Source organism: Bombina bombina, chromosome 1, assembly GCF_027579735.1.
Source record: "Bombina bombina isolate aBomBom1 chromosome 1, aBomBom1.pri, whole genome shotgun sequence".
In the NCBI taxonomy this organism is placed as follows: Eukaryota; Metazoa; Chordata; class Amphibia; order Anura; family Bombinatoridae; genus Bombina; species Bombina bombina.
The window spans coordinates 1,359,231,393-1,359,303,481 of NC_069499.1; the positions used below are offsets into that span (position 1 = coordinate 1,359,231,393).

A 72,089-nucleotide genomic window follows, 5' to 3' on the forward strand; every position below is an offset into this window, starting at 1 on the left:
GGGTACATGTTAGAGTGTTAGGTGCAGACGTAGGAAGTGTTTCCCCATAGGAAACAATGGGGCTGCGTTAGGAGCTGAACGCTGCTTTTTTGCAGGTGTTAGGTTTTTTTTCAGCTCAAACAGCCCCATTGTTTCCTATGGGGATATCGTGCACGAGCACGTTTTTGAGGCTGGCCGCGTCCGTAAGCAACTCTGGTATCGAGAGTTGCATTTGCGGTAAAAATGCTCTACGCTCCTTTTTTGGAGCCTAACGCAGCATTTGTTTGAACTCTCGATACCAGAGTTAAATTTATGGTGCGGCCAGAAAAAAGCCAGCGGAGCGTTAACAGCCCTTCTACCGCCGAACTCCAAATCAAGGCCATATTTTTTACAACTGAGCAGTCGTTTTATCCCCTTTGTTGCCAGTAACACAGATATGCAGTAGTGATTTGACCCCCTTGATTGCCAGGAGCACACACCCAGCAATGATTTGACATCCCCATGGTTGCCTGTAACACATATAGTAGAAAATGCACAGTGTAACTTCTTTTTTAGCAATATTTGTAACGCAAAGAGGTTTAGAAGGCCCTTTACATTTAGCTGACAGGGGACTTTAAAAATAGTGTCCGGTATTTTTGTATAGATGTTACTGGACAGCCTGCTAAAATACTGGAGCATCCGGTTATATACTGGACACCTGACATCCCTACCAAAAGACATTGAAAGTATAGCGCTTGCTAAAGCAATGTTGCCACACTAATCTTTCTCTGATAAATCTGTTTTACCATAGACTTGTAATATACATTTTGCGCATTAATTTTAGCGAGGTTAAGCAATATTGATATTGCACCTGGCACTATCAGCGCTCCACTTTTAATCTTGACCATTATGTTTTATATTAAATTAAATTCTCTGAGAATGTCATCTGATTGTAAATATAAGATCTTTTGCTTGTATTCTACACAGTGTGATAACCAGTCTTTAAAGTGCCATAAAACGTTTTGAGATCTGTGAATATCCTTAAAGGGCTAATTAAGTAAAAATAATTTGCATAAAAAAATGTTTAAAAATTGCTGGCAAGTATTTTAAAATAATTTTTGAAAAATATGCAAAATTACTTACATAGCCATGCTGTCTGGAGTAGTCTGATCCACCCCCCTTATCTGTGTTTAGCATCAGAAACACAGGCATCATATTTTAACTGAGTTCACAGCAGCTTATTTGCTTCTAGCCATGCTCCAGCAGGTAATGAGTGTGTACTTCTGCATTTTACCAAAGCAAAGGTAGATATAGATGCAGCCATAGAAGGAATTGTGTGGGGGGAGTTAGAGCTGTACAATTCGGTCACTTAAAAGAAAGGGTTAATGGTGAGGCACTGCAGTATACATTTGCAGGTAAAGTAATTAAAGTACATATTATTATATTTTGTCTCTATCCCAACTTGTTTTATGTCCCTTTAAAAAGGCTTTGTCCTTGTTTTGCATCATTTTAAATAAGACTCTGCAAACAATTGTCCTGTATTCATTTGTGTGTCAATTGACAAACATCACATTATATAAAATTATTTCTCACCACCACCTTTACTCCTCCTTATAGGTTGCCTTTTTGTGGTACACTTGCAAGGATTCTTGGTTTCTCCCAGCGGTACTGCATGGCATGTGCCAGTATTTGCCTTCCAAGCAACAGCCAGAATTTCTTTAACTGCCTCACACCTGGTTGTAAAGGTAATCAAGCACCCCTCATCATTACTATGCAAATGCCCACACCATCCTCACACAGTCAAGAGGGTGACTAGAAATGTCCCCCATTCGATTACTGTCTATTCACTTCTCTGTCCTTACCGTAAACACATTTTCCATCAACACTAACTGTGTACTGGGTTTCAAAGGGCTGAATGCACCGCTGCTTCTTGCGCTATATACAGCTTTGCAAGTACACGTTACTCTAAATGAGTACTTGTTGGTCCTGGATTGGTTGTGAGGCAAAAAGAGCATGTCTTTAGTCATGTGACATGTTGGGAGAGACATTTAGCTACTAGATAGCACAAGGGTTGCCATTTGTCCAGGAATGACCCAGACAGGTCGGATTTCCATTTATGTGTCTGAGTTTGAAGCTGAGTCAGGCTCAAACATGCAACATACGTTGTGCATTTGCAATATATTGTACATGCCTACAGTTATTTCTCTCTTGTGTGTGTGTGCGTCTTTGTATGGGAGCGTGTCTGTAAATGTCTGTGTGTGAAAGAGTGAGTGTATTTGTGTGTGGGTGTGAGAGAGAATTTGTGAGAGAATGTTTGTGAGAGTGTGTGTATTAGACATGTGCAATTCGTTTCGGATGAATTTATTTTTCAGACAAATTTTGGATGATTCGAATGCATCCGACTTTCCGAATCAGCACCATAGCTAAAATCCCAAAAAAATTCCAAAAATGAATAAATCAGTTTCAGAATTTTCGGATCCATTCTTTATTCATATTCGGAATTTTTCATTGTTCTGATCTAAACCGCAGTTCCCTGACATCGCCTAAACTAACTAAATCACTAAATAAAGCTATTAACCCCTAAACTACCATTCCCCGACATCGCTGACACTAAATCACTAAATAAAGCTATTACCCCTAAACCGCTGTTCCCCGACACTAACTAAACCTATTAACCCCTAAACCGCAGTTCCCTGACATCACCGACACTAACTCAACCTATTAACCCCTAAACCACAGTTCCCCGACATTGCTGACTCTAACTAAACCTATTACCCCTAAATCGCCATTCCTAAACATCTTCAACACTAAATAAACCTATTAACCACTAAACCGCCGTTCCCAAACATCGCCAACACTAACTAAATCTATTAACCCCTAAACCACCTTTCCCAAACATCACCAACACTAACTAAACCTATTAACCCCTAAACTGCTGGCCCTCACATCGCAACCACCTAAATTAAACTATTAACCCCTAAACCTAACACACCCTAACTTTAACATAATTAAAATAGACCTTAATTAAAGTTACAATTATTAACTAACTACCTATTTAAAAATAAATACAAACTTACCTGTGAAATAAAAATAAAACCTAAGCTAGCTACAATATAACTATTTACTAACTACCTAGTTAAAATAAATACAAACTTACCTGTGAAATAAAAATAAAACCTAAGCTTAAAATAATAAAACCTAACATTACTAAAAATAAAAAAACCTAAGATTATTAAAATTAAAACTACAATAACAAAAATAATAAACACTAAAATTACAAAAATTAAAAAAACCACCATTACAAAAAATAACAAATGAAATTATCCAAAATAATAAAAATTATTTCTATTCTAATACCCCGTTTAAAATTTAAAAAAAGTACCCCAAAATAAAAAACCCTAATCTATAATTGTCACGAACACCTCATGATTGAGAGGCTAAGGGGTTAATTTCTCTTGTTAAGTGTATCCAGTCCACGGATCATCCATTACTTATGGGATATTAACTCCTCCCCAACAGGAAGTGCAAGAGGATTCACCCAGCAGAGCTGCTATATAGCTCCTCCCCTAACTGCCATTACCAGTCATTCTCTTGCACCCAACGAATAGATAGGATGTGTGAGAGGACTGTGGTGATTATACTTAGTTTCATACCTTCAATCAAAAGTTTGTTATTTTATAATAGCACCGGAGTGTGTTATTCCTTCTCTGGTAGAATTTGAAGAAGAATCTACCTGAGTTTTTCTATGATTTTAGCCGGAGTAGTTAAGATCATATTGCTGTTTCTCGGCCATCTGAGGAGAGGTAAACTTCAGATCAGGGGACAGCGGGCAGATTAATCTGCAAAGAGGTATGTAGCAGCTTATTATTTTCTGACAATGGAATTGATGAGAAAATTCTGCCATACCGATATAATGTAAACTCAGCCTTAAATGCAGTAGCAGCAACTGGTATCAGGCTGTCATGTATGTATATTTTACACTTCAGTATTCTGGGGAATGGCACTTCACTGGAATTATACTGTATGCATAAAACTTTAGCCTAATTTGCAGGGACTAGCAACAGGCTTTTTAATAACACTCAATTTATTAATGTTAAACGTTTTTTGCTGGCATGTAAAATCGTTTAATTTTCTGAGGTACTGGGTGAAAAAATGTTTTGGGCACTATTTTTTTCCACTTGGCAGTCGTTTTATTTAATTTATGACAGTTTACTGATCTCTCTCACTGTTATGTGTGAGGGGGAGGGACCTTTTTTGGTGCTTTTGCTACGCATCAAAAAATTCAGTCAGAAGTTTATTGTCTTCCCTGCATGATCCGGTTCATCTCTACAGAACTCAGGGGTCTTCAAAACTTGTTTTGAGGGAGGTAATCACTCACAGCAGAGCTGTGAGATTGTAGTTGACTGTGATAAAAAAAAAAACGTTTATTTCTGTATTTTTTTTTTTTTTTTTCTGCTATCAGGGTTAGTTATCCTTTGCTAATGGGAGCAATCCTTTGCTAAAATTGTGTTTTTTACAAAGATTTGATGCTATAACTTTTTCTGTGCTTCTTATAGGCACAGTACGTTTTCATATTATAGTAAATTACTTGAAAAGTATTTCCAAGTTGCTAGTTTATTTGCTAGTGTGTTAAACATGTCTGATTCAGAGGAAGATATCTGTGCTATATGTGCTAAAGCCAAAGTGGAGCCCAATAGAAATTTATGTACTAACTGTATTGATGCTACTTTAAATAAAAGTCAATCTGTACAAATTGAACATATTTCACCAAACAACGAGGGGAGAGTTATGCCGACTAACTCGCCTCACGTGTCAGTACCTGCATCTCCCGCTCGGGAGGTGCGTGATATTGTAGCGCCGAGTACATCTGGGCGGCCATTACAAATCACATTACAGGATATGGCTACTGTTATGACTGAAGTTTTGGCTAAATTACCAGAACTAAGAGGTAAGCGTGATCACTCTGGGGTGAGAACAGAGTGCGCTGATAATATTAGGGCCATGTCAGACACTGCGTCACAATTTGCAGAACATGAGGACGGAGAGCTTCATTCTGCGGGTGACGGTTCTGATCCAAACAAACTGGATTCAGATATTTCAAATTTTAAATTTTAGCTGGAAAACCTCCGTGTATTACTAGGGGAGGTGTTAGCGGCTCTGAATGATTGTAACACAGTTGCAATACCAGAGAAAATGTGTAGGTTGGATAAATATTTTGCGGTACCGGCGAGTACTGACGTTTTTCCTATACCTAAGAGACTTACTGAAATTGTTACTAAGGAGTGGGATAGACCCGGTGTGCCGTTCTCACCCCCTCCGATATTTAGAAAGATGTTTCCAATAGACGCCACCACACGGGACTTATGGCAAACGGTCCCTAAGGTGGAGGGAGCAGTTTCTACTTTAGCTAAGCGTACCACTATCCCGGTGGAGGATAGCTGTGCCTTTTCAGATCCAATGGATAAAAAGTTAGAGGGTTACCTTAAGAAAATGTTTGTTCAACAAGGTTTTATATTGCAACCTCTTGCATGCATTGCGCCTGTCACGGCTGCAGCAGCATTTTGGTTTGAGTCTCTGGAAGAGACACTTGAATCAGCTCCATTAGATGAGATTACACACAAGCTTAAAGCCCTTAAGTTAGCTAACTCATTTATTTCAGATGCCGTAGTACATTTAACTAAACTTACGGCTAAGAATTCCGGATTCGCCATTCAGGCACGCAGAGCACTGTGGCTAAAATCCTGGTCAGCTGACGTTACTTCTAAATCTAAATTGCTTAATATACCTTTCAAAGGGCAGACCTTATTCGGGCCCGGGTTGAAAGAAATTATCGCTGACATTACAGGAGGTAAAGGCCATGCCCTGCCTCAAGACAGAGCCAAACCTAAGGCTAGACAGTCTAATTTTCGTTCCTTTCGTAATTTCAAAGCAGGAGCAGCATCAACTTCCTCTGCACCAAAACAGGAAGGAGCTGTTGCTCGCTACAGACAAGGCTGGAGACCTAACCAGTCCTGGAACAAGGGCAAGCAGGCCAGGAAACCTGCTGCTGCCCCTAAGACAGCATGAATCGAGGGCCCCCGATCCGGGAACGGATCTAGTGGGGGGCAGACTTTCTCTCTTCGCCCAGGCTTGGGCAAGAGATGTCCAGGATCCCTGGGCGTTAGAGATCATATCTCAGGGATACCTTCTAGACTTCAAATTCTCTCCCCCAAGAGGGAGATTTCATCTGTCAAGGTTGTCAACAAACCAAATAAAGAAAGAGGCGTTTCTACGCTGCGTACAAGATCTTTTATTAATGGGAGTGATCCATCCGGTTCCGCGGTCGGAACAAGGACAAGGGTTTTACTCAAATCTGTTTGTGGTTCCCAAAACTTTCAGGCCAATCTTGGATTTAAAGATCCTTAACAAATTCCTAAGAGTTCCATCGTTCAAAATGGAAACTATTCGGACAATTTTACCCATGTTCCAAAAGGGTCAGTACATGACCACAGTGGATATAAAGGATGCTTACCTTCACATACCGATTCACAAAGATCATTACCGTTATCTAAGGTTTGCCTTTCTAGACAGGCATTACCAGTTTGTAGCTCTTCCATTCGGATTGGCTACGGCTCCGAGAATCTTCACAAAGGTTCTGTGTGCTCTTCTGGCGGTACTAAGACCGCGAGGAATTGCGGTAGCTCCGTTCCTAGACGACATTCTGATACAAGCTTCAAGCTTTCAAACTGCCAAGTCTCATACAGAGTTAGTACTGGCATTTCTAAGGTCGCATGGATGGAAGGTGAACGAAAAGAAGAGTTCTCTCTTTCCACTCACAAGAGTTCCCTTCTTGGGGACTCTTATAGATTCTGTAGAAATGAAGATTTACCTGACAGAAGACAGGTTAACAAAGCTTCAAAATGCATGCCGTGTCCTTCATTCCATTCAACACCCGTCAGTAGCTCAATGCATGGAGGTGATCGGCTTAATGGTAGCAGCAATGGACATAGTACCCTTTGCACGTCTACATCTCAGACCGCTGCAATTGTGCATGCTAAGTCAGTGGAATGGGGATTACTCAGACTTGTCCCCTACTCTGAATCTGGATCAAGAGACCAGAAATTCTCTTCTATGGTGGCTTTCTCGGCCACATCTGTCCAGGGGGATGCCATTCAGCAGGCCGGACTGGACAATTGTAACAACAGACGCCAGCCTACTAGGTTGGGGCGCTGTCTGGAATTCTCTGAAGGCTCAGGGACAATGGAATCAGGAGGAGAGTCTCCTACCAATAAACATTCTGGAATTGAGAGCAGTTCTCAATGCCCTTCTGGCTTGGCCCCAGTTAACAACTCGGGGGTTCATCAGGTTTCAGTCGGACAACATCACGACTGTAGCTTACATCAACCATCAGGGAGGGACAAGAAGCTCCCTAGCAATGATGGAAGTATCAAAGATAATTCGCTGGGCAGAGTCTCACTCTTGCCACCTGTCAGCAATCCACATCCCGGGAGTGGAGAACTGGGAGGCGGATTTCTTAAGTCGTCAGACTTTTCATCCGGGGGAGTGGGAACTTCATCCGGAGGTCTTTGCCCAAATACTTCGACGTTGGGGCAAACCAGAGATAGATCTCATGGCGTCTCGACAGAACGCCAAGCTTCCTCGTTATGGGTCCAGATCCAGGGATCCGGGAGCGGTTCTGATAGATGCTTTGACAGCACCTTGGACCTTCAGGATGGCTTATGTGTTTCCACCCTTCCCGATGCTTCCTCGATTGATTGCCAGAATCAAACAGGAGAGAGCATCAGTGATTCTAATAACGCCTGCATGGCCACGCAGGACTTGGTATGCAGATCTAGTGGACATGTCATCCTGTCCACCTTGGTCGCTACCTCTGAAACAGGACCTTCTGATCCAGGGTCCCTTCAAACATCAAAATCTAATTTCTCTGAAGCTGACTGCTTGGAAATTGAACGCTTGATTTTATCAAAACGTGGTTTTTCTGAGTCAGTTATTGATACCTTAATACAGGCTAGGAAGCCTGTTACCAGAAAGATTTACCATAAGATATGGCGCAAATACTTATATTGGTGCGAATCCAAGAGTTACTCATGGAGTAAGGTTAGGATTCCGAGGATATTGTCTTTTCTACAAGAAGGTTTAGAAAAGGGTTTATCCGCTAGTTCCTTAAAGGGACAGATTTCAGCTCTGTCCATTCTTTTACACAAACGTCTGTCAGAAGTTCCGGACGTTCAAGCTTTTTGTCAGGCTTTAGCTAGGATCAAGCCTGTGTTTAAAACTGTTGCTCCACCATGGAGTTTGAACTTAGTTCTTAATGTTTTACAGGGGGTTCCGTTTGAACCCCTTCATTCCATTGATATCAAGTTGTTATCTTGGAAAGTTCTGTTTTTAATGGCGATTTCCTCGGCTCGAAGAGTCTCTGAGTTATCTGCCTTACATTGTGATTCTCCATATCTGATTTTTCATTCAGACAAGGTAGTTCTGCGTACTAAACCTGGGTTCCTACCTAAGGTGGTCACTAACAGGAATATCAATCAAGAGATTGTGGTTACATCTTTGTGTCCTAATCCTTCTTCGAAAAAGGAACGTCTGCTACACAATCTAGATGTAGTCCATGCCCTGAAATTTTATCTACAGGCAACTAAGGATTTTCGACAAACGTCTTCCCTGTTTGTCGTTTATTCTGGTCAGAGGAGAGGTCAAAAAGCTTCGGCTACCTCTCTCTCCTTTTGGCTTCGTAGCATAATACGGTTAGCCTATGAGACTGCTGGACAGCAGCCTCCTGAAAGAATTACAGCACATTCTACTAGAGCTGTGGCTTCCACTTGGGCCTTTAAGAATGAGGCTTCTGTTGAACAGATTTGCAAGGCTGCCACTTGGTCTTCTCTTCATACTTTTTCCAAATTTTACAAATTTGACACTTTTGCTTCTTCGGAGGCTGTTTTTGGGAGAAAGGTTCTTCAGGCAGTGGTTCCTTCCGTATAAAGAGCCTGCCTGTCCCTCCCGTCATCCGTGTACTTTAGCTTTGGTATTGGTATCCCATAAGTAATGGATGATCCGTGGACTGGATACACTTAACAAGAGAAAACATAATTTATGCTTACCTGATAAATTTATTTCTCTTGTAGTGTATCCAGTCCACGGCCCGCCCTGTCACTTTAAGGCAGGTAATTTTTCCATTAAACTACAGTCACCACTGTACCCTATGGTTTTCCTTTCTCTGCATGTTTTCGGTCGAATGACTGGTAATGGCAGTTAGGGGAGGAGCTATATAGCAGCTCTGCTGGGTGAATCCTCTTGCACTTCCTGTTGGGGAGGAGTTAATATCCCATAAGTAATGGATGATCCGTGGACTGGATACACTACAAGAGAAATAAATTTATCAGGTAAGCATAAATTATGTTTTTCTGTAGTTTTCTGCTAAAAACATTTAGGTTTCAAGGAGAAATGTGTCCTGTGTTTATGTTTGTGTGCCAGGACCCTTATAAATACTCTGTAGTATACACAGAAGAGACCTTTATGGCTCAAACTGTCAGAAAAGGGCATGATAGAACACAGAACCTCAATCCAGGAACTACATTGGGGTCAGTGATAGGACAGCCAGCTCTGTACATAGGTGTTTTTATCAGAAATAATGTTTCAGGAACATAAAGAATGCAAAATACATGGTGTTAGATATCAAAATATTCCTCACAATATCCCTAAGAGATTGCCTTTTTGTATATATGCAATAGATTTACTGTGTAGATTTTAATGTGTTCTATAATTTCAGGCAAAGACTTAGAGTTTATTGACTGTTGTAAAAGATAGGGGGCTTCCTAGCCCCTGCAAAGAGGGAGGGTCAAGCAGTCTGATATCATGGAAAGAGGTATAAAGTTTTGTGTTTTAACATGTAATGTTGTTCTTCTGACATGGGATGCTGTATACCATCTGTATCCAATCTCCCTGGCACAGATACCAAGACTAGTAATGTATTATGGTTCTGCTTTTTCTCTTTTTTATTTTAAAAACTGTTTGCTTGTGTATTTCAATTTGTTAATATCTTTTTATTTTTAATGCATTGTGTTCATTTTTTGCATAATAAACCTTCATTTATTAGGCTTTGGACTTTGTCTAATATTTGAACCACGTTACTGAAAGATACTGGTAGTATTAAGACTGGTAGTATTAGCACTGTGATTTTATGTTATTTTTGTTTGCTAAATTGTAATCTGGGATTTAATTTGTAATTTTCTGTAGTTTTTCTTAAGATTTCCCATATCATATAATCTTAAGTAGTGGCAGCTAGATATAGTTTTAGTTTAGTGTGGGTGGCATTAAAGGGGAGTTTTGGGCATTTCTTTTACGTCTAGTACAGACTAGAGAGTGTTGTTAACCCTTGCACCCACTGAACTAAGTCACAGGCTTGTTGGAGTGGCTAAACTGTGACAAAGTAATGACAGTAGAAGGTGTCTGATAACCCTTTCTGTGCCAAACAAGTGACTAGCACAGGGTTGGTTAACCCTAGGCTGACCATATTGCCGCTTTAAGAAGGAACACATATGAAAAATACATATGTGAGGGTTCTTATACAAAACCATTTCTTTAAACAGCCCTGAAAACAGCCCTGACATATGTATTTTTCATATGTGTCCCTTTTTAAAGCGGCAATATGGTCAGCCTAGTTAACCCTGGTCGTCACAAATTGGTGGGCAGCGGTGTAGATCATTTTTTTATTAGAGTTTAGTGCTTATGGATTTGCTAGTGTGAAAATCCCAGTACTAAAAGAAATTGTGACTCTCACAATTTCCAAAGGCTAAAACTCAGTGCATTATATAGTCACACATTGCAAACAGTCCCCTTCCCTATTCTCTGTTTTTCTTTTCTATTTTATTTTTACTATGGAGGCATACCAGCAGCAGACAAATGAAATGCAGGCACTGTTATGTCAGGAGTGAGATATCCCATCCTGTGGAAAGAACAAAGAGGGACTAATACAACTTCTTACAGAATATGATAACAGCCAGGCCACACCAGCTGAAGCCTCAGGAGAGATGTCTGCAACTGTGGGCAGTGACTCATCAGGATCTGGGGATCTATTGGACTATTATTTGCAAACTGTACTGAAACATATGGGCTCAGCGGATGCAAGTTTGCGCATGGAGCTGATTGCAATATTTTATGAGAGACAGGTTGCTGTAGCTGAGAGACATGCTTCTGCAGCTGAGAGATAGGCTGCTAGAGAAGCTGAGAGAGAGTCTCTGGCAGCTGAAAGACAGGCTGATGAATGATAGGCTGAGAGAGAGTATCAGCTACAGCTTGCACAGTTGGAGTGAGGGATGGTCTCACCTTTTGTTAGTAAACCTAGAGACCCTTCTGTTCCCAGAGTGTGTGCAGAGAATTTTCTCACTCTGGAGAAAGATGGCGATGTGGATGTGTTCCTGCATAGCTTTGAAAAAGTTTGCAGACAGTTCCAGTTGCCAAGGGAGCAGTGGGCCAAGTACCTTACCCCTGGCCTGAAAGGTCCTGCACTGGAGGCTTTTGCTGAACTACCCTCAGAGTTTGATCAGGACTATGATGCCATTAAAGCTGCACTGCAAAGGAGGTATAATATTACTCCTAAAGTATACAGAAATAAATTCCGTTCTCTGCAGAAGGGTACATCCAAGAGCTATGCTGCAGTTGTTGGAAGCCTGACAACAGCTTTTAAACAGTGGACCAAGGGGATAAAGATTGCCACTATAGAAGAGCTTGAAGATTTAATGGTGAAGAAGCAATTTGTGCAGCTGTGCCCAGCAGAAGTCCAAGAATGGGTTTTGGATCGTAAACCCAAAACATCACTAGAAGCGGGTGAGCTGGCAGATATTTACACAGCCAACAGGTCCAACCAGGGAATGGGAGAAAATCCTTTGTTAAGGGGGCATCAACCTGGAAAGGAGCTGCTCCACGTCCCCCCTGTACAAAGCCTGTTGTGCATTTGTTTAATGTGTCTGTTCCCTCTGGGAAAGAAGGGGCGAGTGCTGCACCTGGGCAGGAGGATACCCGCAGGTGTTTTGCTTGCAACAAAGTGGGCCACATCAGCTCCACTTGCTCAGAGAAGATTACATTGATGTCATCAGCTGGAGGGGGTAATACCTCAGAAGTACCAGCACCTGTTTTGTTCATTACACGACCAGAGGAAAGCAACCAGAACTTGCAACCTGTGATTGTCGTAGCTAAGGTAACACTGGGGCTTCGGGACACAGGTGCAGCAGTGACTCTTGTGTGTCCAGGGCTGGTGAGCTCTAAGGACATTATTCCTGGCAGGACTGTAGCAGTTAAAGGGATTGGGGGAATGCAACTTGCAGTGCCTATGACACGTGTATATCTTGATTGGGGAGCGGGAGAGGTTTAAGAAATGTGGGGGTATCTGAAAATATTCCTAATTATGTTTTACTGGGGACTGATCTGGGTAGATTGTTATCTATGTATGTGCCTGACAATGCTACATATGACCTTGTGACATTAGCTGTAGACACTAATGTGCAAAGGGCTGGGTGTAAAAAAGCTCAGGGACATGCTGACCAGGAGGGAGGACAGAGTGCAAATGTGCAAAGTGTTGTGCCTGAACTGGGGGTGTCTGTGCTGAGATGTGAAACTGTAAGAGGAGAGACTGACTGCAGAGAAAGACAGATAGATGGTGTGTGTCTGCCTGTGCTTGAACCAGCAGTATCTAAAGAATTAAAGTTAACTGTACAATGTGAGACTGACTGGGGAGAAAGGCAGATAGACTGTGTGGGTCTGTCTGTGCCTGAACAGAGTTTAACTGTACAGGGAGAAACTGTCTGTGAGAGAATGCAGATGAGTGGTGGGTGTCTGTCTGTGATTGAATCAGTGGATTCTATAGAAGGAAGTGAGGACATGGGGGGAGAGAATGACTGGGTGACTGGGATGCTGGATGGTGTGTGCCAATCTGTGCCAGAACCAATTAAGTCCCCTGTGGAAAGACAGGATATATGGGACAGATATATGGGACAAATGGCAGAAGGAAGATATGTGCTTGTCTGCACCAGTGTCAGAAGGATCCCAAATTCTGTGTGAGGATGTAAAGTGGCAGACTGACTGTGAGAAATAGAGTAGAAGGGGAGAATGTAGCCCACTCTAAGACAGAAGCAGCAGTGCCCCAGAATCCAGAGTGTGTGGGGGAGGAGGGTACAGGATACTCTTTGAAGGACTCCCAGAGTGAGTGTGAAAGATTGTGGGTGACAGAGACCCCAGTAACCTCAGCTGTGACCTATAAACAGACTGCACAAACTAGGGACAGAGACTGACACAGACTGCATATGCAGGGGGGAGGAGTACAGAGTAGTGTATTTACACAGCCCACAGTGCTATTCAGCAGATACACTGACAGGTTTGCAGAGTCAGAGTCCCCAGCAGGCTCAGCTGATAGGAACCACAGTGAAGAAGAGGGGGGCAGTTAGGCAACCCCCTTCCAACCATAACAAAGTGCAGGAGTAGAGGCATTCTACTCAGGTGGAGGGAAAAGATCCCTGGGTAGTTAATCAAAAGCTGCCAAAACACAATACAGTCAGAGGGGGTGAAAAGAAACTAGGCTTCACAGACACCTCTGTAACAAGGTATGATGTACCTTTCAGGGACAAGATGCAAATCTTATTGTGGGAGGTACCTGCAAAACCCAGAGATGTCAATGCCATATTCCTACAAAAACAGTTGCAGGATTCTACTGTCAGAGAGGGAGTATATGAGATGGGGCAAAATGTTCTTGTACTAACACCCATGAGGCAGAACAAGCTACAGGCTGCACGGGAGGGCCCCTGTAATATATTAAATCAGCTTGGTAGAGCAAATAGTGTGTCATTTTTAAATGGAGGGCATCATGATGGCAAAACTGCTATGTGCAATTTGTCTGGTAATGGCGTTATCACAGCAAGGGGAAGCTCCCTTTGATACGCAGCTGGAGTGGCTTGTGGCCACCTCCCTTTGCGTCTCTAATTTGGGGGAGGTGTCACGAATACCCCATAATTGAGAGGCTAAGGGGTTAATATTATGTAGTTTTGTGCTTAAAACATTTAGTTTTAAAGAAGAAATGTGTCCTGTGTTTATGTTTGTGTTCCCTTTGATGTGCCAGGACCCTCATAAATACTTTGTAGTATACACAGAAGAGACCTTTATGGCTCAGACTGTCAGCAGAGGGCATGACAGAAAACAGAGCCTCAATCCAGGAACTACACTGGGGTCAGTGATAGGACAGCCAGCTCTGTACATGGGTGCCTTTATCAGAAATAATGTTTCAGGAACATAAAGAATGCAAAATACATGGTGTTAGGTATCAAAATACTCCTCACAATATCCCTAAGAGATTGCCTTTTTGTATATATGCAATAGATTTACTGTGTAGATTTTAATGTGTTCTATAATTTCAGGCAAAGACTTAGAGTTTATTGACTGTTGTAAAAGATAGGGGGTTTCCCAGCCCCTGCAAAGAAGGAGGGTCAAGCAGTCTGATATCATGGAAAGAGGTATAAAGTTTTGTGTTTTAACATGTAAAGTTGTTCTTCTGACATGGGATGCTGTATATACCAACAGAGTGAGAGACCATCTTTTCCGGCCAATCTCCCTGGCACAGATACCAAGACTAGTAAAGTATTATGGTTCTGCTTTTTCTCTTTTTTATTTTAAAAACGGTTTGCTTGTGTAATTCTATTTGTTAATATCTTTTTATTATTAATGCATTGTGCTAATTTTTTGCATAATAAACCTTCATTTATTAAGCTTTGGCCTTTGTCTAATATTTGAACCACGTTACTGAAAGATACTGGTAGTATTAAGACTGGTAGTATTAGCACTCTGATTTTATGTTATATTTTTTTTTTGCTAAATTGTAATCTGGGATTTAAGTTGTAATTTTCTGTAGTTTTCCTTAAGATTTCCCATATCATATAATCTTAAGTGGTGGCAGCTAGATATAGTTTTAGTTTAGTGTGGGTGGCATTAAAGGGTAGTTTTGGGCATTTCTTTAGCCCACTGAACTAAGTCACAGGCTTGTTGGAGTGGCTAAACTGTGACAGAGTAGTGACAGTAGAAGGGGTCTGATAACTCTTTCTGTGCCAAAGTGACTGGCGCAGGGTTGGTTAACCCTGGTTGTCACAATAATAAACTACAAGGGCCCTTAAAAGTGCCTTTTGTAGGGCATTGCCCTAAAGTTAACAGCTCTTTTGCAAACAAATAAAAACAAACCCTCCCTAATATTACAAACCCCCAAACACACAAAATAATAATAAAAAAAAACCTACTCTACCCATTGCCCTGAAAAGGGCATTTGTATGGGCATTGCCCTTAAAAGGGCATTCCGCTCTTTTACTGCCCTTAAAAGGACATTCAGCTCTTTTTCAGCCCATTAAAAAAAGGCCCTAATCTAAAAAAACACCCCAAAAAAAATACCTAACATTAACCCCAAAATCGGTACTCACAGTTGCTGAAGTCCGGCGAAAGATCTTCATCCCAGCGGTGAAGCATCTTCATCCAGACGGCTCTATCTTCATCCATCGTGGGACCGGCATCTTCTTCATCCCTGCAGAGGCAGAGCGGTTGATGCACGGAGGAGGAGGTCCTGTCTTCATGAGAGCTGCTTAAATCCTATTGGCTGTTCAAATTAGCCAATAGGATTTAAGCAGCTCTCTTTCCTATTGGCTGATTCTAATTTTTCAGCCAATAGGAATGCAAGGGATACCTTGCATTGAATCCTCAGTGTGTGGCGGACGATTGCATGAAGAGAACCTCCACATCGGGCTGATGGACCTTCGTCTCCGCACATGGACCGCTCCGCCACTGCAGGGATGAAGAAGATGCCGGTCCCGCAATGGATGAAGATGGAGCCGTCTGGATGAAGATGCTTCCCCACTGGGATGAAGATCTTTGGCCGGACTTCAGCAACTTTGAGTACAGATTTTGGTGTTAGTGTTAGGTTGTTTTTTTTCTTGTTGCTTTTTTGGGGTGTGTGTTTTTTTTTAGATTAGGGCTTTTTATATTTTAATTGGCCGAGAAAGAGCTGAATGCCCTTTTAATGGCAGTAAAAGAGCTGAATGCACTTTTAAGGGCAATGCCCATACAAATGCCCTTTTCAGGGCAATGGGTAGATTAGGTTTTTTTTTAGTTAGGTTTTTTTTATTTTGTAGGTTTGGAGGTTGGTGGGGGTTTGTAATGTTAGGGGGTGTTTGTTGTAATTATTTTAGCAAAAGAGCTGTTAACTTTAGGGCAATGCCCTACAAAATGCCCTTTTAAGGGCTATTGGTAGTTTATTATAGATTAGGGTTTTCTTTCTTAAGATACGGTGAGTCCATGGAATCATCAATTACTGTTAGGAATATCACTCCTGGCCAGCAGGAGGAGGCAAAGAGCACCACAGCAAAGCTGTTAAGTATCACTTCCCTCCCCACTATCGTCATGGTGAAGTTTAGGTGTCTGTTAAAGAATTTCTTCTATCAAGATTTTATTATTTTGAAATCCTGAGCAGATTTGCTCTGGTCTTTCCTGACAGTTGGGTATAGCTGTACTCCACGTTAGTCTCTTCAGTAGGACTGTGGTAGCTTTCAAGCAGTAAGGAACGTGTGGGGTGCGTTTTCTTAACAAATTGCTGCCCTCACATAGAAAGCCAGAGTAGGTTTACTCTGTCTCTTCTTTTTCCACAGGTCTCTGTGAGGAGTGGCTTCCTCTCATGCCAAGTGAGCTGTCCTCCTGCTGGACAGTAAAGGGTGCAGGCTGCAGGAGACTCTGGCACTACAGCAGTTTTATACTGCGCCCCTTATGGGACTTTGCTATCTCTGAGGCTCAGGATGTTATGGGCAGGAAGCAGGGGACTGAGTGGCATTTATTGAGAGATAGAATTATTGGTGGCTCAGTTTATTTTCAGGGGATATATTTTTAGCACTGTGGTTTTTCTTTAACATGCTTATTATGGCCGACAGGACCGCCTCTGCGTGTCTAAGAGCGTGCGCTTTCCTCTCTGTCGCAGCCTACAGTATTTTCTTCCACAACGGTACAACGGAGCTGCTCCGTTTTCTTTCCCATCTGCCTTCCTTCGGTTGAGTGTGCAGTGAGGGGCAGGTAAGCATCTTAGCTTAGCTCTGAGGTGTAGAGGTTGCATAGGAGGTTTTGGGGGATATTTTCTAAAGCAATATTTAAGGTTAAGTTTGCCTTTGATCTTATCAACTTTATTTAACCTTAAGGGGACTGTAGAAATTGCTGTAAAAGATTTTGTTGGACCGTTAAGGGAATTTTTACTTGGGATACAACATTTAAAGAGACAGTATCAAAAATAAAGAAAACATTTTTTTTTTTGTCTTTTTGTGCAATTTGCTGGCAATATGGACCAAGAGTCTATGCCTTCCATTAAGTGCAAGCTTTGCTTGGATTCACAAGTTGAACCCCCTTTGCCTTTTTGTTCTTCTTGTATTGAAAGAACTTTAATGTATAAAGATAGACTTTTTGTTTCTGAGCCACCATTCTCTCAGGTTGAGGCTGTTCAGGCTATGCCACAGCCTTCTCCTCAAGCGTCCCAAACTTTTTTGGCGTCACATGCTGTGCCCTGCGGTTCCTCACAAGCTCCTGATGGAGTTTATTTGAAGGCTGAAATTGCTGCCCAGGTATCCTCGGTAGTATCTAAGGCGCTAGCTGCCATCCCCATGCTTCAGGGGAGGCATAAGAGGAAAATTAAAGAATCAGATAGTAAGGTTTCTGATCCAGTACAGGCTAACCAACGGCTAGATTTAGAGTTTTGCGGCCAAAGGGGTGCGTTAGCTACGCGTGTTTTTTTTCCACCGCACCTTTTAAATAACGCTGGTATTTAGAGTTCTCTGAAGGGCTGCGTTAGGCTCCAAAAAGGGAGCGTAGAGCATAATTTACCACCACTTCAACTCTAAATACCAGCGTTGCTTACGGTAGCGGTTAGCTTGAAAAACGTGCTCGTGCACGATATCCCCATAGGAAACAATGGGGCAGTTTGAGCTGAAAAAAAACCTAACACCTGCAAAAAAGCAGCGTTCAGCTCCTAACGCAGCCCCATTGTTTCTTATGGGGAAACACTTCCTAAGTCTGCACCTAACACCCTAACATGAACCCCGAGTCTAAACACCCCTAACCTTACACTTATTAACCCTTAATCTGCCGCCCCCGCTATCGCTGACACCTGCATTATATTATTAACCCCTAATCTGCCGCTCCGGACACCGCAGCAACCTACAATATCCCTATGAACCCCTAATCTGCTGCCCCTAACACCGTCGACCCCTATATTATATTTATTAACCCCTAAACTGCCCCCCCAACGTCGCCGCTACCTTACCTACACTTATTAACCCCTAATCTTCCGACCGGACCTCGCCGCCACTATAATAAATGTATTAACCCCTAAACCACCGCACTCCCGCCTCGCAAACCCTATAATAAATTTTATTAACCCCTAATCTGCCCTCACTAACATCGCCGACACCTAACTTCAAGTATTAACCCCTAATCTGCCAACCAGACCTCGCCGCTACTCTAATAAATGTATTAACCCCTAAAGCTAAATCTAACCCTAATACTAACACCCCCCCCCCTAAGTTAAATATAATTTTTATCTAACAAAATAAATTAACTCTTATTAAATAAATTATTCCTATTTAAAGCTAAATACTTACCTGTAAAATAAACCCTAATATAGCTACAATATAACGAATAATTATATTGTAGCTATTTTAGGATTTATATTTATTTTACAGGCAGCTTTGTATTTATTTTAACTAGGTACAATAGCTGTTAAATAGTTATTTACTATTTAATAGCTACCTAGTTAAAATAAATACAAAATTACCTGTAAAATAAATCCTAACCTAAGTTACAATTAAACCTAACACTACACTATCAATAAATAAATTAACTAAACTACCTACAATTACCTACAATTAAATCAACTAAACTAAATTACAAAAAAAACCACTAAATTACAAAAAATAAAAAAAAATACAAGAATTTTAAACTAATTACACCTACTCTAAGTCCCCTAAAAAAATAACAAAGCCCCTCAAAATAAAAAAATGCCCTACCCTATTCTAAAATAAAAAGTTAACAGCTCTATTACCTTACCAGCCCTTAAAAGGGCCTTTTACGGGGCATGCCCCAAAGAAAACAGCTCTTTTGCCTGTAAAAAAACATACAATACCCCCCCCAACATTACAACCCACCACCCACATACCCCTAATCTAACCCACCCAAACCCCCCTTAAAAAACACTAACACTAAGCCCCTGAAGATCTTCCTACCTTATCTTCACCCAGCCGGGTATCACCGATCCGTCCAGAAGAGGGTCCGAAGTCTTCATCCTATCCGGGCAGAAGAGCTCCATCAGAGGGTCCGAAGTCTTCATCCTATCCGGGCAGAAGAGGACATCCGGACCGGCAGGCATCTTCATCAAGGTGGCATCTTCTATCTTCTTCCATCCGGCGCAGAGCGGGACCATCTTGAAGCAGCCGACGCGGAGCCATCCTTCTTCACCGACGGACTAACGACGAATGAAGGTTCCTTTAAATGACGTCATCCAAGATGTCGTCCCTCGAATTCTGATTGGCTGATAGGATTCTATCAGCCAATCGGAATTAAGGTAGGAAAAATCTGATTGGCTGATTGAATCAGCCAATCAGATTCAAGTTCAATCCGATTGGCTGATTGGATCAGCCAATCAGATTGAGCTTGCATTCTATTGGCTGTTCCGATCAGCCAATAGAATGCGAGCTCAATCTGATTGGCTGATTGGATCAGCCAATCCGATTGAACTTGAATCTGATTGGCTGATTCAATCAGCCAATCAGATTTTTCCTACCTTAATTCCTATTGGCTGATAGAATCCTATCAGCCAATCGGAATTCGAGGGACGCCATCTTGGATGACGTCATTTAAAGGAACCTTCATTCGTCGTTAGTCCATCGGTGAAGAAGGATGGCTCCGCGTCGGCTGCTTCAAGATGGTCCCGCTCCGCGCCGGATGGAAGAAGATAGAAGATGCCGTCTGGATGAAGATGTATGCCGGTTCGGATGTCCTCTTCTGCCCGGATAGGATGAAGATTTCAGACCCTCTTCTGGACGGATCGGTGATACCCGGCTGGGTGAAGATAAGGTAGGAAGATCTTCAGGGGCTTAGTGTTAGGTTTTTTAAGGGGGGTTTGGGTGGGTTAGATTAGGGGTATGTGGGTGGTGGGTTGTAATGTTGAGGGGGTATTGTATGCTTTTTTTTAAAGGCAAAAGAGCAGATTTCTTTGGGGTATGCCCCGCAAAAGGCCCTTTTAAGGGCTGGTAAGGTAATAGAGCTGTTAACTTTTTATTTTAGAATAGGGTAGGGCATTTTTTTATTTTGGGGGGCTTTGTTATTTTTTTAGGGGGCTTAGAGTAGGTGTAATTAGTTTAAAATTCTTGTATTCTTTTTTTATTTTTTGTAATTTAGTGGGGGTTTTTTGTAATTTAGTTTAGTTGATTTAATTGTAGGTAATTGTAGGTAGTTTAGTTAATTTATTTATTGATAGTGTAGTGTTAGGTTTAATTGTAACTTAGGTTAGGATTTATATTACAGGTAATTTTGTCATTATTTTAACTAGGTAGCTATTAAATAGTTATTAACTATTTAATAGCTATTGTACCTAGTTAAAATAAATACAAAATTGCCTGTAAAATAAATATAAATCCTAAAATAGCTACAATATAATTATTTGTTATATTGTAGCTATATTAGGGTTTATTTTACAGGTAAGTATTTAGCTTTAAATAGGAATAATTTATTTAATAAGAGTTAATTTATTTAGTTAGATGAAAATTATATTTAACTTAGGGGGGTGTTAGTGTTAGGGTTAGACTTAGCTTTAGGGGTTAATACATTTATTAGAGTAGCGGCGAGGTCCGGTCGGCAGATTAGGGGTTAATAAGTGTAGTTAGGTAGCGGCGACGTTGGGAGGGGCAGATTAGGGGTTAATAAATATTATGTAGGTGTTGGTGATATTATGTGCAGCAGAATAGGGGTACATAGGGATAATGTAGGTAGCGGCGGTGTGCGGTCGGCAGGTTAGGGGTTAAAAAATTTATTATAGTGGCGGCGATGTAGGGGGACCTCGGTTTAGGGGTACATAGGTAGTTTATGGGTGTTAGTGTACTTTAGAGCACAGTAGTTAAAGGGACACTGTAACCAAAAATTTTATTTCGTGATTCAGATTAAGCATGAAATTTTAAGCAATTTTCTAATTTACTCCTATTATCAAATTTTCTTCATTCTCTTGGTATCTTTATTTGAAATGCAAGAATGTAAGTTTAGATGCCGGCCCATTTTTGGTGAACAACCTGGGTTGTCCTTGCTGATTGGTGGATAAATTCATCCACCAATAAAAAAGTCCTGTCCAGAGTACTGAAACCAAAAAAAATCTTAGATGCCTTCTTTTTCAAATAATGATAGCAAGAGAACGAAGAAAAATTGAAAATAGGAGTAAATTAGAAAGTTGCTTAAAATTTCATGCTCAATCTGAATCACGAAAGAAAAATTTTGGTTACAGTGTCCCTTTAAGAGCTTTATAAACCGGCATTAGCCCATAAAGCTCTTAACTCCTGACTTTTTTCTGCGGCTGGAGTTTTGTCGTTAGAGTTCTAACGCTCACTTCAGCCAAGACTCTAAATACCGGCGTTAGGAAGATCCCATTGAAAAGATAGGATACGCAATTAGAGTAAGGGGATCTGCGGTATGGAAAAGTCGCGGCTGGAAAGTGAGCGTTAGACCCTTTCCTGACTGACTCTAAATACCAGCGGGCGGCCAAAACCAGCGTTAGGACCCCTTAACGCTGGTTTTGACGGCTAACGCAGAACTCTAAATCTAGGCGCAAGTGTTTCTTTCACACATGTCGGAAAAGGAGGATACTTCGGTAGCCTCTGAGGATGAAATCTCAGATTCGGATAGTATAATTCCTTCTTCTGATGCTGAAGTGGTTTCCTTCAGGTTCAAGTTTGAACACCTTCGTGTTTTATAAAAGGAGGTTTTGATTACTTTGGCAACTCCGATACTCCTGTCGTTGTCAACCCTAAGAAATCTAGCAAGTTAAATAGATATTTTGATGTACCCTCTCCTAGAGAGGTGTTTCCAGTGCCAGACCATGCTATGGAAATTATTGCCCGGGAATGAGAGACAGCTGGAATTCCTTTTTCTCCATCTCCAGTCTTTAGGAAGATGTTCCCCGTGGCTGACTATATTAAGGAGTCGTGGCAAACGGTCCCCAAGGTGGAAGGGGCGATTTTTATACTGGCCAAGAGAACTACTATTCCTATTGAGGATAGTTGCTCTTTCAAAGACCCTATGGACAAGAAGCTAGAGGCTTTCTTAAAGAAAATGTATATTCATCAGGGTTTACAATGGCAACCGGCGTTGTATATTGCTACTGTGACAAGTGCGGCAGGTTATTGGTTCGATGTTTTGTCTGAGTCCCTCCAAGCAGAAACTCCTTTGGAGGAGATACAGGATAGGATAAAGGCTCTCAAGTTAGCCAATTCCTTTATCACTCACACTTCTTTGTAGGTCATTAAGTTGGGGGCCAAAATATCTGGTTTTGCAATTTTGGCGTGTAGAGTGCAATGGCGGAAATCTTGGTCGGCAGATATTTCTTCTAAATCAAAGCTTTTAGCGATTCCTTACAAGGGAAAGACCTTGTTTGGGCTGGGTTTGGCAGAGATTATTTCCGATATCACGGGTGGTAAAGGATCTTTTCTGCCTCAAGATAAGAAGAACAAATCGAAAGGACGTCAGAGTAATTTACGTTCCTTTCGTAACTTCAGGGATAAGTCTTCCCCCTCCTCCACCAAGCAGGATCAGTCCAAGCCTTCTTGGTAGCCCAGTCAGTCTTGGAATAAGGGGAAGCAATCTAAGAAGCCCGCAGCTGAATCTAAGTCAGCATGAAGGGTTTGCCCCGATCCAGGATTGGATCTAATAGGGGGCAGACTCTTTCAGTTTTCTCAGGCTTTGGAACAAGATGTTCCAGACCTGGGGGCATAGTAACCCAGGGATACAAGTTAGAATTCAAGACTTTTCCTCCCAGGGGCAGGTTCCACCTCTCAAGATTATCTGCAGACCAGATAAAAAGAGAGGCGTTCTTGAAGTGTGTGCAGGATCTGTCCCTCCTGGGAGTGATAGTCCCAGTCCCAGTTCAGGAACAGGGCCTCGGGTTCTATTCCAACCTATTTGTGGTGCCCAAAAAAGAGGGAACTTTCAGACTTATTCTAGATCAAAAGTTCCTCAACAAATTTCTCAGAGTGCCATCCTTCAAGATGGAGACTATCCGCTCCATTCTTCCTCTGGTTTAAGAGGGTCGATTCATGACCACCATAGACCTGAAGGATGCGTACCTTCATGTTCCTATTCACAGGGATCATCACAAGTTTCTGAGATTTGCCTATCTGGACAAACACTTTCAATTTGTAGCGCTTCCATTTGGCCTAGCCACAGCTCCCAGAATTTTCTCAAAGTTCCTGGTAGCTCTGTTGGCAGTAATCCGGTCCAGTGGAATTGCAGTGGCACCTTATCTGGACGACATTCTGGTTCAGGCGCCATCTTTTCATCTAGCAAAATCTCACACAGAGATCTTGTTGTCTTTTCTTCGTTCCCATGGATGGAAGGTGAATTTGGAAAAAGTTCCGGCTACAAGGGTGGTCTTCTTAGGAACCATTATAGATTCTCTATCAATGAAAGTATTTCTTGTCTCTTCTGACGGAGGTCAGAAGAGACAAGATTCTTTCTTCTTCACTTGCTCTTCAGTCGGCTGTTCGACCATCAGTAGCCCAATGTATGGAGGTAATTGGTCTGATAGTGGCTTCCATGGACATAGTTCCCTTTGCTCGATTCCATTTGAGAGTGCTTCATTTGTGCATGCTCAGTCAATGGAACGGGGATTATGCAGACCTGTCTCAGAGGATAGTTCTGGATCAATAGACAAGAGACTCTCTGCCGTGGTGGCTGTCTCAAGAACATCTGTCCCAGGGGACATGCTTTCATAGATCCTCATGGGTGATTGTGACCATGGATGCCAGCCTGATGGGCTGGGGAGCGGTCTGGGGCTCATTAAAGGTGCAGGAGATCTGGACTCAGGAGGAATCGACTCTCCCCATAAACATTCTGGAGTTAAGAGCGATCTTCAATGCCTTGATGGCTTGGCCTCAATTGGCTCTAGCCCGTTTTATCAGGTTTCCAGTCAGACAACATAACCTCGGAGGCCTACATCAACCACCAGTGGGGAACCCAGAGTTCCTTAGCCATAAAGGCGGTGGTGCGAATCATTCAGTGGGCGGAGGCTCACAATTGTTGTCTATCTGCCATCCACATTCCAGGAGTGGACAATTGGGAAGCAGATTTCCTGAGCAGACAGACTTTTCATTCCAGGGAGTGGGAACTTCATCCTTAAGTGTTCTCCAGGTTAATAACCAAATGGGGTTTACCGGAATTGGATCTGATGGCGTCTCGTCAGAATGCCAAGCTCCCAAAGTACGGTTCGAGGTTAAGAGATCCTCAGGCTTTTCTGATAGATGCTCTAGCAGTTCCTTGGAACTTCAGGTTGGCATTTCTGTTTCCTCTGTTTGCGCTCCTTCCACGAGTCATTGCTCGGATCAAGCAGGAGAGAGCGTCAGTGATTCTAATAGCTCCGGCATGGCCTCGCAGGATCTGGTATGCAGATCTAGTGGAAATTTTGTCTCTATCTCCATGGAGACTACCTCTGAGGAAGGTCCTTCTATTTCAGGGGCCCTTTCGTCATCCAAATCTTGTTTCTCTGAAGCTGACTGCTAATTGGAGATTGAACGCTTGATTTTAGCTTAGCATGACTTTTCCGAATTGGTCATTAAGACCATGATTCAGGCTCGTAAGCCTGTTACTAGAAAGATTTCAACAAAGTGTTACAGCAAATGAAGTTGGTGGCAAAACTATGTTTTGATATAAATATGAATATGAGCTGGCATAAAGCCCAAGCTGTAGTGTGCCCTGGTAGCGTCTTCCCTTTATAATGACAACAGTCCCATACAACGTGTAAGGAATTCTTACTGTGCCCCCCGCATATCCCGGCCGGTCCTTGGGTAGAGGCTGCAAAGCATACGCTGTAACAATCCTTTCTTGGATCCAATCTGACACCTTCCTGTGCCTTCCAGCGTCCTCTGCGTCCTCCAATCAGCCTTCCATACCCTCCTCAGCCAGTAGCGATTAGGGGGTGCGGTTACTCCTCCGATGCGTCCGATGACGTCAGCTCACCATAGCCACTGCTCGTTCCGGAACTCAATGCCGGATAGAAAGTCCTGAACTAAGCAAAAGATCTCCAAAACTAGCCGTGCTCACAGTGGGAAAGAAACAGTGAATGTTCAAAGTAGAAATCAGGAGCACCGTCAGCGAGATATATTTAAAAAAATAAGCTTTTATTTCTTAACACCTTAGTGTCATTAAAAATATTCCAATTGCTTGGCCTAACAATGGAAGCAATATATAGGATAGTCTGATAACAACAACTTTACATGTTTCGGCTCCAAAGCCGTCCTCATAAGCTGCTGTTAGTCACAATAAAATTAGCATATTTAAAAGCAGCAGACAATTCCTATTGGTTACAACTTAATTGCTAAACCGGTAACACTTGTAAGCCTACTATATGTGTTGCAGATATTTAACCCTTATGCTCCTTTTCCTTATGTACAATAAATGTCTATAGACTTGATGCTATAATCCCTTTAAGAGAAAATGTCTCCTTAGTCTGTTTTTTTTTTTGTTTTGTTTTTTTCTCATTTTGGTTTAAAATGTTATACTAATTATTCCTAGAATTGGGGATTTTTATTTTTATTTATTATTGTACTCTTTTCTACACATAATTTTATTATATAATTTTCTGATTTGAATAGTAGCGATTAGCTAATATTTTTCCAGATCTATATCTATATGTATAACCCTGTAGTACAGATCTATACACTCATATGGATGCCACATTTGAATTACCTGAATTATGTTCCAAAACATTCCCCAAATATATTTACTTGTTTTTCTATAGATATACACTTTATAGAATAACCTTAAAGAGTATGTTTATTTGGTATTTATTATTTAGGTATAGCTTTAATGGGAACATGCTTGAGCTTAGTAGGAACATAAATAATGAGAACTTATTTGAAAAGTTGTTATTAATACAAGCCAATGATTGGCCCTGTCTGTTATTGCCAAAAATTCATAAGGTCATAGTCAGAGTTAAAACCATTAGGGACCCTGGTTTTTAACTTAAAAATCCAAAATACTTCCTGTCTACCCAGAATTGTCTCTCTATCCCCACCATTCTTTGGTGGTAATACCCTCTCTATAGCAGTCCAGGAAAAGCTACTTGTATCTTTGTTATGAACCGTGACAAAATGTTGTACCAACGGTGTACTGGCTATTCCCATTTTTTATGGAGGATAGATGTTCCCTTATTCTGGATCTAACCTCTCTTATTGTAAGACCTACATACTGTTTCTGACAGTCTCTGCATGTAATCAAATAAATAACAAATGTGGACCTACAGTTCATACACATTCGTTTTTGGTACTCCTGTCCTGTATATGTTGAAATGAAACTTGCCCCTGTGTCCACTTTTCCACAGGCTACACAATTAGTATAGTGACATTTATACATGCCTCTAGATGTCAACCATGATGAATCTTGTGTCAGTTCCCTACTTCGTAGTTTAGTTGGTGAAACCATATTTCCTATGCTCTTATTCTTTTTATATGCAAATCTGCAATCTTTGACATTTAGATCCGCTAGGCCATCATCTGCTCTCAATAAGGGATGATGTTTTCTTATTATGTTACAGATATTAGAATATTGCCTGCTATATGTTGTTATAAACAGTAAGTCATTAGATGAATCCTTCTGTTCTGCACCTCTTCTTTCATTATCAAGTAAATCTTTGCGGTTCAATTTCATTACCGAAAGTTTAGCTGATTCTATCAGTTTTTTCTGATATCCCCTCTGTTCTAATCTCTCTGTTAATAAATTCGATTGTTCACGATAGCTGTTATCATCCGAACAATTTCGTCTTAATCGTGTATACTGACCTTTTGCTATCCCTCTAAATGTGCTTTTTGGGTGGCAACTGTATGCGTGTAGCAAAGTGTTTCCTGATATGGATTTTCTGTATACTGTAGATTTAACAAATTCCCCATTTGTTCCACTCAGAGTAACATCAGGATAATTAATCTGCTATTGTAATAAACAAATATTCAACCAAGGTTAAACAGCAAAATATGTTGGTGGCAATAGCGGATATTAAACTGGCCAGTAGCCCAAGCAGTGGTAAGTGTTGGAAGCGTATATTATTGTATGTTATTGTATTAGTTTGAGTTCCATTATATAAGTGAAAATTCTCTTACCGTGCCCCCTGTGTCAGCCGGCCGGTCCCTGGGTAGAGGCTGTGGGTCTTGCGCTGCGTTAATCCTCTCTCGGATCACAACCGGTACTTTCTTGTACTCCTCAGCGTTCTCTGTCCTCCATTCAGCCTGCCATACCCTCCTCAGCCCGTAGCTAAAAGGGGGCGCGGTTACGTCTCTGATGCGTCCGATGACGTCAGCTCACCACTCCCCCTGCTCTTTCCGGAACTGCATACCGGATAGGATAGTCCTGAACTCGCTTCAAACCCCCAAAGGTTGCCGTGCTCACTGTGGGTAATGTTCAGTAATAGCTCAAAGTGGAAAAAGGAGCACCGGCACCGGGTTAAGTAAAAATTCTTGCTTTATTCATCACACCTTGGTGTCTTTAAAATACTTTTCCAAAGTTTCGGCACAAACAAATAAAAATTAGGACTGTCTGGTAGCAACAGCCTTACATGTTTTGGCTCCAAAAGCCGTCCTCATAAGCTGCTCCTTTTTCCACTTTGAGCTATAATTAATCTGCTTCCTATCACATTCTGATGTGAATTTTAAACCCACTTCATTTGTGTTTAAACCTCTTACAAACATTTCCATTGTTTCTTGGTCTCCTTGCCAAATAAAGAGCAAATCATTTTTAAAACGTTTGTATACAACTATATTCTCTCCGAAAGGGTTCCCATCTCCAAATATGCTGCACCGCTCCCACCAACCCAAGAATAGGTTGGCATATGAGGGCGCAAAACGCGCCCCCATGGCGGTGCCGCATACCTGGAGATAGAAAACCCCCTCAAACGAAAAATAGTTGTGTTTTAGGAGGAAATATTTTTCTGTGAATAATCACATTTCCAATGTATTCCAGCCACAAGAGAGCATGGTTGTTCGGCCTAGCTTTTCCACTGGCAGGGATGCAAGTGAAACAGATTTCCAGCATCTGTGTGACTTGAATACATTGGAATCTTTAGCAGAAGAAAGTGTTGTGGATGGGACCCAGTGTGAACAAGCTATATGTACCCCAAAATTTAAGAAAAGTTCTACCTTCTACCCGATACAGAGTAGAGGGAACATAATAGAGAAATTCCAAAACAGGGTTTAACAAGACCTCACTTACTTATATTACACACAGACTAACATCAAATATAATTTAACATACAAAGAAAAGGAAACGTTGAAGAAATTGGCACAAAACAAAGATTTGGTAATACGTGCCGCAGACAAGGGGGGGCTCAGTAGTGGTTCAGAACAGAGGAGATTTTGTTAATGAAGCCCTTAGACAGCTGACTAATCCACAAAATTCTAGAACATTGACTACTGACCCCACTAATATCTTTAACAAAACGTTACGTGATTTAGTGGATGATGGTGTAGAACAAGGTTTCATTGAAAAAGCCACTAGTGAGTACCTAGTAGTTACCAATCCTAAGATACCATCATTTAATCATCTTCCTAAGGTACATAAGAGCACAGAGAATGTGGCAGGAAGGCCTATAGTAAGTGGAATAGGGTCATTTTCAGAACATCTGTCAGAGTGGCTAGACATGATCCTACAGCCAATGGTACTAGATCTCTGGAGCCATGTAAAGGACACAAAGCACATACTGCAGATAGTTTCGGATATAGAGTGGAGTGATAAATTCACTTGGTTAACAGTAGATGTTCAATCGCTCTATTCTTCAATACCACACGATAGTGGCTTACAAGCTATAGCTTTTGTCATGAAAAAATATCATGGTAAGAACCCAGAATATTGTGAATTTGTAGTAAGGGTCAAAGATTTCCTCCTAAAACACAACTATTTTTTGTTTGAGGGGGTTTTCTATCTCCAGGTATGCGGTACCGCCATGGGGAGCGTTTTGCGCCCTCATATGCCAACCTATTCTTGGGTTGGTGGGAGCGTTGCAGCATATTTGGAGATGGGAACCCTTTTGGAGAGAATATAGTTGTATACAAACGTTTTATAGATGATTTGCTCTTTATTTGGCAAGGAGACCAAGAAACAATGGAAATGTTTGTAAGAGGTTTAAACACAAATGAAGTGGGTTTAAAATTCACATCAGAATGTGATAGGAAGCAGATTAATTATCTTGATGTTACTCTGAGTGGAACAAATGGGGAATTTGTTAAATCTACAGTATACAGAAAACCCATATCAGGAAACACTTTGCTACACGCATCCAGTTGCCACCCAAAAAGCACATTTAGAGGGATAGCAAAAGGTCAGTATACACGATTAAGACGAAATTGTTCGGATGATAACAGCTATCGTGAACAATCAAATTTATTAACAGAGAGATTAGAACAGAGGGGATATCAGAAAAAACTGATAGATTCAGCTAAACTTTCGGTAATGAAATTGAACCGCAAAGATTTACTTGATAATGAAAGAAGAGGTGCAGAACAGAAGGATTCATCTAATGACTTACTGTTTATAACAACATATAGCAGGCAATATTCTAATATCTGTAACATAATAAGAAAACATCTTCCCTTATTGAGAGCAGATGATGGCCTAGCGGATCTAAATGTCAAAGATTGCAGATTTGCATATAAAAAGAATATGAGCATAGGAAATATGGTTTCACCAACTAAACTACCGAGTAGGGAACTGACACAAGATTCATCATGGTTGACATCTAGAGGCATGTATAAATGTCACTATACTAATTGTGTAGCCTGTGGAAAAGTGGACACAGGGGCAAGTTTCATTTCAACATATACAGGACAGGAGTACCAAAAACGAATGTGTATGAACTGTAGGTCCACGTTTGTTATTTATTTGATTACATGCAGAGACTGTCAGAAACAGTATGTAGGTCTTACAATAAGAGATGTTGGATCCAGAATAAGGGAACATCTATCCTCCATAAAAATGGGAATAGCCAGTACACCGTTGGTACAACATTTTGTCACGGTTCATAACAAAAATACAAGTAGCTTTTCCTGGACTGCTATAGAGAGGGTATTACCACCAAAGAATGGTGGGGATAGAGAGACAATTCTGGGTAGACAGGAAGTATTTTGGATTTTTAAGTTAAAAACCAGGGTCCCTAATGGTTTCAACTCTGACTATGACCTTATGAATTTTTGGCAATAACAGACAGGGCCAATCATTGGCTTGTATTAATAACAACTTTTCAAATAAGTTCTCATTATTTATGTTCCTACTAAGCTCAAGCATGTTCCCATTAAAGCTATACCTAAATAATAAATACCAAATAAACGTACTCTTTAAGGTTATTCTATAAAGTGTATATCTATAGAAAAACAAGTAAATATATTTGGGAATGTTTTGGAACATAATTCAGGTAATTCAAATGTGGCATCCATATGAGTGTATAGATCTGTACTACAGGGTTATACATAGATATAGATCTGGAAAAATATTAGCTAATCGCTACTATTCAAATCAGAAAATTCTATAATAAAATTATGTGTAGAAAAGAGTACAATAACAAATAAAAATAAAAATCCCCAATTCTAGGAATAATTAGTATAACATTTTAAACCAAAATGAGGGGGGGGGGGGGGAAACAGACTAAGGAGACATTTTCTCTTAAAGGGATTATAGCATCAAGTCTATATACATTTATTGTACATAAGGAAAAGGAGCATAAGGGTTAAATATCTGCAACACATAAACAGGCCCATTTATCAAGCTCCGTACGGAGCTGGAAGGGCCGTGTTTCTGGCGAGTCAGAAACACAACTTATGAAGCAGCGGTCTAAAGACCGCTGCTCCATAACCCTGTCCGCCTGCTCTGAGCAGGCGGACAGGAATAGCCAGAAATCAACCCGATCGAATACGATCGGGTTGATTGACACCTCCCTGCTGGTGGCCGATTGGCTGGTGCAATGTTAAATGCGGAGAACGTATTGCTCTCCGCATTTAGCGAGGTCTTGCGGACCTGATCCGCAGTGTCGGATCAGGTCCACAAGACCTTTGATAAATTGGGGCCATAGTAGGTTCACAAGTGTTACCTGTTTAGCAATTAAGTTGTAACCAATAGGAATTGTCTGTTGCTTTTAAATATGCTAATTTTATTGTGACTAACAGCAGCTTATGAGGACGGCTTTGGAGCCGAAACATGTAAAGTTGTTGTTATCAGACTATCCTATATATTGCTTCCATTGTTGTGCCAAGCCATTGGAATATTTTTAATGACACTAAGGTGTTAAGAAATAAAAGCTTATTTTTTTAAATATATCTCGCTGCCGGTGCTCCTGATTTCTACTTTGAACATTCACTAGAAAGATTTACCACAAGATATGGTGTAAATATTTTTATTGGTGGGAGTCTAAGGGATACTCTTGGAGTAGGGTCAGGTTCCCTAGAAATTTGTCCATTCTCCAGGAAGGCCTCGAGAAGGGTTTGTCTGTCAGTACCCTGAAGCGTCAGATTTCTGCTCTATCTATTTTGTTGCACAAGCGTCTGGTGGACGTGCCAGATGTACAATCCTTTTGTTAGGCCTTGGTCAGAATCAGGCCTGTGTTTAAATCTGTTACTCCACCTTGGAGTCTTAATCTCGTTCTCAACGTTTTGCAACAGGCTCTGTTTGAGCCTATGCATTCCATAGATAATAATTCGTTATCTTGGAAAGTTTTGTTTCTTATTGCTATCTCTTCTGCTCAGAGGGTTTCCGAACTCTCAGCTTTGCAGTGTGATTTTCCTTATCTCATAGATAAGGCAGTTCTTCGTACCAAGTTTGGTTTCCTTCCTAAGGTTGTTTCGGATAGAAATATTAATCAGGAAATTGTTGTTCCTTCTCTCTGTCCTAATCCTTCTTCTCAAAAGGAACGTTTGTTGCACAACCTAGATGTAGTGCGTGCTCTTAAATTTTATTTGCAGGCAACTATCGATTTTTGACAGTCTTCTGCATTTTTTGTTTGTTTTTCTGGTAAACGTAAGGGTCAGAAAGCTACGGCTACTTTTCTTTCTCTCTGGTTGAGAAGTATTATTCATTTCTCTTACATTGGTGTATCCGGTCCACGGCTTCATCCTTACTTGTGGGATATTCTCAATCCCTACAGTAAGTGGCAAAGAGAGCACACAGCAGAGCTGTCCATATAGCTCCCCTCAGGCTCCGCCCCCCCAGTCATTCTCTTTGCCGCTCTAACAAGTAGCATCTCCACGGGGGTGGTAAAGAGTATGTGGTGTTAGATTTGTAGTTTTATTTCTTCAATCAAGAGTTTGTTATTTTAAAATAGTGCCGGTTTGTACTATTTACTCTGAGGCAGAAAGTGATGAAGATTTCTGCTGAGAGGATTATGATTTTAGCACCAGTAACTAAAATCCATTGCTGTTCCCACGCAGGACTGTTGAATACCAGAGAACTTCAGTTGGGGGGAACAGTTTGCAGGCTTAACTGCTTCAGGTATGATCAGTCATTTTTCTAACAAGACCAAGTAATGCTAGAAGACTGTCAGAAATCCCCACAGGGGTAAGTAAGCCATTTTTCTCAGACTCTGTATAAAATGATGGCTTAAATTAAGGGCTTAATGCTGGTTGACACTATTGTGGGCTTAATCGATTGCTTTATTAGCATGATTTCGAATGAACAGGGTGTTTTTGAGACTTTTAAAACACTTATGGGGTTTTATTATTGCGCCTGGCACTTATTTAGACACCTAACCTATTCTAAAAGGCCCCATCACTCTGGAATGAAGAGGAAGGGGGCCTCATTTTCGCGCCTCAGTTGCGCAGTTGTTTTTGCTAGACAGTTCATGCAGCTTCACGTGTGGAGTACAGAGACCTCAGAGGGGACGTCAGTGAGGCTTATTTCTTCTTCAAATAATCCCTAAGGAAGGTAAAAGCCACAGTAGAGGCTGTGGCATCGTGCTGTAGTGTTTTTAACCGGTTAACTGCTGTTCTTAGCTCCGGTTTGGGCATTAAGGGGTTAATTGTTCTGAAAATTTGTGTGCAATCTTTTCAAAGCATTAGGATAATGTGGTGAAAATTTCATTAAAATCGGATGTTTATTTGATGGTTTTTTGATGTTTTAGTAATAAAGTGTGCACTTTTATTATTTAAAGACACAGTAACGTTTTTTTTCAAAAGTATTTTTTCTTGCATTGTGGTGCTGTCTAAGTCTGTCAAACATGTCTGAGCCTTCAGATAGCCTTTGTTCTGTATGCTTAAAGGCCATGGCGGTACCCCCATTGAATTTATGTTTGAAGTGTGCTATAGCGTCCAAGCAGCTTAAGGACCATACAGTGACACTTAAAAATGTAGCCCAAGATGACTCTTTAGCTGAAGGTAGTGAGGATAGTATGCTATCCTCTCCTTCTGTGTCGACACCAGCTATGCCCGCGCAAGCGATGCCCAGTACCTCTAGCGCATCGATCCCTATTACTTTGCAACAGTTAGCAGCAGTAATGGATAATTCTCTCGCAGCATTTTTATCCAAACTGCCAGCATTTCCAAGGAAGTGCGACCGCTCAGTTTTAAATACAGAAAATGAGCAATCAGACGCAGCGGATAATTTATCTGTAGTGCCCTCACAACAATCTGACTTGGCGGTGAGGGAGGGCCTATCTGAGGGAGAAATTTCTGACACAGGAAAAGTTTCTCAACAGGCAGAGCCAGATACAATAGCATTTAAATTTAAGCTAGAACATCTCCGCACCCTGCTTAAGGAGGTCCTGGCTACGCTAGATGATGATTGTGACCCCTTAGTGGTCCCAGAAAAATTGTGTAAAATGGACAAATTCTTAGAAGTCCCGGTACACACTGACGTGTTTCCAATACCTAAGAGGGTGGCGGATATCGTGACTAGGGAGTGGGAGAGACCAGGTGTACCCTTTGTTCCCCCCCCCCCTATATTTAAGAAAATGTTCCCCATTGTCGACCCCAGAAGGGACGCGTGGCAGACGGTCCCTAAGGTAGAAGGGGCAGTTTCAACACTAGCTAAGGGTACGACTATACCAATAGAAGATAGTTGCGCTTTCAAAGATCCTATGGATAAAAAATTAGAAGGTTTACTTAAGAAAATATTTGTTCAACAAGGTTTTCTTCTTCAACCAATTTCTTGCATTATTCCTGTAACCACTGCAGCGTCTTTTTGGTTTGAGGAACTAGAAAACTCGCTCCAGAAGGAGACTTCTTATGATGTCATGGATAGAATCAACGCCCTGAAGTTGGCTAATTGTTTCATCACAGATGCCGCTTTTCAGTTAGCTAAATTAGCGGTGAAAAATTCTGGCTTTGCAATCGTGGTGCGCAGAGCGCTTTGGCTAAAGTCTTGGTCGGCGGACGTGTCGTCCAAAACAAAATTGCTTAATATTCCTTTCAAGGGTAAGACCCTATTCGGGCCAGAGTTGAAAGAAATTATTTCAGATATCACTGGGGGAAAGGGCCATGCCCTTCCACAAGATAGACCTTTTAAAGCTAAAAACAAGTCTAATTTTCGTTCCTTTCGCAATATCAGGAACGGACCTGCTTCTACCTCTGCAGCCACTAGGCAAGAGGGTAACGCTTCCCAGCCCAAACCAGCATGGAAACCCTTGCAAGGCTGGAACAAGGGTAAACAGGCCAAGAAGCCTGCTGCTGCTACCAAGACAGCATGAAAGGATAGCCCCCAATCCGGGACCGGATCTAGTAGGGGGCAGGCTTTCTCTCTTTGCTCAGGCTTGGGCGAGAGATGCTCCGGATCCCTGGGCGCTAGAAATTGTCACTCAGGGGTATCTTCTGGAATTCAAGGACCTTCCTCCAAGGGGAAGGTTCCACATTTCCCGCTTGTCTTTAGACCAGATAAAGAGACAGGCATTCTTACGTTGCGTAGAAGACCTTCTAAAAATGGGAGTGATACACCCAGTTCCAACAGCAGAACTAGGACTGGGTTTTTACTCAAACCTGTTTGTAGTTCCCAAAAAGGAAGGAACTTTCAGGCCAATCCTGGACTTAAAATTCCTAAACAAATTCCTCAGAGTTCCATCATTCAAAATGGAAACCATTCGGACAATTTTACCAATGATCCAGGAGGGTCAATATATGACTACCGTGGACTTAAAGGATGCGTACCTGCATATTCCTATCCACAAAGATCACCATCAGTTCCTGAGGTTCGCCTTTCTGGACAAGCATTACCAGTTCGTGGCCCTTCCCTTCGGATTGGCCACTGCTCCCAGAATTTTCACAAAGGTGCTAGGGTCCCTTCTAGCGGTGCTAAGACCAAGGGGCATTGCTGTAGCACCTTACCTAGACGACATCTTAATACAAGCGTCGTCCTTTCACAAAGCAAAGGCTCATACAGACATTGTTCTAGCCTTTCTAAGGTCTCACGGGTGGAAGGTGAACGTAGAAAAGAGTTCTCTGTCCCCGTTCACAAGGGTTCCCTTCCTGGGAACAATAATAGACTCGGTAGAAATTAAAATCTTTCTGACGGAGGTCAGGAAGTTAAAACTTTTGAACACTTGTCGAGTTCTTCATGCCATTCCTCAACCCTCCGTGGCTCAGTGCATGGAGGTAATAGGACTAATGGTTGCGGCAATGGACGTGGTCCCTTTTGCTCGAATTCATTTAGGACCACTGCAACTGTGCATGCTCAAACAGTGGAATGGGGATTATGCAGATTTGTCTCCCCAGATACAAATGGACCAGAAAACCAGAGACTCACTCCTCTGGTGGTTGTCTCAGGATCACCTGTCTCAGGGAATGAGTTTCCGCAGACCGGAGTGGATCATTGTCACGACCGACGCCAGCCTCTTGGGCTGGGGTGCGGTCTGGGACTCCCTGAAAGCTCAGGGTCTATGGTCTTGGGAAGAATCTCTTCTCCCGATAAACATTTTGGAATTGAGAGCGATATTCAATGCGCTCAAGGCCTGGCCTCAGCTAGCGGAGGTCAAATTCATCAGATTTCAGTCGGACAACATCACGACTGTAGCGTACATCAATCATCAGGGAGGAACAAAGAGTTCCCTGGCGATGAGGGAGGTATCCAAGATCATCATATGGGCAGAGGATCACTCCTGCCATCTATCAGCAATTCACATCCCAGGAGTGGACAACTGGGAGGTGGATTATCGTCAGACTTTCCATCTGGGGGAGTGGGAACTCCACCCGGAGGTTTTTGTCCAGTTAACCCAACTATGGGGTTTTCCAGATCTGGATCTGATGGCGTCACGCCAGAACTCCAAAGTTCCACGTTACGGGTCCAGGTCCAGGGATCCCAAGGCGACATTGATAGATGCCTTAGTGGCGCCTTGGTCGTTCAGTCTAGCTTATGTCTTTCCACCGTTTCCTCTTCTCCCTCGGCTAGTAGCCAGAATCAAGCAGGAGAAGGCTTCGGTAATTCTGATAGCTCCTACGTGGCCACGCAGGACTTGGTATGCAGACCTGGTGGATATGTCATCGGCTCCACCATGGAAGCTACCTTTGAGGCAGGACCTTCTAATCCAAGGTCCATTCAAGAATCCAAACCTAGTTTCTCTGCAACTGACTGCTTGGAGATTGAACGCTTAATTCTAGCTAAGCGTGGGTTCTCTGAATCAGTTATAGATACTCTGATCCAGGCTAGAAAGCCTGTTACTAGGAAAATTTACCATAAGATATCGCGGAAATATCTTTGTTGGTGCGAATCCAAGGGTTACTCATGGAGTAAGATTAGGATTCCAAGGTTACTATCCTTTCTCCAAGAAGGATTGGAGAAAAGGTTGGCAGCTAGTTCTCTAAAGGGACAGATATCTGCTCTGTCTATTCTGTTGCATAAGCGTCTGGCAGCCGTGCCAGATGTTCAGGCGTTTGAACAGGCCTTAGTCAGAATCAAGCCTGTCTACAGACCTGTGGCTCCTCCATGGAGCCTAAATTTAGTTCTTTCAGTTCTTCAAGGGGTTCCGTTTGAACCTCTATATTCCATAGATATTAAGTTATTATCTTGGAAAGTTTTGTTTTTAGTAGCTATTTCTTCTGCTAGAAGAGTTTCTGAATTGTCTGCTTTGCAGTGTAATTCACCCTATCTGGTGTTCCATACAGATAAGGTCGTTTTGCGTACCAAACCTGGTTTTCTTCCAAAAGTGGTTTCCAATAAGAATATTAACCAGGAAATAGTTGTTCCTTCTCTGTGTCCTAATCCAGTTTCGAACAAGGAACGTCTGTTACACAATCTTGATGTGGTTCGTGCTTTAAAGTTTTATCTAAAAGCAACTAAAGACTTCAGACAAACATCATCCTTGTTTGTCGTCTATTCTGGCAAGAGGAGAGGTCAAAAAGCGACTGCTACCTCTCTGTCTTTCTGGCTGAAAAGCATCATCAGGTTGGCTTATGAGACTGCTGGAAGGCAGCCTCCTGAACGAATTACAGCTCATTCCACTAGAGCTGTGGCTTCCACATGGGCTTTCAAGAATGAGGCTTCTGTTGAACAGATCTGTAAGGCAGCGACTTGGTCTTCACTGCATACATTTGCCAAATTTTACAAATTCGATACTTTTGCTTCTTCGGAGGCTATTTTTGGGAGAAAGGTTTTGCAAGCAGTGGTGCCTTCCGTTTAGGTTTCCTGACTTGTTCCCTCCCTTCATCCGTTTCCCAAAGCTTTGGTATTGGTTCCCACAAGTAAGGATGAAGCCGTGGACCGGATACACCAATGTAAGAGAAAACAGAATTTATGCTTACCTGATAAATTTCTTTCTCTTATGGTGTATCCGGTCCACGGCCCACCCTGGCGATTTAGTCAGGTTTAATTTATTTTTGTAAACTACAGTCACCACTGCACCCTATGGTTCTCCTTTTTCTCCTAACCGTCGGTCGAATGACTGGGGGGGCGGAGCCTGAGGGGAGCTATATGGACAGCTCTGCTGTGTGCTCTCTTTGCCACTTCCTGTAGGGATTGAGAATATCCCACAAGTAAGGATGAAGCCGTGGACCGGATACACCGTAAGAGAAAGAAATTTATCAGGTAAGCATAAATTCTGTTTTCTCCAACATTGGTGTGTCCGGTCCACGGCGTCATCCTTACTTGTGGGAATATCTCTTCCCCAACAGGAAATGGCAAAGAGTCCCAGCAAAGCTGGCCATATAGTCCCTCCTAGGCTCCGCCCACCCCAGTCATTCTCTTTGCCGTTGCACAGGCAACATCTCCACGGAGATGGTTAAGAGTATGTGGTGTTTAGTTGTAGTTTTTTTATTCTACTATCAAGAGTTTGTTATTTTAAAATAGTGCTGGTATGTACTATTTACTCTGAAACAGAAAAAGATGAAGATTTCTGTTTGTGAGAGGAAGATGATTTTAGCAGACAGTAACTAAAATCGATTGCTGTTTCCACATAGGACTGTTGAGATGAAGTAACTTCAGTTGGGGGAAACAGTTAGCAGAATTTTTTGCTTAAGGTATGACTAGCCATATTTCTAACAAGACTGTGTAATGCTGGAAGGCTGTCATTTCCCCTCATGGGGACCAGTAAGCCATTTTCTTAGTCTCAAACAGAATAAAGGGCTTAATATGGGCTATAAAACTGGTAGACACTTTTATGGGCTAAATCGATTGCTTTATTTGGACATTTTATACATGTTTATGCTGATAATTCACACTTATAAACTTGGGGAACGTTTTTTAACGTCAGGCACTATGTTAGACACCTTTTCCAGTCAGGAAGGGCCTTCCCAGTTGTAGGCTGAGCCTCATTTTCGCGCCATTACTGCGCAGTTGTTTTTGAGAGCAAGACATGCAGATGCATGTGTGAGGACCTGAAAGTAGTTGGAAAAGTTCCTAGAAGGCGTCATTTGGTATCGTATTCCCCTCTGGGCTTGGTAAAGTCACAGCAAAGGCTGTAGCTGGGACTGTATAGGGGTTAAATCTGTAACCGGCTCCGGTTTCGTTATTTTAAGGGTTAAAGCTCTGAAAATTGGTGTGCAATACTTTTAATGCATTAAGACACTGTGGTGAAATTTTGGTAAATTTTGAACAATTCCTTCATATTTTTTCACATATTCAGTAATAAAGTGTGCTCTGTTTAAAATTTAAAGAGACAGTAATGGTTTTGTTTTAAAACGGTTTTTGTGCCTTATTGACAAGTTTAAGCCTGTTTAACATGTCTGTGCCTTCAGATAAGCTATGCTCTATATGTATGAAAGCCAATGTGTCTCCCCCTTCAAAATTGTGTGATAATTGTGCCATAGCGTCCAAACAAAGTAAAGACAGTACTGCCACAGATAATGAAATTGCCCAAGTTGATTCCTCAGATGAAGGGAGTAGACATGGTTCTACATCATCTCCTTCTGTGTCTACACCAGTTTTGCCCACGCAGGAGGCCCCTAGTACTTCTAGCGCGCCAATGCTTATTACCATGCAACAATTGACGGCTGTAATGGATAACTCCATAGCAAATATTTTATCCAAAATGCCTGCATATCAGAGAAAGCGCGATTGCTCTGTTTTAAACACTGAAGAGCAGGAGGGCGCTGATGATAATTGTTCTGTCATACCCTCACACCAATCTGAAGGGGCCATGAGGGAGGTTTTGTCAGATGGGGAAATTTCAGATTCAGGAAAAATTTCTCAACAGGCTGAACCTGATGTTGTGAAATTTAAATTAGAACATCTCCGCGCACTGCTTAAGGAGGTGTTATCTACTCTGGATGATTGTGACAACTTGGTCATTCCAGAAAAATTATGCAAGATGGACAAGTTCCTAGAGGTTCCGGTGCACCCCGACGCTTTTCCTATACCCAAGCGGGTGGCGGACATAGTGAATAAGGAGTGGGAGAAGCCCGGCATACCTTTTGTTCCCCCTCCTATATTTAAGAAATTATTTCCTATGGTCGACCCCAGAAAGGACTTATGGCAGACAGTCCCTAAGGTCGAGGGGGCAGTTTCTACTCTAAACAAGCGCACTACTATTCCTATCGAGGATAGTTGTGCTTTCAAAGATCCTATGGATAAAAAATTGGAAGGTTTGCTTAAAAAGATTTTTGTACAGCAAGGTTACCTTCTACAACCCATTTCGTGCATTGTTCCTGTCACTACAGCAGCGTGGTTCTGGTTCGAGGAACTAGAAAAGTCGCTCAGTAGAGAGACTCCATATGAGGAGGTTATGGACAGAGTTCACGCACTTAAGTTGGCTAACTCTTTTATTTTAGATGCCGCTTTGCAATTAGCTAGATTAGCGGCGAAAAATTCAGGGTTTGCAATTGTGGCGCGCAGAGCGCTTTGGCTAAAGTCTTGGTCAGCGGATGTATCATCCAAGACAAAATTGCTTAACATTCCCTTCAAGGGTAAAACTCTCTTTGGACCAGAATTGAAAGAGATTATCTCAGACATCACTGGGGGAAAGGGCCACGCCCTCCCACAAGATAGGCCTTTCAAGGCCAAGAATAAGTCTAATTATCGTTCCTTTCGTAATTTCATGAACAGACCGGCCTCTAATTCTGCATCCTCTAAGCAAGAGGGTAATGCCTCACAGTCCAAACCAGCCTGGAAACCAATGCAAGGCTGGAACAAGGGTAAGCAGACCAAGAAGCCTTCTACCGCTAACAAAACAGCATGAAGGAGTAGCCCCCGATCCGGGACCGGATCTAGTGGGGGGCAGACTCTCTCTCTTTGCTCAGGCTTGGGCAAGAGATGTTCAGGATCCCTGGACCCTAGAAATAGTTTCTCAGGGTTATCTTCTGGAATTCAAGGAACTACCCCCAAGGGGAAGGTTCCACATGTCTCACTTATCCTCAAACCAAATAAAGAGACAGGCGTTCTTACATTGTGTAGAAGACCTGTTAAAGATGGGAGTGATACACCCAGTTCCAATGACGGAACAAGGAATGGGATTTTACTCAAATCTGTTCGTAGTTCCCAAAAAAGAGGGAACCTTCAGACCAATTCTGGATTTAAAGATCCTAAACAAATTTCTCAGGGTACCATCGTTCAAAATGGAAACCATTCGAACGATTCTACCCACTATCCAGGAAGGTCAATTTATGACTACCGTGGATCTAAAGGATGCGTACCTACATATTCCTATCCACAAAGAACATCATCAGTTCCTAAGGTTCGCCTTTCTGGACAAACATTACCAGTTTGTGGCCCTCCCATTCGGATTAGCCACTGCTCCAAGGATTTTCACAAAGGTACTCGGGTCCCTTCTAGCGGTTCTAAGACCGAGGGGCATTGCAGTAGTACCATACTTGGACGACATTCTAATACAAGCGTCGTCCCTTTCAAAAGCAAAGGCTCATACAGACATCGTTCTGGCCTTTCTCAGATCTCACGGATGGAAGGTGAACATAGAAAAAAGTTCTCTGTCTCCGTCAACAAGAGTTTCCTTCTTGGGAACAATAATAGATTCCTTAGAAATGAGGATTTTTCTGACAGATGTCAGAAAGTCAAAACTTCTAAGCGCTTGTCAAGTTCTTCATTCTGTTCCACGTCCTTCCATAGCTCAGTGCATGGAAGTAGTAGGGTTGATGGTTGCAGCAATGGACATAGTTCCTTTTGCGCGAATTCATCTAAGACCATTACAACTGTGCATGCTGAAACAGTGGAATGGGGACTATACAGACTTGTCTCCAGTGATTCAAGTAGATCAGAAGACTAGAGATTCACTCCGTTGGTGGATATCCCTGGACCACCTATCCCAGGGAATGAGCTTCCGCAGACCAGAGTGGATCATTGTCACGACCGACGCCAGTCTAGTGGGCTGGGGTGCGGTCTGGGAATCCCTGAAAGCTCAGGGACTATGGTCTCGGGAAGAGTCTCTTCTCCCGATAAACATTCTGGAACTAAGAGCGATATTCATTGCTCTCAGGGCTTGGCCTCAGCTTGCAAAGGCCAGATTCATAAGATTCCAATCAGACAACATGACGACTGTTGCGTATATCAATCATCAGGGGGGAACAAGGAGTTCCCTGGCGATGAGAGAAGTGACCAAAATAATACAATGGCCGGAGAATCACTCCTGCCATCTATCTGCGATCCACATCCCAGGTGTGGAAAACTGGGAAGCGGATTATCTGAGTCATCAGACATTCCATCCGGGGGAGTGGGAACTCCACCCGGAGATTTTTGCCCAATTGACTCAATTATGGGGCATTCCAGACATGGATCTGATGGCGTCTCGTCAGAACTTCAAGGTTCCTTGCTACGGGTCCAGATCCAGGGATCCCAAGGCGACTCTAGTGGATGCACTAGTAGCGCCTTGGACCTTCAACCTAGCTTATGTGTTTCCACCGTTTCCTCTCATTCCCAGGCTGGTAGCCAGGATCAAACAGGAGGGGGCCTCGGTGATCTTGATAGCTCCTGCGTGGCCACGCAGGACTTGGTATGCAGACCTGGTGAATATGTCATCGGTTCCACCATGGAAGCTACCTTTGAGACAGGACCTTCTTGTTCAGGGTCCATTCGAACATCCAAATCTGGTCTCCCTCCAGCTGACGGCTTGGAGATTGAACGCTTGATTCTATCAAAGCGTGGGTTTTCAGATTCTGTGATAGATACTCTGGTTCAGGCCAGAAAACCGGTAACTAGAAAGATTTACCATAAAATATGGAAAAGATATATCTGCTGGTGTGAATCCAAGGGATTCACATGGAATAAGATAAAAAATCCTAAGATTCTTTCCTTTCTGCAAGAGGGTTTGGATAAAGGATTATCTGCGAGTTCTCTAAAGGGACAGATTTCTGCTTTATCTGTCTTACTACACAAACGACTGGCAGCTATGCCAGATGTTCAAGCATTTGTTCAGGCTCTGGTTAGGATCAAGCCTGTTTACAGACCTTTGACTCCTCCCTGGAGTTTAAATCTAGTTCTTTCAGTTCTTCAAGGGGTTCCGTTTGAACCTCTACATTCCATAGATATTAAGTTGTTATCTTGGAAAGTTTTGTTTTTGGTTGCTATTTCTTCTGCTAGAAGAGTTTCAGAGTTATCTGCTGTGCAGTGTTCTCCGCCCTATCTGGTGTTCCATGCAGATAAGGTGGTTTTGCGTACTAAGCCTGGTTTTCTTCCAAAGGTTGTTTCTAACAAAAATATTAACCAGGAGATAGTTGTACCTTCTTTGTGTCCGAATCCAGTTTCAAAGAAGGAACGTTTGTTACACAATTTGGACGTAGTCCGTGCTCTAAAATTCTATTTTGAAGCTACAAAAGATTTCAGACAAACATCTTCTCTGTTTGTCGTCTATTCTGGTAAAAGGAGAGGTCAAAAAGCGACTTCTACCTCTCTTTCCTTTTGGCTTAAAAGCATCATCCGATTGACTTACGAGACTGCCGGACGGCAGCCTCCTGAAAGAATCACAGCTCACTCCACTAGGGCTGTGGCTTCCACATGGGCCTTCAAGAACGAGGCTTCTGTTGATCAGATATGTAAGGCAGCGACTTGGTCTTCACTGCACACTTTTGCCAAATTTTACAAATTTGATACTTTTGCTTCTTCGGAGGCTATTTTTGGGAGAAAGGTTTTGCAAGCCGTGGTGCCTTCCGTTTAGGTAACCTGATTTGCTCCCTCCCTTCATCCGTGTCCTAAAGCTTTGGTATTGGTTCCCACAAGTAAGGATGACGCCGTGGACCGGACACACCAATGTTGGAGAAAACAGAATTTATGCTTACCTGATAAATTACTTTCTCCAACGGTGTGTCCGGTCCACGGCCCGCCCTGGTTTTTTAATCAGGTCTGATGAATTATTTTCTTTAACTACAGTCACCACGGTACCATATGGTTTCTCCTATATTTTTCCTCCTGTCCGTCGGTCGAATGACTGGGGTGGGCGGAGCCTAGGAGGGACTATATGGCCAGCTTTGCTGGGACTCTTTGCCATTTCCTGTTGGGGAAGAGATATTCCCACAAGTAAGGATGACGCCGTGGACCGGACACACCGTTGGAGAAAGTAATTTATCAGGTAAGCATAAATTCTGTTTTTGCATATGAGACCGCTGGATTGCAGCCTCCTGAGAGAATAACAGCTCATTCCACTAGGGCTGTTTCTTCTTCTTGGGCCTTCAAGAATGTGGCCTCTGTGGAGCAGATTTGCAAGGCTGCGACTTGGTCTTCTTTGCACACTTTTTCAAAATTTTATAAATTTGATACTTTTGCTTCAGCGGAGGATTCTTTTGGGAGAACGGTTTTGCAAGCAGTGGTGCCTTCTGTTTAGGTTATCTGTCTTGTCCCTCCCTAATCATCGATGTCCTCTAGCTTGTAACATTCCTAATTGATGATTCCGTGGACTCACTGTATCTTAAGAAAAAAAAATTAATTTATGCTTACCTGATAAATTTATTTATTTCTAGATACGGTGAGTCCACGGCCCACCCTTTGTTTTAAGACAATTTTTTTAGAAACCTCATGCACCTCTACACCTTGTGTTATTTCCTTTCTCTCCTTTTTCCTTCGGTTGAATGACTGTGGATAGTGGAAAGGGAAGTGATACTTAACAGCTTTGCTGTGGTGCTCTTTGCCTCCTCCTGCTGGCCAGGAGTGATATTCCCAACAGTAATTGATGAATCCATGGACTCACCATTTCTAGAAATAAATAAATTTATCAGGTAAGCATAAATTTAGTTTTTTATTTTGGGGTGGTTTTTTTTTTAAACGAGTTATTAGAATAGGAATAATTTTTATTATTTTGGATAATTTGATTTTTTTTTTTGTAATGGTATTTTTTTTATTTTCGGGGTGTTTTTACAAATGCCCTTTTCAGGGCAATGGGTAGATTAGGTTTAATTTTTTTTTTCCCCCAATAGATTTTTGTTTTATTGAGAGGAATCACAACATTTTTAGATGTAGGGTTCCAATAAACAATATGATAGTTCAAGTGGTTAGCGCCAAGCGTGTGATTGGGCTACTAGTACGTTCCACATAAAGTCTTTTGTAGTCAGGTGACTTAGCCAGATTGTCCAAAATCTCATATGGAGTCAAAATATGGTATACAGATACGTTTATAACATCAAAAGTAGCGTAACAAACATGAGAGGTCAGCTGATAAGTAATAACAATGAATGAGTGTACCTCTGTTGTGGTGAACTCGAGTTCAGAGGTCATCTCCAGGTGGGGCAGGCGACCGGTAGTGGGGGGTTACATATTTGGGGAATAGAAGGGGAAGGGAGGAAGGAGGGGGGAGTGCCAGTTGGAGGGGGATTGAAAAGAAGTCTACAATGGTTACTGATTTATGGGGGGAAGGCTGGGAACACTTTTTTGCGTATGTGGTGGACTATGGGTTTCCTGGTAAAAGAACCATGGGTCCCATATTTTCCAGTACATATCTTCCCTGCCTAGAGTGGAATAGAAACTTTTTTCCATGGTAGCGTAGGATTGGATTATGGGAATTATGTATACAAGATCAGGGGGATGAGGTTGCTTCCATGCCCTAGCTATGGTGAGTTAGAATCTCTGGCTGAGTGTTGTCTTCCAGAGGGTTGATCTTTGAAGTGGTCTGCAACTGTCTTTTTAGGTGGCTGCGTTAACTTAGGTTTTCACTTAGCAGCTTAAAACATAGTACATATAGCATTGAGGCCGGGTTAGGCATATATAGTATGGAAGCTGGAGATGAAATATTATTAGAGAGCTACCCACGGACACAAAAGTGAATTAAAACATAGTCCCCTTGTTGTCAATCAAGGTTTACTCAGATTTTGAAGTTGTAGGGCTGTAGAGATTGTCCTACTCTTGTTATGCTGTGCGCCCTGGATTTGTGAGGATCTGTTGTAGGAAGTGGGCCTGCGTAGTGAGGAAAGCAAGCAATCAGGCCCCTGTGAAAGTCTAGGTCAGAGAGAGAATCTTCTGGGAGAGTGGTGTGATAAGATTAGGTAAAATTGGGCCCCAACTGTGTTAACTGGACAGTCCAATGCTGCAAGCTGTAGAACCTGTGGTGTAGTGTGTCCCAGTGAGAAGACTGGTTTATAAGAGTTGTAGCCTCCGATATGTAGTCCAATTACTTGTTGGGCTAAACAATTCACACTATCCCTGAAGTGCAGGGCTCCTCAGGTCTGCAAGGATACTTAATATGGGTTAGGCCCGTGTAGTGAGGGATACCATATATGAGGCTGAGTCTCTGGGGATTCAAGGCCGGGTGTAATACCTCAAGGGAGGATAGCAGGTAAAAGTTAGGTAGGGCTGGGTCTTTTCTCCTTGTTATGTAGGTGCTGTGGAGTGTGTGTGTATTCACCGGGACTTACTGTTAAGAGGCCTCAGGATGGGCCAAGATGGCTGCCGTTCACGCCTTTTCACGTGTCCCTCTGAACTTTTGGCCCTGTGTCAGGTAACTATAGATCTGCGGTCCTAGCAGGGTATCCACCCCCGCAGATGGTCGGAGATTGTGGCAACTCAGCGTGGATATTTAGTTGTGGGAGCCAAGCCGAGGAGCTGCGTGGTTTTGGTCTCTTTTCCCAGGGCCCAAAGAGGTAGGTACTTCAGGGCAGCTTCCCGGCCATGGGATGATCTCCTCCCTAGCAGCAGATAGGTGCCAGCACCGAAGCGGAGCCCCGACCCTCCGGTGACTGGTAGAAGGCGTTGGAGGTAACTATAGACAGCCGCAGGGAAAGGTGGTAGGCTGTGATGTGCTGCTGGGCGAGTGTGATGCTGTAGGTTAACAGCGCAGGGCGCCTTCAGTGTCCTTATTTTCTCACTTTCCCCCATCGATCAGTGAGATGTAGGTGCTGGGTCTCAAGCTGGCCTTAGATTGGTGTCCAGTTGTGGCTATTATAGAGCAAATTAACAACTGTATAGGGCCGAAATGCCGGAGCTCTTAGAAACTGCGACCGTCTCGGTCAGATGCTGGCTCCGCCCCCCAGACTAGATTTAATTTTATTTTGTGGGTTTGGGGGGGTGGGGTTTGTAATGTTAGGGAGTCTTTGTTTTTATTTTTTGCAAAAGAGCTGTTAACTTTAGGGCAATGCCCTACAAAAGGCCCTTTTAAGAGTTTATTATAGACTAGTCCTAAAGCCCATTCACACAAGCCATTTTTTGCAGTACAGCGGTCCCACCCCTTGTGCTCTCTCCCTCCCCCTCTCTTTTGCTCTCTCTCTCTCCCCCTCTCGTTTGCGCTCTCTCTCTCCCCCCTCTTTTTGCGCTCTCTCCCCCCTCTCTTTTGCGCTCTCTCCCCCCTCTCTTTTGCGCTCTCTCTCTCCCCCTCTCTTTTGCGCTCTCTCTCCCCCTCTCTTTTGCACTCTCTCTCTCCCCCTCTCTTTTGCACTCTCTCTCTCCCCTCTCTTTTGCACTCTCTCTCCCCCCTCTCTTTTGGGCTCTCTCTCCCTCCCTCTCTTTTGCGCTCTCTCCCCCCTCTCTTTTGCGCTCTCTATCACCCCTCTCTTTTGCGCTCTCTCTCCACCCCTCTCTTTTGCGCTCTCTCTCCACCCCTCTCTTTTTGTGCTCTCTCCCCCTCTCTTTTGCGCTCTTTCCCCTTCTCTTTTGTGCTCTCTCTCTCCCCCCTCTCTCTCTCCCCCCCTCTCGCTCTCTCTCCCCTCTCTTTTGCACTCTCCCCTCCCTTTCTTTTGCACTCTCTCCCCCCTCTCTTTTGCGCTCTCCCCTCCCTCTCTTTTGCGCTCTCTCCCCTCTCTTTTGCGCTCTCTTTCTCTTCCCCCTCTTTTGCTCTCTCTCTCCCCCTCTCTTTTACGCTCTCTCTCTCCCCCTCTCTTTTGCGCTCTCTCTCTCCCCCCTCTCTTTTGTGCTCTCTCTCTCCCCCTCTCTTTTGTGCTCTCTCTCCCCCTCTCTTTTGCGCTCTCTCTCCCCTCTCTTTTGCGCTCCCTCTCCCCTCTCTTTTGCGCTTTCTCTCCCCCCTCTCTTTTGCGCGCTCTCTCTCCCCCCTCTCTTTTGCGCTCTCTCTCTCCCCCTCTCTTTTGTGCTCTCTCTCTCCCCCTCTCTTTTGTGCTCTCTCTCTCCCCCCTCTTTTGCGCTTTCTCTCTCCCTTCTCTTTTGCGCTCTCTCTCTCCCCCTCTTTTGCGCTCTCTCCCCCTCTCTTTTGTGCTCTCTCTCTCCCCCTCTCATTTGCGCTCTCTCTCCCCTCTCTTTTGCGCTCCCTCTCCCCTCTCTTTTGCGCTCTCTCTCCCCCCCTCTCTTTTGCGCTCTCTCTCCCCCCTCTCTTTTGTGCTCTCTCTCCCCCCTCTCTTTTGCTCTCTCTCTCCCCCTCTCTTTTGCGCTCTCTCTCCACCCCTCTCTTTTGCGCTCTCTCCCCCCACTCTTTTGCGCTCTCTCTCCCCCCTCTCTTTTGTGCTCTTCCCTCTCTCTTTTGCGCTCTCTCTCTCCCCCCCCCTCTCTCTCTCTCTCCCCCCCCTCTCTCTCTCCCCCCCACTCTTTCTCTCCCCCCTCTCTCTCACTCCCCCCTCTCTTTCTCCCCCCTCTCTATCTCTCTCCCCTCTCTATCTCTCTCCCCTCTATTGCGTGACCGCACCCAGCCAGGCCCCCTTCATGTCCGGACACGCCCCCTTCATGGTCATTCACGTCTGACCACGCCCCCTTCATGACGGCCACGCCCCTGGCTCACGACCGGCCACGCCCACTTCTGCCGCAGAGCGCAGATCAGCTAGGGACTCAAAGGCCAGGTGTGTTTGTCCTCGTGCTGTCTCTACTGTGCATGACAGCTTCGGACAAACACACTTGGCCTTTTATTATATAGGATTAGGGTTTTTTACTTTGGGGTGTTTTTTTTTTTTTTTTTAAACGGGGTATAAGAATAGGAATAATTTTAATTTTTTGGATAATTTCGTTTGTTATTTTTTGTAATGATATTTTTTGTATTTAATATTTTTTGTAATTGTAGTTTTAATTTTTTAGTAATCATAGTTTTTTTAATTTTTTAGTAATGTTAGGTTTTTTATTTTTAGTAATGTTAGGTTTTATTAGTGTAAGCTTAGGTTTTATTTTTATTTCACAGGTAAGTTTGTATTTAATTTAACTAGGTAGTTAGTAAATAGTTATATTGTAGCTAGCTTAGGTTTTATTTTTATATCACAGATAAGTTTGTATTTATTTTTAAATAGATAGTTAGTTAATAAGTGTAACTTTAATTTTGGTCTATTTTAATTATGTTAAAGTTAGGGGGTGTTAGGTTTAGTGATTAATATAGTTTCATTAAGGTTGTTGCGATGTGGGGGGACGGCAGTTTAGGGGTTAATATAGTTTAATTTAGGTTGTTGCGATGTGGGGGGCGGCGGTTTAGGGGTTAATAGGTTTAGTTAGTGTCAGCGATGTTGGAGAACTGCAGTTTAGGGGTTAATAGTTTTAGTTAGTGTCGGCGATGTCAGGGACCTGCTTCTTAGGGGTTAATAGGTTTTGTTTTGCACTCTCTCTCCCCCCTCTCTTTTGCGCTCTCTCTCCCCCCTCTCTTTTGCGCTCTCTCTCCCTCCCTCTCTTTTGCGCTCTCTCCCCCCTCTCTTTTGCGCTCTCTATCACCCCTCTCTTTTGCGCTCTCTCTCCACCCCTCTCTTTTGCGCTCTCTCTCCACCCCTTTCTTTTGCGCTCTCTCCCCCTCTCTTTTGCGCTCTTTCCCCTTCTCTTTTGTGCTCTCTCTCTCCCCCCCTCTCGCTCTCTCTCCCCTCTCTTTTGCGCTCTCCCCCTCCCTCTCTTTTGCACTCTCTCCCCCCCTCTCTTTTGCCCTCTCCCCTCCCTCTCTTTTGCGCTCTCTCCCCCTCTCTTTTGCGCTCTCTTTCTCTTCCCCCTCTTTTGCTCTCTCTCTCTCTCCCCCTCTCTTTTGCGCTCTCTCTCTCCCCCTCTCTTTTGCGCTCTCTCTCTCCCCCCTCTCTTTTGTGCTCTCTCTCTCCCCCTCTCTTTTGTGCTCTCTCTCCCCCTCTCTTTTGCGCTCTCTCTCCCCTCTCTTTTGTGCTCCCTCTCCCCTCTCTTTTGCGCTTTCTCTCCCCCCCTCTCTTTTGCGCTCTCTCTCCCCCCTCTCTTTTGCGCTCTCTCTCTCCCCCTCTCTTTTGTGCTCTCTCTCTCCCCCTCTCTTTTGTGCTCTCTCTCTCCCCTCTCTTTTGCGCTCTCTCTCTCCCCCTCTTTTGCGCTCTCTCCCCCTCTCTTTTGCGCTCTCTCTCTCCCCCTCTCTTTTGCGCTCTCTCTCCCCTCTCTTTTGCGCTCCCTCTCCCCTCTCTTTTGCGCTCTCTCTCCCCCCCTCTCTTTTGCGCTCTCTCTCCCCCCTCTCTTTTGTGCTCTCTCTCCCCCCTCTCTTTTGCTCTCTCTCCCCCCTCTCTTTTGCTCTCTCTCTCCCCCTCTCTTTTGCGCTCTTTCCCCTTCTCTTTTGTGCTCTCTCTCTCCCCCCTCTCGCTCTCTCTCCCCTCTCTTTTGCGCTCTCCCCTCCCTCTCTTTTGCACTCTCTCCCCCCCCTCTCTTTTGCCCTCTCCCCTCCCTCTCTTTTGCGCTCTCTCCCCCTCTCTTTTGCGCTCTCTTTCTCTTCCCCCTCTTTTGCTCTCTCTCTCTCTCCCCCTCTCTTTTGCGCTCTCTCTCTCCCCCTCTCTTTTGCGCTCTCTCTCTCCCCCCTCTCTTTTGTGCTCTCTCTCTCCCCCTCTCTTTTGTGCTCTCTCTCCCCCTCTCTTTTGCGCTCTCTCTCCCCTCTCTTTTGTGCTCCCTCTCCCCTCTCTTTTGCGCTTTCTCTCCCCCCCTCTCTTTTGCGCTCTCTCTCCCCCCTCTCTTTTGCGCTCTCTCTCTCCCCCTCTCTTTTGTGCTCTCTCTCTCCCCCTCTCTTTTGTGCTCTCTCTCTCCCCTCTCTTTTGCGCTCTCTCTCTCCCCCTCTTTTGCGCTCTCTCCCCCTCTCTTTTGCGCTCTCTCTCTCCCCCTCTCTTTTGCGCTCTCTCTCCCCTCTCTTTTGCGCTCCCTCTCCCCTCTCTTTTGCGCTCTCTCTCCCCCCCTCTCTTTTGCGCTCTCTCTCCCCCCTCTCTTTTGTGCTCTCTCTCCCCCCTCTCTTTTGCTCTCTCTCCCCCCTCTCTTTTGCTCTCTCTCTCCCCCCTCTCTTTTGCGCTCTCTCTCTCCACCCCTCTCTTTTGCGCTCTCTCCCCCCTCTCTTTTGCGCTCTCTCTCCCCCCTCTCTTTTGTGCTCTTCCCTCTCTCTTTTGCGCTCTCTCTCTCCCCCCCCCCCCCTCTCTCTCTCCCCCCCCACTCTTTCTCTCCCCCCTCTCTCTCTCTCCCCCCTCTCTTTCTCCCCCCTCTCTATCTCTCTCCCCTCTCTATCTCTCTCCCCTCTATTGCGTGACCGCACCCAGCCAGGCCCCCTTCATGTCCGGACACGCCCCCTTCATGGTCATTCACGTCTGACCACGCCCCCTTCATGCCGGCCACGCCCACGGCTCACGACCGGCCACGCCCACTTCTGCCGCAGAGCGCAGATCAGCTAGGGACTCAAAGGCCAGGTGTGTTTGTCCTCGTGCTGTCTCTACTGTGCATGACAGCTTCGGACAAACACACTTGGCCTTTTATTATATAGGATTAGGGTTTTTTACTTTGGGGTGTTTTTTGTTTTTTTTTTAAACGGGGTATAAGAATAGGAATAATTTTAATTTTTTGGATAATTTCGTTTGTTATTTTTTGTAATGATATTTTTTGTATTTAATATTTTTTGTAATTGTAGTTTTAATTTTTTAGTAATCATAGGTTTTTTAATTTTTTAGTAATGTTAGGTTTTTTATTTTTAGTAATGTTAGGTTTTATTAGTGTAAGCTTAGGTTTTATTTTTATTTCACAGGTAAGTTTGTATTTAATTTAACTAGGTAGTTAGTAAATAGTTATATTGTAGCTAGCTTAGGTTTTATTTTTATATCACAGATAAGTTTGTATTTATTTTTAAATAGATAGTTAGTTAATAAGTGTAACTTTAATTTAGGTCTATTTTAATTAGACATGTGCACGGCTAAAAAATTTGGTTCGTTTTCGGTTCGGATTGATTCGGACTTTTCGAATTTCGTTTCGGATCGAATCGGATTCGGCAAAATTTGAATAAATTCGTTTCGGATTTATTCGGATCCGAATAAATTTGTTTCGGATTTATTCGGATTCGGCTGAATTCGGTTCTATTCGGTTCCGAAATTCGGTATGTTTTAGTACACTAAGTCACTAACACCCATAAACTACCTATGAACCACTAAACCGAGGCCCCCCCCACATCGCAAACCCTATAATAACATTATTTAACCCCTAATCTGCCGATCGGATATCGCCGCAACCTACATTATAGCTATTAACCCCTAATCTGCTGTCCCTAACACCGCCGACCCCTACATTATAGTTATTAACCCCTAATCTGCCCCCCCCCACGTCGCCGCAATCTAACTACAAGTATTAACCCCTAATCTGCCGACCCGATATCGCCGCCGCCTACATTATAGCTATTAACCCCTAATCTGCTGTCCCTAACACCGCCGACCCCTACATTATAGTTATTAACCCCTAATCTGCCCCCCCCAACGTCGCCGCAATCTAACTACAAGTATTAACCCCTAATCTGCCGACCCGATATCGCCGCCGCCTACATTATAGCTATTAACCCCTAATCTGGTGTCCCTAACACCGCCGACCCCTACATTATAGTTATTAACCCCTAATCTGCCCCCCCCAACGTCGCCACAATCTAACTACAAGTATTAACCCCTAATCTGCCGACCGCAAATCGCCGCCACTATAATAAATGTATTAACCCCTAAACCGCCGCACTCCCGCCTCGCAAACACTATAATACATTTTATTAACCCCTAATCTGCCCTCCCTAACATCGCCGCCACCTACCTACAATTATTAACCCCTAATCTCCCGCCCCCAACGTCGCCGCTACTATAATAAGGTTATTAACCCCTAAACCTAAGTCTAACCCTAACACTAACACCCCCTAACTTAAATATAATTTAAATAAAACGAAATAAATTTACTATAGTTAAATAAATGAATCCTATTTAAAACTAAAGACTTACCTGTAAAATAAACCCTAATATAGCTACAATATAACTAATAGTTACATTGTAGCTATTTTAGGATTTATTTTTATTTTACAGGCAAGTTTGTGTATTTATTTTAACTAGGTACAATAGTTATTAAATAGTTAATAACTATTTAATAACTACCTAGCTAAAATAAATACAAATTTACCTGTAAAATAAATCCTAACCTAAGTTACAATTACACCTAACACTACACTATCATTAAATTAACTAAATAAATGAATCATATTTAAAACAAAATACTTACCTGTAAAATAAACCCTAATATAGCTGCAATATAACTAATAGTTACATTGTAGCTATTTTAGCATTTATATTTATTTTACAGGCAACTTTGTATTTATTTTAACTAGGTACAAAAGCTATTAAATAGTTATTGACTAATTAATAGCTACCTAGTTAAAATAATTACAAAATTACCTGTAAAATAAATCCTAACCTAAGTTACAATTAAACCTAACACTACACTGTCATTAAATAAATTAACTACAAGTACCTACAATTATCTACAATTAAATAAACTAAAGTACAAAAACCCCCCACTAAATTACAAAAAAAAACAAACACTAAATTACAAAAAATAAAAAAATATTACAAGAATTTTAAACTAATTACACCTAATCTAAGCCCCCTAATAAAATAACAAAGCCCCCCAAAATAAAAAAATGCCCTAACCTATACTAAATTACAAAAGTTAACAGCTCTATTACCTTACCAGCCCTGAACAGGGCCCTTTGCGGGGCATGCCCCAAAGAAAACAGCTCTTTTGCCTGTAAAAAAAAAACACAATCCCCCCCCCCACATTACAACCCACCACCCACATACCCCTACTCTAACCCAAACCCCCCTTAAATAAACCTAACACTACCCCCCTGAAGATCTCCCTACCTTGAGTCGTGTTCACCCAGCCGGGCCGAAGTCTTCATCCGATGGGGCAGAAGAGGACATCCAGACCGGCAGAAGTCTTCATCCAAGCGGGGCAAGAAGAGGTCTTCCATCCATCATACAAGTACCAAAATACAAACAAACACTAAATTATCAAAAATAATAAAATATTACAATAATTTTAAACTAATTACACCTAATCTAAGCCCCCGACTAGCTATTAATATAGCTTCAATATAACTAATAGTTACATTGTAGCTATTTTAGGATTTATATTTATTTTACAGGCAACTTTGTATTTATTTTAACTAGGTACAATAGCTATTAAATAGTTAATAACTATTTAATAACTACCTAGCTAAAATAAATACAAATTTACCTGTAAAATAAATCCTAACCTAAGTTACAATTACACCTAACACTACACTATCATTAAATTAACTAAATAAATGAATCCTATATAAAACTAAAGACTTACCTGTAAAATAAACCCTAATATAGCTGCAATATAACTAATAGTTACATTGTAGCTATTTTAGCATTTATATTTATTGTACAGGCAACTTTGTATTTATTTTAACTAGGTTCAATAGCTATTAAATAGATATTGACTATTTAATAGCTACCTAGTTAAAATAATTACAAAATTACCTGTAAAATAAATCCTAACCTAAGTTACAATTAAACCTAACACTACACTATCATTAAATAAATTAACTACAAGTACCTACAATTAAATACAATTAAAAAAACTAAACTAAAGTACAAAACCCCCCCCACTAAATTACAAAAAATAAAAAAATATTACAAGAATTTTAAACTAATTACACCTAATCTAAGCCCCCTAATAAAATAACAAAGCCCCCCAAAATAAAAAAAAATGCCCTACCCTATACTAAATTACAAAAGTTAACAGCTCTATTACCTTACCAGCCCTGAACAGGGCCCTTTGCGGGGCATGCCCCAAAGAAAACAGCTCTTTTGCCTGTAAAAAAAAAACACAATCCCCCCCCCCACATTACAACCCACCACCCACATACCCCTACTCTAACCCAAACCCCCCTTAAATAAACCTAACACTACCCCCCTGAAGATCTCCCTACCTTGGGTCGTGTTCACCCAGCCGGGCCGAAGTCTTCATCCGATGGGGCAGAAGAGGACATCCAGACCGGCAGAAGTCTTCATCCAAGCGGGGCAAGAAGAGGTCTTCCATCCATCAGAAAAGTACAAAAAAACAAACAAACACTAAATTAGCAAGAATAATAAAATATTACAATAATTTTAAACTAATTACACCTAATCTAAGCCCCCTACTAGCTATTAATATAGCTACAATATAACTAATAGTTACATTGTAGCTATTTTAGGATTTATATTTATTTTACAGGCAACTTTGTATGTATTTTAACTAGGTACAATAGCTATTAAATAGTTAATAACTATTTAATAACTACCTAGCTAAAATAAATACAAATTTACCTGTAAAATAAACCCTAACCTAAGTTACAATTACACCTAACACTACACTGTCATTAAATTAACTAAATAAATTAATCCTATATAAAACTAAATACTTACCTGTAAAATAAACCCTAATATAGCTACAATATAACTAATAGTTACATTGTAGCTATTTTAGCATTTATATTTATTTTACAGGCAACTTTGTATTTATTTTAACTAGGTACAATAGCTATTAAATAGATATTTACTGTTTAATAGCTACCTAGTTAAAATAATTACAAAATTACATGTAAAATAAATCCTAACCTAAGTTACTATTAAACCTAACACTACACTATCATTAAATAAATTAACTACAAGTACCTACAATTAAATACAATGAAATAAACTAAACTAAAGTACAAAAAAAACAAACACTAAATTACAAAAAATAAAAAAAATTACAAGAATTTTAAACTAATTACACCTAATCTAAGCCCCCTAATAAAATAACAAAGCCCCCCAAAATAAAAAAATGCCCTACCCTATACTAAATTACAAAAGTAATCAGCTCTATTACCTTACCAGCCCTTAAAAGGGCCTTTTGCGGGGCATGCCCCAAAGAAAACAGCTCTTTTGCCTGTAAAAAAAAACACAATACCCCCCCACATTACAACCCACCACCCACATACCCCTACTCTAACCCAAACCCCCCTTAAATAAACCTAACACTACCCCCCTGAAGATCTCTCTACCGTGTCTTCACCCAGCGGGCCGAAGTCTTCATCCGATCGGGCAGAAGAGGACATCCAGACCGGCAGAAGTCTTCATCCAAGCGGGGCAAGAAGAGGTCTTCCATCCATCAGAAGTCTTGATCCAGGAGGCATCTTCTCTGTTCATCCATCCGGAGCGGAGCGGCAGCATCCTGAAGACATCCCACGCAGAGCATCCTCTTCTTTCTTGATCCGACGACTAGGTGACTGTACCTTTAAGTGATGTCATCCAAGATGGCGTCCCTTGAATTCCGATTGGCTGATAGGATTCTATCAGCCAATCGGAATTAAGGTAGGAAAAATCTGATTGGCTGATTCAATCAGCCAATCAGATTCAAGTTCAATCCGATTGGCTGATGGAATCAGCCAATCAGATTGACCTCGCATTCTATTGGCTGTTCCGATCAGCCAATAGAATGCGAGCTCAATCTGATTGGCTGATTGGATCAGCCAATCGGATTGAACTTGAATCTGATTGGCTGATTGAATCAGCCAATCAGATTTTTCCTACCTTAATTCCGATTGGCTGATAGAATCCTATCAGCCAATCGGAATTCAAGGGACGCCATCTTGGATGACGTCACTTAAAGGTACAGTCACCTAGTCGTCGGATCAAGAAAGAAGAGGATGCTCTGCGTGGGATGTCTTCAGGATGCTGCCGCTCCGCTCCGGATGGATGAACAGAGAAGATGCCGCCTGGATCAAGACTTCTGATGGATGGAAGACCTCTTCTTGCCCCGCTTGGATGAAGACTTCTGCCGGTCTGGATGTCCTCTTCTGCCCGATCGGATGAAGACTTCGGCCCGCTGGGTGAAGACACGGTAGGGAGATCTTCAGGGGGGTAGTGTTAGGTTTATTTAAGGGGGGTTTGGGTTAGAGTAGGGGTATGTGGGTGGTGGGTTGTAATGTGGGGGGGGGTATTGTGTTTTTTTTTACAGGCAAAAGAGCTGTTTTCTTTGGGGCATGCCCCCGCAAAAGGCCCTTTTAAGGGCTGGTAAGGTAATAGAGCTGATTACTTTTGTAATTTAGTATAGGGTAGGGCATTTTTTTATTTTGGGGGGCTTTGTTATTTTATTAGGGGGCTTAGATTAGGTGTAATTAGTTTAAAATTCTTGTAATTTTTTTTATTTTTTGTAATTTAGTGTTTGTTTTTTTGTACTTTAGTTTAGTTTATTTCATTGTATTTAATTGTAGGTACTTGTAGTTAATTTATTTAATGATAGTGTAGTGTTAGGTTTAATAGTAACTTAGGTTAGGATTTATTTTACAGGTAATTTTGTAATTATTTTAACTAGGTAGCTATTAAACAGTAAATATCTATTTAATAGCTATTGTACCTAGTTAAAATAAATACAAAGTTGCCTGTAAAATAAATATAAATGCTAAAATAGCTACAATGTAACTATTAGTTATATTGTAGCTATATTAGGGTTTATTTTACAGGTAAGTATTTAGTTTTATATAGGATTAATTTATTTAGTTAATTTAATGACAGTGTAGTGTTAGGTGTAATTGTAACTTAGGTTAGGGTTTATTTTACAGGTAAATTTGTATTTATTTTAGCTAGGTAGTTATTAAATAGTTATTAACTATTTAATAGCTATTGTACCTAGTTAAAATAAATACAAAGTTGCCTGTAAAATAAATATAAATCCTAAAATAGCTACAATGTAACTATTAGTTATATTGTAGCTATATTAATAGCTAGTAGGGGGCTTAGATTAGGTGTAATTAGTTTAAAATTATTGTAATATTTTATTATTTTTGCTAATTTAGTGTTTGTTTGTTTTTTTTGTACTTTTCTGATGGATGGAAGACCTCTTCTTGCCCCGCTTGGATGAAGACTTCTGCCGGTCTGGATGTCCTCTTCTGCCCCATCGGATGAAGACTTCGGCCCGGCTGGGTGAACACGACTCAAGGTAGGGAGATCTTCAGGGGGATAGTGTTAGGTTTATTTAAGGGGGGTTTGGGTTAGAGTAGGGGTATGTGGGTGGTGGGTTGTAATGTGGGGGGGGATTGTGGGTTTTTTTTACAGGCAAAAGAGCTGTTTTCTTTGGGGCATGCCCCGCAAAGGGCCCTGTTCAGGGCTGGTAAGGTAATAGAGCTGTTAACTTTTGTAATTTAGTATAGGGTAGGGCATTTTTTTTATTTTGGGGGGCTTTGTTATTTTATTAGGGGGCTTAGATTAGGTGTAATTAGTTTAAAATTCTTGTAATATTTTTTTTTTTTTTGTAATTTAGTGGGGGGGGGGGGTTTGTACTTTAGTTTAGTTTTTTTAATTGTATTTAATTGTAGGTACTTGTAGTTAATTTATTTAATGATAGTGTAGTGTTAGGTTTAATTGTAACTTAGGTTAGGATTTATTTTACAGGTAATTTTGTAATTATTTTAACTAGGTAGCTATTAAATAGTCGGTGCATAGGGGATGACGTAGCTACAGCTTAGGAGGTGTGTAGGTAGCTAGCCAATTGCAGTCCTCAAAAAGCCGGTCTGAAGGAATGTACTTGTGGCGGGGTGCCAGCTGAAGGAAGCCGAGCAGGCTTCATAGAATACAGGTTCAAGGATTAGCAGCACTCCAAAAAGTAGAGTTAAAACACAGTCTTTATTCTTAAAGTTAAAAATGCAAAAAATACACACAAGAAATAGTGCAATGCAGCACAGCACAGCACATCAGCAAAAAAGGTTACATGGAAGGGGAGCGAGGTCCTGACATGTTTCGTGCTATTCAGCACTTAATCATAGGATGATTCCCCACCTGTGTAATGCTCCATTTAACTGGTTTTTAACCAATCAGAATTTTTCAAAAATATACACACCCTCAAAAGAAAAGAGAGCTAGTATAAATGGTGCATTATAGAGGAAGACAAGAACAATGAAACAAAAAATAACATAACAATGATAAAAAAACACAACACTATAGTTATAAAAGAAATGATAAATAATATGAAAAAACATTGTTGTTAATTCCTATTATTACAACTTAAATATAATTTCAAATTTAATAGGTTTATGAACTCTTCATAGATAAATATTTAATATTTAATTTTTTTAAATTTCTTAAATATTAATTTTCACATACTTTGATGTATAGTGAGTGTCAATAATAGGAACTTTGTTTACTTAATTCTACAACTCGCCTCAATATTAGACTTAAAATATCTATAAATACCATTCTTATAACAGTTGATGGTATGATGCGCATCGCAACTATCTGTCTGTATGTCACAACGACAGATGTCTTAAATCACAGATGTTACAAAAGACATAACCATTAATCATAAAATATGAAAGCAGATGATAATATTATTATGAGACCTCTGATCATGGGATAAGAACAAACAAAAGGGTGATAGGATATCACTAATACCTTAATAACCTGTTAATGTGAAAACATATACAATAAATGCAGGTATTAGATGTACACTTGCACTGGCTACTATACCAAAGGGGATTACAGAACAATAGCACCAGAAGATCAATAGTCTTAAAGGAAATCAGTTTAGATAAATATATATTTTCTTGGACTAGCTTAGGAATCAACAAAGAAACTAATATCCCATTCCTTATTGAGGCCATGTGGTGTCCTAGTATTAAGCTTCCATATCTAATAAAGCTCTTTTTTGGAAAGGATAGAATTGATATTACCTCCTCGAATGGGTCTTTTGGCTACATCAATTACTTTAACTGTGAACTTGGATTGATCTGTAAAATGTATGCCATTAAAGTGTCTTGCTACACTGGAATCTTTATTATAGTTTTTTATGTCTCTTTTATGTTCCCCTATTCTAGACCTGAGGGCACGTGAAGTTTGACCAACGTACTGTTCTGAGCATAAAGAGCATTCTATGAGATAAACTACAAATGTAGTGCCACAGTTGGCATAATGATCAATCTTAAAATTGCCTTTATTTGAATAACTATTGAAGTTTATTCCCATAGAAATATGCTGGCAGGTGTGACAGTTCCTTGACAAGCATTTAAAAGTCCCTTTCTTATTAAGCCATTGTACACTTTTCTCTCTGACATTATCATTAACCATACTAGGGGAAAGCTTTTTGCCCAATGTAGGTGCCTTTTTTGACACAAATTTAATCTTGTCAACAACATTGGCCAAAGCACTGTCCCCTTTAAGTATGGGTAAGTTCTTTTTAATTATATTACAAAGGTCATTGAACTGCAAGGAAAATTCAGTAGAAAATATCACTACATCTTTATCAAAAGCATCCTTCTTACCCTTACTAAATGAAGGGATAAAATTCCTTTTAACATCTTCCAATGACCTATGTAATGTATCAGGATTATAACCCCTAGCAATTAGTCTGTCCGTTAGTTTTTTGGCTTGATGGTTAAACAAATCATCAGAGTTTGTGCTCCTTCGAAGCCTTAGAAACTGACTTTTCGGAATTGATTGAATTAAATGCTTAGGATGACAAGAGGTAGCGTGCAAGATCGTATTTCCTGATGTTGGCTTCCTGAATGTATCTGTAATGATCCTATTGGTTTCTACTGAGCCATATAAAGTAAGGTCTAAGAAATGTATTTCTTTATCCTGAATCTCCCCAGTAAACTTCAATTTGAGGTCATTATTGTTAACATATTTCAAAAATTCCTCAAAGACGAAGTCACCCTTAACCACAAAGATGAGATCATCAATAAATCTCATATATGTGCAAATATTTTCAAAAAATGGATTGTTACTACTGTAGAGACTGCCGAGTTCCCACCATCCCACAAATAAATTCGCGAATGAGGGCGCAAACTTCGCCCCATCGCAGTACCACATATTTGTAGATAGTATTCGCCATTAAACATAAAGTAATTGTGGGATAGTAGAAACTCAACAGTCTCACAGAAGAACAGTTTGAACTCTCTTGAATAATTGGTGTAGTTATCCAAGAAGAAACGGACAGCCTGTATACCCAAAGCATGTGGTATACATGAGTACAGTGACACCGCGTCTATCACCACCCACCTAAAGTCAGCATCCCATTTAATATTATCAATTATTGTGAGTAGATGGGAAGAATCCCTTAAGTAGCAACTCAAACCTTTAACCAAAGGTTGCAAGACCGAGTCAACCCACTCAGATAAAGGCTCAAATAATGAGCCAATCCCAGAAATTATTGGGCGACCTGGTGGGTTGACTGGATCCTTATGCATTTTAGGTAGGTGGTGAAAAACGGGCGTCACTGGATGGAGTGGTATCAATGAAGTGTACTCTTCTTTAGATATAAAGCCCAATGCTAATGCCTCATCAAGTAGTCTATCAAGCTTCCTAGAAAATTCTCTTTCTGGATTAGACGCTAACTTTCTGTATGTGATTCCATCATTTAGTTGTCTGTATGCCTCTTTGATATATTGTTGCTTGCTCATCACAACTATATTACCACCTTTGTCAGATGTACGAATGACCAAATCTTGTTGGCTTTCTAATTGTTTGACTGCTGCCTTTTGCTTGATTGTAAGGTTGTCATGAGTATTGGTATATGTCTTCTGGTTGCGTAATTGGACAATTTCTTTCTCTACTTGTTTCTGAAATAAGTTAATATGTTGACCTCTTGATTGAGTGGGATAAAAATTAGATCTCAACTTTTTTGGTTTTGGTATGCACAAGTCATTGAATTCAGTGCCATTTTCTCCCAGAATTTTTAAATGTTCTAAAGTACAAATATCCTTAAAATCAAAATTCGAAATTGAACTTGAATTTATATCAGGTCCAATGGCACTGAGATCAAAAGAAGTAGGATGTGCTTCTCTATCCTCAAACAATATGTCATCATCACTTTCATTACAATGATCAGAGTTATGGAAGTGTTTGTGCAACGTTAACTTCCTTACAAATTTATTAACATCAAGTAGCGTGTTAAAAACTGAAAAATTGTAAGTTGGGGCAAAACCTAAGCCTTTGGATAAGACATTTATGTGATCATCAGTAAGTTGGAAGTCCGATAAATTAATAACAGAAAGTGCTATTTCTTCTTTGACCCCCTCTTTGAAACTCTTCTTCCTTCTCCTGGATCCAGCTCTGCGCGTCCTTTTTCCTTTCCTAAAGCTATTAAATAGTCAATATCTATTTAATAGCTATTGAACCTAGTTAAAATGAATACAAAGTTGCCTGTACAATAAATATAAATGCTAAAATAGCTACAATGTAACTATTAGTTATATTGCAGCTATATTAGGGTTTATTTTACAGGTAAGTCTTTAGTTTTATATAGGATTAATTTATTTAGTTAATTTAATGATAGTGTAGTGTTAGGTGTAATTGTAACTTAGGTTATGATTTATTTTACAGGTAAATTTGTATTTATTTTAGCTAGGTAGTTATTAAATAGTTATTAACTATTTAATAACTATTGTACCTAGTTAAAATAAATACAAAGTTGCCTGTAAAATACATATAAATCCTAAAATAGCTACAATGTAACTATTAGTTATATTGAAGCTATATTAATAGCTAGTAGGGGGCTTAGATTAGGTGTAATTAGTTTAAAATTATTGTAATATTTTATTATTTTTGGTAATTTAGTGTTTGTTTGTATTTTGGTACTTGTATGATGGATGGAAGACCTCTTCTTGCCCCGCTTGGATGAAGACTTCTGCCAGTCTGGATGTCCTCTTCTGCCCCATCGGATGAAGACTTCGGCCCGGCTGGGTGAACACGACTCAAGGTAGGGAGATCTTCAGGGGGGTAGTGTTAGGTTTATTTAAGGGGGGTTTGGGTTAGAGTAGGGGTATGTGGGTGGTGGGTTGTAATGTGGGGGGGGGGGGGATTGTGTTTTTTTTTTACAGGCAAAAGAGCTGTTTTCTTTGGGGCATGCCCCGCAAAGGGCCCTGTTCAGGGCTGGTAAGGTAATAGAGCTGTTAACTTTTGTAATTTAGTATAGGGTAGGGCATTTTTTTATTTTGGGGGGCTTTGTTATTTTATTAGGAGGCTTAGATTAGGTGTAATTAGTTTAAAATTCTTGTAATATTTTTTTATTTTTTGTAATTTAGTGGTTTTTTATTTTTTGTAATTTAGTGGGGGTTTTTTTTACTTTAGTTTATTTAATTGTAGATAATTGTAGGTACTTGTAGTTAATTTATTTAATGATAGTGTAGTGTTAGGTTTTATTGTAACTTAGGTTAGGATTTATTTTACAGGTAATTTTGTACAATAAATATAAATGCTAAAATAGCTACAATGTAACTATTAGTTATATTGCAGCTATATTAGGGTTTATTTTACAGGTAAGTATTTAGTTTTAAATATGAGTCATTTATTTAATTAATTAAATGATAGTGTAGTGTTAGGTGTAATTGTAACTTAGGTTAGGATTTATTTTACAGGTAAATTTGTATTTATTTTAGCTAGGTAGTTATTAAATAGTTATTAACTATTTAATAACTATTGTACCTAGTTAAAATAAATACAAACTTGCCTGTAAAATAAATATAAATCCTAAAATAGCTACAATGTAACTATTAGTTATAGTGTAGCTATCTTAGGGTTTATTTTACAGGTAAGTCTTTAGTTTTAAATAGGATTCATTTATTTAACTATAGTAAATTTATTTCGTTTTATTTAAATTATATTTAAGTTAGGGGGTGTTAGTGTTAGGGTTAGACTTAGGTTTAGGGGTTAATAACCTTATTATAGTAGCGGCAACGTTGGGGGCGGGAGATTAGGGGTTAATAATTGTAGGTAGGTGGCGGCGATGTTAGGGAGGGCAGATTAGGGGTTAATAAAATGTATTATAGTGTTTGCGAGGCGGGAGTGCGGCGGTTTAGGGGTTAATACATTTATTATAGTTGCGGCGATTTGCGGTCGGCAGATTAGGGGTTTATACTTGTAGTTAGATTGCGGCGACGTTGGGGGGGGGCAGATTAGGGGTTAATAACTATAATGTAGGGGTCGGCGGTGTTAGGGACAGCAGATTAGGGGTTAATAGCTATAATGTAGGCGGCAGCGATATCGGGTCGGCAGATTAGGGGTTAATACTTGTAGTTAGATTGCGGCGAAGTTGGGGGGGCAGATTAGGGGTTAATAACTATAATGTAGGGGTCGGCGGTGTTAGGGACAGCAGATTAGGGGTTAATAGCTATAATGTAGGCGGCGGCGATATCGGGTCGGCAGATTAGGGGTTAATACTTGTAGTTAGATTGCGGCGACGTTGGGGGGGGCAGATTAGGGGTTAATAACTATAATGTAGGGGTCGGCGGTGTTAGGGACAGCAGATTAGGGGTTAATAGCTATAATGTAGGCGGCGATATCGGGTCGGCAGATTAGGGGTTAATACTTGTAGTTAGATTGCGGCGACGTTGGGGGGGGGCAGATTAGGGGTTAATAACTATAATGTAGGGGTCGGCGGTGTTAGGGACAGCAGATTAGGGGTTAATAGCTATAATGTAGGCGGCGGCGATATCGGGTCGGCAGATTAGGGGTTAATAAAATAATGCAGGTGTCAGCGATAGCGGGGGCGGCAGATTAGGGGTTAATAACTATAATGTAGGGGTCGGCGGTGTTAGGGACAGCAGATTAGGGGTTAATAGCTATAATGTAGGTGGCGGCGATATTCGGTCGGCAGATTAGGGGTTAATAAAATAATGCAGGTGTCAGCGATAGCGGGGGGCGGCAGATTAGGGGTTAATAAGTGTTAGATTAGGGGTGTTTAGAGACTCGGGGTACATGTTAGGGTGTTAGGTGCAGACTTAGTGTTTCCCCATAGGAAACAATGGGGCTGCGGTGTTAGTTTTTTTTCAGCCGAAACTCCCATTGTTTCCTATGGGGAAATGCCGAATTTTACCGAGCTAATTCGGATTTATTCGGAGATACGGCAGCTATTTCGGATTAATTCGGTAGATTCGGAAGTATTTTAATTCGGAAATCCGAATCGATCCGAATCTCCGAATTTACAGAATTTACCGAATTTCAGAATTAATCCGAAACGAACCGCACATGTCTAATTTTAATTATGTTAAAGTTAGGGGGTGTTAGGTTTAGTGATTAATATAGTTTCATTAAGGTTGTTGCGATGTGGGGGGACGGCAGTTTAGGGGTTAATATAGTTTAATTTAGGTTGTTGCGATGTGGGGGGGCGGCGGTTTAGGGGTTAATAGGTTTAGTTAGTGTCAGCGATGTTGGAGAACTGCAGTTTAGGGGTTAATAGTTTTAGTTAGTGTCGGCGATGTCGGGGACCTGCTTCTTAGGGGTTAATAGGTTTTGTTAGTGTTTTGGTAATGTTTGGGAACGGCGGTTTAGGGTTTAATAGGTTTATTTAGTGTTTTAGTTTGTGTTGGCAAAGTCGGGGAACTGCGGTTTAGGGGTTAATAGGTTTAGTTAGTGTCGGCGATATCGGGGTAGTGCACTTTAGGGGTTAATAGGTTTAGTCAGTATTGGCGATGTCAGGGAACTGCGGTTTAGAGGTTAATAGGTTTAGTTAGTGTCAGCGATGTCGGGGAATGGCGGTTTATGGGTTAATAGGTTTATTTAGTGTTGGCGATGTGGGGGTGGGCGGCGGTTTAGGGATTTAATAGGTTTAGTTAGTATTGGCAATGTGGGGGGCGGCGGTTTAGGGATTAACAGTTTTATTTAGTGTCGGCGATGTGGGTGGCGGCGGCGGTTTTACATAATTTTGTTTCGGCAATCGCTGGCATATTAGTTATGTTAAGTTAAATCGTTTTTTCAGATCCTTTCATTTTTTCGGATCCATTCTTTATTCATATGCATTATTCTATTCTAAACTTCAGAATAGAATAATGCATATGAATAAAGAATGGATCCAAAAAAACAAAAGGATCTGAAAAAACTATTTAGTTAGTGTCGGCGCTATCAGGGAACTGCGGTTTAGGGGTTAATAGGTTTAGTTAGTATTGGCGATGTCGGGGAACTGCGGTTTAGAGGTTAATAGGTTTAGTTAGTGTCAGCGATGTCGGGGAATGGCGGTTTAGGGGTTACTAGGTTTATTTTGTATTGGTGATGTAGGGGGGCAGCGGTTTAGGGATTTAATAGGTTTAGTTAGTGTTGGCAATGTGCAGGGACGGCGGTTTAGGGGTTAACAGCTTTATTTAGTGTCTGCGATGTGGGTGGGTGGCGGTGGCGGTTTTACCTAATTTCGTTTCGGCAATTGCTGGCATATTAGTTATGTTAAGTTAAATCGTTTTTTTCGGATCCTTTCGTTTTTTTCAGATCCATTCTTTATTCATATGCATTATTTTATTCTAAACTTCAGAATAGAATAATGCATATGAATAAAGAATGGATCCGAAAAAACGAACGGATCCGAATAAACGATTTAACTTAACATAACTAATTTGCCAAAATAATTTTTTTAAACTTAACTAAACTAATTTGCCAAAACAAAATGATTTATTTAACTAATGAAAATGAAACAAAACAAAATTTTTAGCGTTGCACATGTCTAGTGTGTATTAGTGTGTGAGTGTGTTTGTGAACATTAGTGGCATTGTGTGTGTGTGTCTTTGTGTGTTAGAGTGTATGTGAGAGTGTGTATAAGAGTATGAGCATATGTAACTGTCAGGGTTTTTTCCCTATTGTTTGCCATGTGCTGCTGGCAGCCATTTTACTCACCTCTCTTCCTAACTATGATACATTGTGGGGGATGCTGCTCATTTCCTACACTTCCTTTTATGGCCAGACTGGTGTGCATCATCCATGTGAGACAGGATGCAGTCTCAGAATTGTGATGTAATCAATTATTATTTTAAGGGCCTTTGTTCAGTATGCTTTGCCTTTGCGTTGTCTCAGACCTGTTTGTGAGAGTTCCTTTGTATCACCTGGCTGCCTGACGTCCTTCCTGGTTCCTGATCCCTGGCTTGTTCCTGACTCTGCTGTTTTCCTTGTTCCTGATTCCGGCTCGTCTGACTATTCGCTTTGGCTCCTGACTCGGCTCGTCTGACTACCAGCTCTGGTTTTGACTCCTGGCTTGTTATTTGACTTGTGGACTTTTTATTATTTTTTGCTATTAATAAAGGTGTGATTATTTTTGCACTTCTCGTCTCAGTCTGATTCCTGGCACCCTGACATTACGCAAAGGCCATGAATCCTGATGGTGCTAATAATGCACCTTTACCTGCCATCATTTCCAGGATGGATGAACAGGATCACCGCTTGGATCAATTTGCACTAGCCCTGCAAACCCTGCTGACTCACACTGCACATTTGGACAAAAGTGTCCCGCAAGTTATGGCTGCTCCTGTTTCCGCTGCTGCACCTATGCCTACCAGGAGCATATCCGGTTCTGCACCTCTACCTCAGCGATATGGAGGTGATCCTATTCAGTGCAGAGGGTTTTTGAACCAGGTGGGCATTTACTTTGAGATGTTACCTCAGGCGTTTCCCTCTGACAGAGCTAAGGTGGGATTTCTCATCTCGTTACTCTCTGACACAGCTCTTGCCTGGGCTTATCCCTTGTGGGAGACTAATACACCTCTGATTTCAAATTACCCTGAATTTGTGGCCTCCTTTCGAAGAGTATTGGATGTTCCGGCTCGCTCCTCCTCTGCTGCTAAACGACTCATGTCCATTCAGCAAGGTATAAGATCTGTTGCTCAGTATGCTATTGGGTTCCGTACGCTTGCCGCAGAGGTAGGTTGGAACAATGAAGCCCTTGTTACCGCATTCTTTCATGGGCTCTCTGATGCAATTAAAGATGAAGTTGCTGCCAGAGATTTACCAGAGGATCTCGAGGCATTGGTGTCTTTTTTTATCCTAATTAACATCAGACTCAGAGAGAGGCCCTCTTTCAAGGAGCGCTTGCGGAAGCCTCCTGTTCCGTTGTCTCCTACGTGTTCGTTCCCACCCATGCCTCCCTCTCCTCCCATGCCTCCTGGTCCCGAGTCACCAGGTACTGCTGAGCCAATGCAGTTGGGATTCACGCGGCGGAGAGGGCCTTTAGGAGGAGGGAGGGGCTCTGCCTATATTGTGGGTTACAGGGCCACCTTTTGAAGTCTTGTCCTACACTGCCGGGAAACACTCACACCTAAGGTCCTGTCGGGGGCAGACCTTGGGTGGTTTACCTTTTGTCATGGTTGTCCTTTCCTGGGTGGACTCCTCCATAGTCACTCAGGCTCTTGTTGACTCCAGTGCTGCGGGTTATTTCATTGACAGTGCTTTTGTATCAAAGCACTCCATTCCTGATTTGCCTCGATCCGTTCCGCTTGCTATTGAGGCCATTGATGGCAGGCCCCTTCAGCCCACACTCGTTACTCACGAAACTGCTCCGTTGTCCATGGCTGTTGGTGCTCTCCATTTTGAAACCCTCCAGTTCCAGGTGATAAACTCTCTGCATTTTCCGGTTGTTCTAGGTTATCCCTGACTCCAAAAGCACAATCCCAGTCTCGACTGGCGCAGGTCTGAAATTTTGCCGTGGTCCCTGCAATGTATTTCCATTTGTCTTCGGAAACCAGTTAAAGTCTTGTGCACTTCTTCGGTATCTCAATTGCCAGAGGAGTACCGAGAGTTCCTAGACGTGTTTGACAAGGTGCGTGCCGGTACGTTGCCTCCTCACCGGTCTTACGATTGTGCCATAGACCTGCAACCCGGAGCCATTCCTCCTCGGGGCCGGGTGTACCCTCTGTCTATTGCAGAGAATTGTGCTATGGAGGAGTATGTTGCCGATGCTCTGTCGCGGGGAATCATCTGCAAATCCTGCTCTCCTGCAGGGGCTGGCTTCTTCTTTGTGAAGAAAAAGGGTGGCGAGTTAAGACCATGTATCGATTATAGGGGTCTTAATCGTCTTACCATTAAGGATGCTTACCCTATTCCGCTCATTACGGAACTCTTTGACCGCCTCAAGGGAGCTACGGTCTTTACTAAACTTGATTTGAGAGGAGCGTACAATCTTGTTAGGATTAAGGAGGGTCACGAATGGAAAACAGCATTTAACACCAGGAGCGGGCATTATGAGTATCTTGTAATGCCCTTTGGCCTATGTAATGCTCTTGCTGTTTTTCAGGAATTTATTAATGATGTCCTACGAGATATGTTGCGACAGTGTGTTGTGGTGTACTTAGACGACATCCTCATACACTCACCCACACTTGAGGCTCATCGTTCTGATGTTACACAGGTTCTTCAGGGACTACGTGAGAACGGCCTGTTTTGTAAACTCGAGAAATGTGAGTTCCATCAGACTCAAGTAACCTTCCTAGGTTATGTTATCTCCATTGCAGGGTTCTCCATGGATCCTGACAAGTTATCTGCAGTTCTGCAGTGGCCTCGCCCAGTTGGTCTTCGGTCTATTCAACGTTTTTTGGGGTTCGCCAATTACTATAGAAAGTTTATTAAAAACTTTTCTTACTTGGTCAAACCTATCACAGACATGACCCGTAAAGAGAATGATCCACTCCATTGGTCACCTACTGCCATTAAGGCCTTTGATAGTCTTAAGACTGCCTTTGCTGCCGCTCCAGTTCTGGCTCATCCTAACCCTTTCCTGCCTTTCGTTACTTGAGGTCGATGCGTCTGAGACTGGAGTAGGTGCCCTCTTGTCTCAACGTCCTACGCCTGACGGTTCCTTGCATCCATGTGGTTTCTTCTCTAAGAAATTGTCTCCAGCGGAGTGCAATTATTAAATATTTTGGCTCTCAAGGAATGGAGGCATCTTCTTGAGGGTACTAGCGTGCCAGTGCTCATTCTTACTGACCACAAGAATTTAACTTATCTATCTGAAGCAAAACGTTTGTCGCCCCGACAGGCCAGATGGGCGCTATTTTTGTCTTGGTTTAATATGTGGTCTCCTACCTGCCTGGTAGTAAGAATGTTAGGGCTGATGCCCTCTCTCGACAATTTTCGCCTCTGTCCAAGGAGGAGTCTGTACCTACTCCTGTTATACCTCCTGACCATATTTTGGCTACCATACGTACTAATTTGACTTCTCCCTTGGGGGAGGAGATCCTGGCTGCACAAACCAATGCACCTCCTGAGAAACCTAGTGGTAAGTGTTTTGTTCCTGAGAATCTTCGAACTAAACTTTTGCACACTTACCACTATCCTAATGCCGCAGGTCACCCAGGCAAGAACCAAATGATTTGGTCTGTCACTCGACAATTCTGGTGGCCAGGTCTTCGTTCTGATATTGCTGCGTATGTTGCCTCCTGCTCAGTTTGTGCACAGAATAAGACTCCTCAACGTCTTCCTTTGGGCCTTCTTCAACCTATTGCTAATGGTGAGCGTCCTTGGACACATCGTTCCATGGACTTCATTGTCAAGCTCCCTGTTTCCAATGGCAATACTGTTATCCTTATGGTGGTTGACCGTTTTTCTAAAATGTCACATTGCATTCCCTTGATGAAGCTGCCCACCGCTCAGGAGCTTGCTTCGATTTTTGCCCGGGAGGTCTTCCGTTTACATGGGTTACCCAAGGAGATAGTGTCGGACCGGGGTAGCCAGTTTGTCTCCAGATTTTGGCGTTTCTTTTGTGCTCAAATGGGGATCCAGCTTTCCTTCTCCTCGGCATATCACCCTCAATCCAATGGGGCTGCGGAACGGTCTAATCAAGCTCTGGAATAGTTCCTCCGTTGCTTTGTCTCGGATCACCACAATAATTGGTCTGAACTGTTACCTTGGGCAGAGTTTGCTCGTAATAGTGCTATTAATGCTTCCTCCAAGTTATCCCCGTTCATGGCGAATTATGGGTTTCAACCATCCTTGTTACCTGATTCATTCATGTCTCAGGGTATTCTCCGGCAACTCCGTTCCACGTGGGTGCAGATTCAGGATTGCCTTCATCGTTCTATGCAGCGCCAAAAGTTCCAGGCTGATCGTAGGCGTCTGCCCGCACCTTCCTACCAGGTTGGTGAGAGAGTTTGGCTGTCCTCCCGCAACTTGAACCTTTGTGTGCCTTCCAATAAATTGGCTCCCCATTATGTTGGTCCTTTTTGAATACTCCGACGGGTTAATCCTGTGGCCTACGCTCTTGACCTTCCTCCTGCTATGCGCATCTCCAATTTTTTTCATGTCTCCCTCTTGAAACCATTGGTTTGTAATCGGTTTACCACTGTGTTGCCTCGTCCCCATCCTATCTTTGTTGAGACTAATAAGGTATACCAAAGCGCCAACTATACGAAGGCTGGGTCTGGACCTAATGCAATATTGTCAAACGATTACAATAAACAATTTATTGAGTACACAAATAAGTTAAAAACATGGATCCATGTATAAACAATCAAATTTATACAACAATAATAGCTAAATGAATAGTTAAAACAAATAGTTATGTAACGGATATAGCATTTAAAATTGTGCAAACATTGCTCTTAAAAATATTCATAAAAAATTCCAAATTTAGTATAAGGCTCACAACAGAAATTCAACTTTGTGTTTACCATATACACATACACAAATTTGTACAGCAATAATAGCTAAATGAATAGTTAAAACAAATAGTTAAATAGCAGATATGGCATTTAAAATTGTGCAAACAATGCTCTTAAAAAATATTCCTAAAAAATTCCAAATTAAGTATAAGGCTCCCAACAGAAATTCAACTTTGTGTTTACCACATACACATAATAGGTGAAATATATTAGTCAGTTATATAATATTATCTAACCAATAATGTTCTCGATTCTATGCAATACTAAATACTGCCAATAGTGACTAATGTGTAAGGCTCTGAGTAAGACCTTTAACTGTGTGTTTACCACATACACATTGTCAAGTAAAAAATATTGTGACAGCAATAAGCCAATGTAAAGAATGTGTAGCAAAAAAGTTGTGTGCAAAAATTAGTGTACAAAAGATATTAATGGTCAAAAAAATAGGTTGATCTTCAAAAAACGTGAATTAAGAACAAAGATTGTGAAAAATGAAAAAAACAAA

The 72,089-nt window shown here is 41.8% G+C and overlaps 1 protein-coding gene across 1 annotated transcript; it reads left to right on the plus strand.

The window, feature by feature from the left end:
• The first annotated feature begins 11,273 nt into the window (after positions 1–11,273).
• Positions 11,274–60,078, plus strand: LOC128664876 (uncharacterized). Its single transcript, XM_053719676.1, is given in 6 exon segments — positions 11,274–11,816; positions 11,819–12,311; positions 12,314–12,555; positions 28,216–28,346; positions 28,654–29,084; positions 60,056–60,078. Coding segments are annotated over 6 exon segments (1,863 nt in total).
• The last annotated feature ends 12,011 nt before the right edge of the window (positions 60,079–72,089 follow it).